The following is a 72,089-nucleotide window of genomic DNA, read 5'->3' on the forward strand; positions in this document are numbered from 1 at the left end:
GTTTTCTAAGCAGGCAAACTGAGGCAGCAGCTGTGGGTATGGAGAAAGCCTCTATGCACCCAGGTACCCAGGACTCCCTGGGCCACTGGATACCAGATCAACACGACACTGTGGTGAATCTCAGCCAAGCATGGGCACTAAGAGCTCTGGCTCTGGAGTTGAAAAGACAAGGGTTCAAGACCCGGCTTTGCCAGTCGCTCCCTACGTGTTCTTGGGTAAATGACCCCAATCCCTCTGCACCCCAGGTTTCTCCTCTGTGACACGAAGATGCTAGTTGGTAGCTGTTTCATAGGGTTATGGTAAACTATGGCACATAATTGTTGCTTAATAAATGTTCCCCAATACCTTTAATACCATCACTGATACTTTCATGGTTATCATTATATTTTCATCTTCCTTCCTACTGTTACACATCTCCCCACAGAGTCTCCTGAGGATTCCCTGAGACATCCATGCCGCCTGAGATCTGGTCTCTCACAATGGGTGTCCTGCAGAAGGCCAGGGAAGGCCAAAGCATTGGCCCCTTCCCTCTCAAGTCTTCTCTCCTCCAACACCTTTCCTCCTGTGCAAATTCTCCCCCCATCCCAGCATCTTAGCTCCACCTTTAAACTTTCAGGATCTACTTTCACCCTGTAATTGTACTAAGGAACCCACCCTAGAGGAGTGTGACTTGCCCAAGTTCACCCAGCAAGTCAACAACAGAACCATGATTCCATCTTGGTCTTCCAATGTCTTCCACCCCTCTCCAAGATTTTGTATTTGACAGGGTAACAGTGCTTCATTTCTGCCAGCCTCAGAAAAGTCCTTCACATGCTTTAACTTGACAGGAGCTGCTCTTTCCTTATAAATTCACTCGAATCCCCCAGGATATATTTATGTTCAGGAAAATCAAGTGTCTCTTGATTGGGGGCTGGTCAGAGCGAGACCCTGGGCTCAGTGCAGCAGTGGGCAGAAGGAACTGCTTATCTTAAGCAGCAGCAAGCTGAGTGGGAGTTTAATTGGCAAACAAAAGGAGAAGAAGAGGCTATTGGAGCATGACCTGAACTTGGCTAGTCCTGCTGGGGAAAGGCAGCCCCATCTGGAGGTTGGGAAAAGAAGAGACAAGGAAGAAGCATGCAGCTCCCGAGAAAGGACAGCTGGTGTGTCTGGTTCTCAGAAGAACACAGGCTCCGGCATCAAATGGAATTGGGTGTAAATTCCTCCTCTGCTGTTTATTAGCTGTGTGACCTTGAGCTGGTTACTCTCCCTCTCTGAACATGTTTTCTTATCCGTAAAATGGGCCTAATAATGTGTGCCTCTCAGGCTTGTTGATGTGCTTGAGTGAAATAATCCATGTAAAGTTGCTGGTACTAGCATTGGTCTCTCTATTCACATTCTCCAAAAGGGCTTGCATTTTTGACTAGTTCTTTAAATGCAATATGGTGGCATGTCTATTTGGTGCTACCAAAATTCCATGGTCTCCCTGTATTTCCCAGCCTTGCATGTCATTAGGTTAGAGCGATGTAGCCAATGGACTGCAAGGAAAAACAAGATGTGTCTCTTCTGCCCCATGGCCTTTAAGAACCTGTGTGGTACTTCCTCCACCCTTCTCTTCTCCTCCTGCAGCAACTTGAAGTCCATGTGTTGTATTATGTCTCAGTTAATGTCTCATCATCATCATCATCGTCCTCATCAAAGGGCAGTGAGATCCCTTGGATCTACCCTCAGTCCTTCCTAGTGGTTAAGGACTGCAAGAGCACTGAAGGACAATACCCATCAGAGCAATAAAAATAACAATAAAAGAGGGAGAGAGACATGAACATTTCAGGCAGCCTCACTCTTGTCCAGAGAGCATATCTGGCTCTGCTATGTGTATCTTCCCATTTCACCTTCACAACCTGCAAGTCAATTGTTATGTGCGCCCGCATTTTCTTGATGAAGCAGCTGAGGCTCCCCCAGATGAAGTGACCTGCCCAGGGTTGTCAGCTGTGCGTCTGATCAGGGGGCTCACCCTGGGTCCACTCCAGGTCTGGTGGCAATGAAGACGGCCAGGAAAGACCTGACCCTGAGCTGGTGGTCTCCAGAAACCCCTGTTCCGTCAGCCGGGGACAAAGAGGACACAGCAAAGGAAAGTGAGTGGATGGTGGCAGGAAAATGAATCGAGGAGTGGGGAGGAGATGCCTCCCATTAATCATCATGAAGAATAGGTCCCTGAGAGCTGCCTTGGGCTCCACGGTGATTAATGACCTTTTTAATTTTCCTGCGCATCGTCGCAATTATGCAGAAGCACTGAGGGAGGCCCCGCCTTCCCTAGGGAAGCAGGGAGATCTGTGCAATGCCCTGGATCGAGGAAGAGAGGAGAGCTCTGGGGAGACCCTGAGCTGTTTTCCAAAGACCTTGGGCCCAGGGGGCAGGGCTTGCAGAAGCTGCAGATCCAATCCCAGAGCTGGGCAGGACACGGGGCCAGGGAAAGACAGCGCCCCCCTCTGGAGAGGCTGGAGGTGGGCACAACTCTCTGTCCTCAAACTCAGCTGCAAAGAAGTAGAATCATTTTCTTACCAACTCAACTAATTTTCTCTTTTGTGTTTCCATTCTTGCCAAGTAGCAGAAGCTTAATCTTGTTCTAAGTTCTGGACGTCATGTACTCAGAGTCTGGGGCAACTGGCTTCTTGAGATTCTTCACTAGGTGGGCAAGTATCTCCTGGTTTTTCCATCATCCGGTCCTACCCTCAGTTGTTGGTCCATGGAAAACCTTGCACTCCCGTTCACACTCATGGCTCTCTCTTTGTTATTACTCTGCACCAAGGAGCAATGGGATCGTGAAAAGGCTGCCTCTGGTCCCAACTTCCAAGATGGACCCCCAGACCTTTCTGAGGTCTCTGGTTCTCCAAATGGATGCTTTATTGAGAATCAAGGCACAGGGGTTGCCTTTGAGCTATGTCATCCTCTTTCACACGGCTCCTCTCCTTATCCCAGCCCAGGGCAAGGCACAGTGCATCAACCATCCTCTCCTGCTTCTTAGATCCTGCAAATATAGCCTGTCTTCTTCTTCTTCTTTTTTTTTTTTTTTTTTTTTTTTGCGGTACACGGGCCTCTCACTGTTGTGGCCTCTCCCGTTGCAGAGCACAGGCTCCGGACGCGCAGGCTCAGCAGCCATGGCTCATGGGCCCAGCCGCTCCACGGCACGTGGGATCTTCCCGGGCGGGGGCACGAACCCATGTCCCCTGCATCGGCAGGCGGACTCTCAACCACTGCGCCACCAGGGAAGCCTAGCCTGTCTTCTAAATCCTCTCTCCCCAGAAAGTTCAGGCTTTTTGAACGCAAAAGCCAGAACCAGCAGGTTATTTCTGTTTGCCAGCCTGAGGTATTAAATGCAATACTAAGCCTCTCTTTCTCGCTCTCTTTAATTTTGAGAAGTAAGGTATAGGACAGAAGAGCAATCAGGGGAGAACCCATGGTGAATATCACATAAATATTCTTCTGCCACAGGTACAGAATGCTATGCAGAGGTTCAGAAGAAGGAATGAGCCCATCCTATAGGAAAATCAATAAAATTGTTCATGCAGAGAGCTGTGTTTCTTCATTATTAAGAGCATAGGCTTTAGCATCCGACAGATCTTGCTTCAGTCCGGGGCCCCTACTTACTACTGTGTGACCTTGAGCAAGTGGTCTAATCTCCCCCAGCCTCAGTGGCCTCATCTGTAAACTGGAGAGAAGCAAAGCTGCTGTGGGATCAGCTGAACAGTGCGTGTGGAAGGGCTTTGCCAAGTCCTCTATCCGTACTCACGAAAAGAAAGACAGAGACAATTAGCTGGAGATGGAAGCAGAGAGAGTACGTGAGCAGGTGAGAGGAGGTAAGTGCAATTTGGGGAAGAGGAACACAGAGGGGAGAGAGAGGATGGGTCTTCACCGGTGGCAGGAAAGAGCAATCACAGAGATGGAAGGAAGTAGCGAGACCTGGAATATGTAAGGGAAGACTGGCAGCTGGATTTGAATTTTTGCCCTGGGTGGGCTGAGCTGAGCCTTGACAGGAAACAGCTACAGCAGCATTTCCCAAGCTTCTAAATGCACGTGAATTACATGGGGATCCTGTCAGAATACAGCTTTGGAGTCAGCAGTCCTGGGGTGTCTGTCCAACAAGCTCCATGGGATGCTGGTGTCGCTGGTCCATGGACCATTCTCAGATAGCGAGGGACTCTGAGGCACCTGGATGGGATGGCATCACCCCAGGTCCCTATTCCTTCTGAGTCCTGGAGAATAAATTCCCATCCCTCCCCTACAGTAATCCTCACTAATCTCTTGGTAACTTGCCCCTCCACTTCTTGCCAGTATATTAATCGGGGAGATATCAAGAAATCCAGTTTGTCATTTAAGCTTTAGGAGTTGACTCAGCGGCAGCAAGCTGGCTTTCATACCTCTGGGGTCTGAGACAGCTGTCATCCCTTCATCTTCCTCTCTTCTGACGACTTTGGCAGGACAGTCAGGGAGTAGATACTGACCCCTCTCATGTATTTCCTGGTTTTCAGTCTTCCCCAGTCAACACACACACACACACACACACAAACACACACACACACACACAAACACACACACACTGCTACAGTAGAAACGAATAAATTTATTTGACTGTCTAAAATCAAACTCCTTAATAACAACCTCCAAGGCCCTGAATGATCTACAGTCTGCCCCCTTTTTTTTTTTTTTTTTTTTTGCGGTATGTGGGCCTCTCACTGCTGTGGCCTCTCCCGTTGCGGAGCACAGGCTCTGGACACACAGGCTCAGCGGCCATGGCTCATGGGTGCAGCTGCTCCGTGGCATGTGGGATCTTCCCGGACTGGGGCACGAACCTGCGTTGCCTGCATCGGCAGGCGGATTCCCAACCACTGCGCCACCAGGGAAGCCCTGCCCCCTTGTTTTACCTCTTCTTGGCTCTTTATTCCCCCCTCACTAGGTTCCAGCCATACCTGCTCCTTTCTCTTCCTCTAAGCCAGGGTTTTGCAAACCTGGCTGCACTTTAGAATCACCGGGGTGGGGGCTAGGTTCTAAAATATATAAATTCCCAGGACCAACCCCAGACCAGTGAGATCACAGTCTCTTGGAGATGGGAACCAGGCATCAGTAAATTCTAAATTCTCTCCAGAGATTCCAAAGGGCAGCCAAGGTTGAGAATTACTGTTCTGAATTTCAACAGAATCCTGCCCTCACTATCCTGCCTCCTCTCCCTCTGTCCCCAGTCCTTTGTACACTGGCTCCTTCTCATCTCTCAGTTTTCCACCCAAATGACTCCTCTTCAATGAAGCTCTCCACAGGCACCTTATCTAAAGCCATCATTTGCCTTATTTCCTTCCTAGAACTTATCGCAATTTGTAATTCTCTTACTTACTCACAAATTTGTTTATTCTTTCTTCCCGTCACCAAAACCTTAGCCCTACGATGCCAAGAACCATGACTGGTTGTACTGCCACCATGCAGTGTTTGACCCATAGCTGGGGCTGAGCACAAGGTTGATGAATGAATGAAAGGTCAAGTAAACTTTGCAGAGGCTTCATGTAAGATGCCCCACGTTGTGACTTAGTCTCACACCTGTTACCTACAGTCACACTAAGTGAGGAAGGGCTGAGCCTTCAGAAGAATGTTTCCCATATGACTGTATCCCTAACCTTACTTCCCATTATCTCTCCTTAATTCATAATGACGTCTTTCTGGGGACTCCTTTTCTAAGCCTTCCAACTCAGTGCCCCAACCCTGAGCTCTTTGGAAGCCACACTCTTCCAAAAAGGAGGACAAAGTTTCAGTGTTTCCATGTTCTTGAATCTCTCATACTTTGGAACTCAGCCATGCGTTAAGGTCAAATCAAGGCTCTCATCCGCTGAACTTGATAGCTCCAAATGAGGAGAGATAGTGCTGGATCCAACAAGAAGAGAAGGTTGTGGATGCCCCAATTCTAATTCGTTCTCCCCACTAGCATTAGATTTTTCTCCTTAGTTCCCTGGGAAGCTTGCACCCTCACCTAAACCAACATTTATTTCTCCCAGGGCAATGCAGTGACAGTTTTATAATATATGAGGAAATCATATCTTCCCTGTTAGCATAACAAGAACAAATAACAGTTGTCCTTTCCTTCACTAAGCAGTAACTCCATCATTACTATCCTAGGGACCACTCACCTGTGAGCTGGGGTTACTTTATCAGAGACACTGTCAGCTGTGCATTTCTATTTCTTACCCTTCTAGGGAAAGAGGTGTGACATCCCCAAGTCTCTCACTTGTGACTTCTACATTCATCTTATCAATCCAGTATAGCAGTCCTTCTTGAACTTGTAATGCCCTCCCTTTCCCAACATGAGAAAAATAATATGCTCTGGTGAGATTCATTCCCAGAAGAAATGACTGGCTCTTGCAAAAAGAAAATCATCTTCAGAGTATGAGCTGATAGCCATGAAGTCCCAGGTAGAGTACCTGGTCCACCATAATGCTCAGTTTTTTTTAAAGTGGTAGCTATTCTGACTACTGCTGCTGCTGCTTCTACATCTACTACCACTATCGCTTGTGTCCCTAGCACCTAGAAAAAGACTTAGCATATGTCAGTCATTTGATGAATGCTTGTTGGATAAATAAGTGAATGAAGGATAAAGCTGGAATTTCTCTTAAAATTGTGTTATAGCTCTCCCACATTTCACAGCTGATACCAGGGCATCTCCCTAAACTACTCCTGAGTTCTGAGCCCTGGCACTCGGCTGGTAATTTCCCTGCAACATGCCTGCTCAGCCTTTTGAGCTCAGGGATGCAAACATTCAGTCTTATTGCCTGGGAGGATATTTACACAAGCACACAGCCATTTAAAAAGGGCTCCGGGGGATTCCCTGGTGGCGCAGTGGTTGAAAGTCCACTTGCCGATGCAGGGGACACGGGTTCGTGCCCTGGTCCGGGAAGATCCCACATGCCGTGGAGCGGCTAGGCCCGTGAGCCATGGCCGCTGAGCCTGTGCGTCTGGAGCCTGTGCTCCGCAGCGGGAGAGGCCACACAGTGAGAGGCCCGCATACCGCAAAAAAAAAAAAAAAAAAGGGCTCCGAAATTTATTTGCAGAAATCAGATTGCTGGTATGGATAACTAAATGCTGAATCAGGACTTGATAGATCCCAAAAGGTAGATTCTCTCAAGATGGCATTTGAGAATAAAAATAAGGTACACCGACATTCAAAATTCCACGTGCACGTGTTCAGGATGGAGAGAATCATCCAGTTGTAGCCTGAGCAGAAGAGCAATGGTGTTTACAATGGAATAAGCTCACCAACAAAGGTATTCTTTTCTGATTGAACAAATAAGATAAAATACCTCTTTGGCAAATGTAGAGAGTTGGCCCAACTCACCCTTAAAACAAGAGTTTCCGTCTCCTATTTTCATTCTGACTTGAAAAGGAAAGTGATATCAAACCAACAGGGAAAATAAGTAATTGTTTTTATTAACTGAGTGGTTACCATGCAACATGTACTGTGCCAGAAACATCACATTGATTATCTCAATTGCATTAACTTCTTTTGTGTTTTCAGAGAAGTTGAACTGTGCAAAGATCCCCCAAGAGGGAACTGAAAGCTGTGTTTGAAACTCAGGTCTGCCTGACTCCAAGAAGCCGTCCCCTATCCTGCTTCGTCCTGATACTTGGAGGGGATGAGCCTCTCTTTTATAGAGAAAAAGTATTTATTCAAATCACGGACATAGGAAGTTAGTGGCCACTGAGCTCTGGTTTACTGCATCACATGGCCCATTTCATAAAATGAGTCTTATCCAGCAACAGCAGCAGGAGGAAAAAATATATATATATAACAACCTCCAGGGCTTCCCTGGTGGCGCAGTGGTTGAGAGTCCACCTGCCGATGCAGGGGACATGGGTTCGTGCCCCGGTCTGGGAAGATCCCATATGCCGCAGAGCGGCTGGGCCCGTGAGCCATGGCTGCTGAGCCTGTGCGTCCGGAGCCTGTGCTCCACAACAGGAGAGGCCACAGCACTGAAAGGCCCACGTACCGCAAAAAAAAAAAAAAAAAAAAAAAAAAACCAACCTGCAAGGCAGCCATTTTTTCCTTAAATGGCTCAAGAACTAGAAATGAGATCAAGAACCTTTTGATACCCCGCATCTTAAGTAGTCTATTGTTGAACAAACCTAGAGAAAGCTCCTGCAGAAGGAGAATAAAAATCAAGATTAAGTTAAGCAGAGATTTAAAAACAACTAAAGATCAATAAGAAAAAATACTCAGGTCTCTTCTAGGAATTTACATTTCTCATTAATTCAACAAAGATTTATTGTTTCTTATTCTGTGCCTACTCTAGATACTTGGAATTCATCTGTAAATAAAACAGATTAAAAAATTATGTCTTTAGGAAGCTTACACTCCAGCAGAGGGACATAGACAATCAAAAAATTAAAACAATTACACACTATGATAAAAGGTGATACATAATACATTAAAAATAGGAAATAAGGGGCTTCCCTGGTGGCGCAGTGGTTGAGAGTCTGCCTGCTGATGCAGGGGACGCGGGTTCGTGCCCCGGTCCGGGAAGATCTCACATGCCATGGAGGGGCTGGGCCCGTGAGCCATGGCCACTGAGCCTGCGCGTCCGGAGCCTGTGCTCCGCAACGGGAAAGGCCGCAGCAGTGAGAGGTCCGCGTACTGGAAAAAAAAAAAAAAAGGAAATAAGGAGTGCTAGCAGGGGAGGGGGAAAATATTTGAGCAAATACTCGAAGACAGTGAGGGAACAAGCCATGCAGATATCTGGGGAAAGAGTGTTCCATTTGGGAAACAGCAAGTGCAAAGACCCTGAGGCAGAAACATGGCTGGATAGAATGAAGAATAGCAAGGAGACAAGTGCAGCTGAAGTAGAAGATGACATCCAATAGCTCATGAGGACAAAATGATGCAGGGTCTTGGAAAGCTGTTATGAGCACTGCAGGTTTTACTCTGAGTGAAATGGCAAGCCCTTGGTGGGTTTTCAGTAGAGGAGTGATCATGATGTGATTTATGTCAATAACTCAGTAGGAGACCAGTTAGGAGACCATACAGATGATCAGACCATACAGGGTAGACATACTGGGGCTTGGTGCAGTGTTGTAAACAGAGGTCGTAAGAAGTGGTCAGATTCTGGATAGATGTTAAAGGTAGAACCAGCAGGATTCCCTGATGGTTTGTGAGTGAAGTGAGAGAGAGCGGAAGAGAGAGAGAGAAAGAAATGTCAATAATTTTTCCCTCACCCTCAGGACCTGTCATGTCTTGGAATATTACTTCATGATAGAATGAAGCCATCATGATCTGTGAGACATGTAAACATTAATCAGTTGAAATATGAAGATGTAACTGTAATTTTTTCAGTAAGTTTTATTCATAAGATATTTAATCCTGTTCTTTAAAACCTTGTGCAAAATTTAATGACGAGAGTTTCTGAATATAAGAGCCCAGTACCACAAGTATGAAATTCATATATATATGATATTTATGAATAATATGCTACATGTTTATTATGTATATGCATATACTACAAGTATATACTACTATATATGTGTATATACATATATATATGTATGAATTTCTCAAAATTTTGGTCTGAGATGCTGGAGAAATGGATTGCCATTAACTGAGATGAAGATGATCATGGGTCAAACCGTTTTAGGGGGAATGTCAAGACGTCTGGTTTGGACATGTTAAGCTTGAGATTCCTACTCAACATCTAGGTGGACAGGTTGGGTATGCATTTAGATGCATGAATCTGAGTTCAGCAGACAGGTTTAAACACACCAGGAATCCAGGCCTCGCCTCTCCTTTTTTCCTGTCCTGTGGCTTTAAATAACATGTATGTGCTGTTGAAGCTAAAATCTATAGCTCGAGTTCAGACTGCGTGTCTGACTCTAGATTCATATATTCAATGATGAGCTTGTCATCTCTATCTGGATAGCAGCTGACATGGTCAAGGATAACTCTTCCTTTTTTTTTAACATCTTTATTGGAGTATAATTGCTTTACAATGGTGTGTTGGTTTCTGCTTTATAGCAAAGTGAATCAGCTATACATATACATATATCCCCATATCACCTCCCTCTTGCGTGAACTCTTCATTTTTGCTTCAAATCTAATTCTTTGTTCGGCCTCCCCAGCTCCTGAAATGATACCACCATCTCTCTGCATTTTTCAAACTGAAAACTTTAGAATCCTCTTCAATCCCTCTCCTTCTCTTACTCTTCACATCCAATCCATCAACAACTTCATCTCATTCTACCTCCAAAATTGACACCAAAATTGTCCAACTTCCTCTATCTATACTGCACACTTCTAATCCAAACAACTATATCTAACCTGGAATACGTCAATGCTCTCTGTCTTCTCTAGTGTTTTTTTTTTCTCTACTGCACAACCTACAATCTATCCTTCATACAGCCACCACTGCGCTCTTCCAGAAATACAAGCAGGTACCTCACCTCATGCATAAAATCCTTCACTGGCTCCCATGGACTTAGAACACATGAAGTCTCATTAGCATGGTCTGAAAATCCCTGCATGAGCAGGTTCTGCCTATCTCTCCAACCTAAATCCAAGCCACCACCTCCCACTATGATCCAGACACACAGAAGGTCTTCTGCTCCGTGGGGTGTCTGACCTTCATCCACTCTTAAGAGTTTACGTATGCTCTTTACTCACCCAGGAATAGTCTACCCACAGATCTCTTTTTACCTTGCTTCTTCTCATTATTCAGGCCTTAGCTCAATGTCATCTCTCCAGAATGTTTTCTCTATCTGATCCAGTGCTAAGCTACCCGCTTCATAGAGATCTACCACATCTTTTCCCGGGTAGAATTTATCACTTACTCAAAATGAGCCTGTTTAATTTTTAACCAGCTTGTGTATTATCAGCCCTTCCCCATGAGTCTGAGTTCCATGCCAACTGTCTTGTTCAGCGCTGTACTCTCAGCTCCTAATCAGTGCTTGGCACGTACTAGGCACGGCAGAAATGCCTAGTCAATGGATCAACTTTTTTTTTTAACATCTTTATTGGAGTATAATTGCTTTACAATGGTGTGTTAGTTTCTGCTGTACAACAAAGTGAATCAGCTATACATATACATATATCCCCATATCTACTCCCTCTTGCATCTCCCTCCCACCCTCCCTATCCCACCCCTCTAAGTGGACACAAAACACCAAGCTGATCTCCCTGTGCTATGTGGCTGCTTCCCACTAGCTATCTATTTTACATTTGGGAGTGTATATATGTCCATGCCACTCTCTCATTTCGTCCCAGCTTCCCCTTCCCCCTCCCCATGTCCTCAAGTCCATTCTCTACATCTGCATCTTTATTCCTGTCCTGCCCTTAGGTTCTTCAGAACCCTTTTTTTTTTTTTTTTTTTTAGATTCCATATATATGTGTTAGCATACGGTGTTTGTTTTTCTCTTTCTGACTTACTTCACTCTGTATGACAGACTCTAGGTCCATCCACCTCACTACAAATAACTCAATTTCGTTTCTTCTCATGGCTGAGTAATATTCCATTGTATATATGTGCCACATCTTCTTTATCCATTCATCTGTCGATGGACACTTAGGTTGCTTCCATGTCCTGGCTATTGTAAATAGAGCTGCAATAAACATTGGGGTGCATGTGTCTTTTTGAATTATGGTTTTCTCAGGGTATACGCCCAGTAGTGGGATTGATTGCTGGGTCATATGGTAGTTCTATTTTTAGCTTTTAAGGAACCTCCATACTGTTCTCCATAGTGGCTGTATCAATTTACATTCCCACCAACAGTGCAAGAGGGTTCCCTTTTCTCCACACCCTCTCCAGCATTTATTTTTTGATGATGGCCATTCTGACTGGTGTGAGGTTATACCTCATTGTAATTTTGATTTGCATTTCTCTAATGATTAGTGATGTTGGGCATCCTTTCATGTATTTGTTGGCAATCTGTATGTCTATTTTGGAGAAATGTCTATTTAGGTCTTCTGCCCATTTTTGGATTGGGTTTTTTGTCTCTTTGATATTGAGCTGAATGAACTGCTTGTATATTTTGGAGATTAATCCTTTGTCAGTTGCTTCATTTGCAAATATTTTCTCCCATTCTGAGGGTTGTCTTTTCATCTTGTTTATGCTTTCCTTTGCTGTGCAAAAGCTTTTAAGTTTCATTAGGTCTCATTTGTTTATTTTTGTTTTTATTTCCATTTCTCTAGAAGGGGGGTTAAAAAGGATCCTGCTGTGAGTGTTCCTGCAGAGTGTTCTGCCTATGTTTTCTTCTGAATCAACTTTTTAAAAAATTTTTGTTGTACTGGGAACATATGAAAATTTTTCCAGATCATGCAGTTGTTGAAGAGGGTCTTCTGGGAAGTGAAAGTTCAAGTGATAGAATCCTCTTCTAAACTACACTCACTTCATCTCTTCAATTAGAGAAAACCTAGACAGCTACCCCATAAGAACTATGTCACTCATGGGGTGGTTGCCAATGAAATTAGGGGGCCAGTGTCAGGAAGGGTCTATCCAAAAAATTTGACCTTCAACAGCCTCTCTAAATTTGTGTTAAAAACGTAATCTTTTAAGTGATGGCAAAGACCACTAGACCAGATGGAGCTTGATCCTAACCAAAAATTTTAGTTACACTTTTAATTTTTATTTTATTTTATTTGCAGAGATGCATGCAGTTGTAAGATATACTACAGAGAGATCTTGTGTCCCTTCTACTGAGTTTCCACCACCATTACCATATTGCAAAACTATCGCACAATATCACAAGAGGGTACCAGCACTGACATAATCCAGGTTCCTGACAGATGTTGAAATACAGAAGGGTTCTTTATTCCTGCTTCCTAATTGTAATGCTCCTCTTGTAAGACCACACTCTGAGTTCACAAGTAATTGTGAGCAAAGCATTAAGGCATTAACACCTTCCAAGAATACTTGCATATTAAGAGATTGTTGAAGGCCAAAATACAATAAACTATATGAAAATGTGCACAAAGTCTTTATTACGCAGAGAAACTCATAGCAAAACCACAGTGAGATTCCACTTTTCATCAGTCAGATTAACAAAAATAAGAAAAGACTAATAATATCCAGTGCTAGCGTGTGTATGGGGAAACAAGCATTCCCAAATTCCTGCTGAAAGTCTTTTTTTTTTTTTTCTGAAGTCTTAGTAGCTCTTTGGGAATTAGTCTGGCAATAGCTGTCATAATAAAAATGCATATCCCCTTTGATGTAGCAAGCTCCATTGAGGTTACTCTATTTTACAGAAATAAAAGTAAGTACAAAAACATTAACATGTTTATTGCAGCACTGTTTAGTGTCAAGCACACACACACAAATATCCTGGACACATCCTAAATGTCAATCAGTAGAAGAATAGTTGAATTCATGATGTAAAACCAAACTGTGAAATACTATGCAGTTATTTTAAAAGATGTGTTGAGTTAATCATGCATCTGCAGGAATATCTGGTGTGATAAGTGAAAAAAAGCAAGCTGCAGGGTACTGTACATAACATGATCCAAGTTTAGCCAAAAAAATTCTACAAATGTGTACATATTTGTACATGTTTTATGAGCTTGAATCAAGCTATGGCAGGACATAAAACAGATAGCCAGTGTTGTTATCTCAGAGGTTGGAGGAAAAATTAGAAGGAGTGAGGGAAGAAATTAATTACTTCTTTTTTAAACCCCTTTGAATTGTTTGTCTAGTTACAATGGATATGCAATCTTTTTTATGATTTACAAGAAACCTAATAAGTAATAGAGAAGGAAAAGATCAAAAGACCAAAGATGGTCTTTAAGCCCAAAGGAATGAATCACGATGGTGGAATTGTAGACACTGACAAGAGTCTCTGTACCTGGGGAGTGTGGGGAAGGAGAGGAGAGACACCACCCTTTGGTCGTGGGCCTGGGAACTTGCTTTCCCCTCCCCAAATCCTGCTTTGTGAGCCAAGGGAGAGTAGCAAGACCAAAGGCATGTTGATCAGAATTGATATGAGGCAAGCAGCTCATTAAGTGAGCCCTGGTGATCGATTTCCAAGGAAACAAATGCCTTTCTTGTGCAGGCAACAGCACACGTGTTCAGGCTGCCTGGGAAACCCGGGCACTGACTTTGCAAGGAGTGCTTTGATGTGTGGCTTCCCTTTAGACCAGGACAGAGGCATCACGCATCCGGCTGGACTTCATTTCCTCTACTGACCCCCTAGAAGCCCAGTCCTGCAAACCAGCAGGGATGCACACTGCTGAGCTGTGCTACCTCTGGACCAGATTACGTTCTTGGGAATCTCAGGGTGGGATGTTTTAAAAGTCACCAGCTGTACAGGTATGAATGTACAGAATAATCAGACCTCTTCAAAAAAGCCACACCCAAGGATTTGAGAAGCTGAGAGACCAGCTGGAAATGCCTGCCTACACAGGCAATTAAACTGGATTTATTTCACACTTCAAGTTTGCCCCCAAGAACTGTGTTCCCACCCAGTTCTGCTAGACCAAAAGACATTCTCTCTGGACATAGATGTTTTCTTGCCACACATGTGGCTCTTAAGGAGAGGTCATCTGAAAAGGAGAGAGTTAATCTCCATATGCCTCAGTTTCCTCATATATATAATGGGAATAATAATAGCCTCTACTTTAAGGGACTGTTGCAAGAATAAAATGGGTTAATGGTTGGATGGCACTGAGAACTGGGTCCAGCATACGGCACTTTATAAACGCTTGTTGTTATTAATAGAAGTAGTAGTATTAAGGTGTGATTGCTAATTTCTCTTACAGAGCAGTTTGTTTAAAGTGAGACACACCAGTGGCTCCTGTGTCTGTGGCATAACGTTTGCAGGATTTAATCATCACTGGTCATGTGGGCTATGCCAGGCACTCTGCCATGCGCTGTACCTGTTTTCATCCTCACACAACCCCGTGAGGTCAAGACTGTGCTCATCTCGTTTATTCTAAGCATCAGAAAATTGAATTGAATTGGGTCTTACTACCCAAGGCTTCCCAGCCAATAAGGGGCAAAGCTGAGATTCTCACCCCGATCTGGCCAACTCCAGATACTCAGCTCTACTCACAATGCATTGCAGGTGCAGGTCAGCAGCTGCCCACATACAGAGGTTCTCACACCTGGCTTCACCAGATTTCTGCATCTTACTCAACATACATATTGAATCAGAATCTCAAGAGTGGGCCCAGAAATATGTATTTTTGACAAGTAAGTAACTCCTATGTAGTTAACCCAATGCTCAAATTTAAGAGCTATCCCCAACCCAGCAATCCCACTCCTGGGCATATATTTGGACAAAACTATAATTCAAAAAGACACATGCTGGGGCTTCCCTGGTGGTGCAGTGGTTGAGAATCTGCCTGCTAATGCAGGGGACACGGGTTCGAGCCCTGGTCTGGGAGCATCCCACATGCCGCAGAGCAACTAGGCCCGTAAGCCACAACTACTGAGCCTGAGCATCTGGAGCCTGTGCTCCGCAACAAGAGAGGCCACAATAGTGAGAGGCCCGCGCACCACGATGAAGAGTGGCCCCTGCTTGCCACAACTAGAGAAAGCCCTCGCACAGAAACGAAGACCCAACACAGCAAAAATAAATTAATTAATTAATAAACTCCTACCCCCAACATCTTTAAAAAAAAAAAGACATATGCATCCCTATGTTCATAGCAGCACTATTCATAATAGCCAAGACATGGAAACAACCTAAATATGTCCATCAACAGATGAATGGATCAAGATGTGCGATATATATAGATATATAGATAAATTGGAATACTACTCAGTTATACAAAAGAATGAAATAATGTCATTTGCAGCAACATGGATGGACCTAGAGATTTTATACTAAGTGAAGTAAGTCAGAAAGAGAAAGACAAATACCATATGATATCACTTATATGTGGAATCTAAAACATGAACCAACTGAACTTATCTACGAAACAGAAACAGACTCACAGACATAGAGAACAGACTTGCCAAGGTCGGGGGGAGGGGAGGGATGGATTGGGAGTTTGGGATTAGCAGATGCAAACTATTATATACAGAATGGATGGACAACAAGATCCTACTGTATAGCCCAGGGAACTATATTCAATACCCTATGATAAACCATAATGGAAAAGAATATGAAAAAGAATATATATACACACACATATATATATATATGTATATATAACTGAATTACTTTGAAGTACAGCAGAAACTAACACAACATTGTAAATCAACTATACTATCCCCCAAACAGGGTTGGGGTTTCTCTTTAATCCACTGGTGTTCCCTCTAAGGAAACAAATCTCCTTATACCTAGACAAGACCCTTTCATCTGACTTCAGCTCTCCTAAGCTGAGTCTAAATCTCTCTAACAAAAACTTTCTTGTCTTATTTTAATAAGACTCCTATGTCTTATTTTAATTAAACTTTTTGAATTCCAAGCTTTCCTAATGCTTAGAAAACTTTTCCTACCCTCCCACTCTTCCCACTTCAGTATTCAGTTTCCACAGAAGCCTCAGCCTGCTTGATCTATTAAATGACCTACAGTTATGAACAATGGAAATATAATGGAAAGATAAATCTGTTTCATTCAATGGAAACATTTACCCAATAAGTCAGAGACATCAAAGCCTCAGAAATTTTGACACATTCATTGATTTTGTTCACCTTTATTTGTTAATCATAAAAACCAGGGACTGCACAAGCTCTGAAAGCTCTGCCTTGCACATGAAGATGTATATGTTGGAAAGGAGTGCTGAAAAGAGCATTTCCTTCCACACAGGGATTCTTAAAGTCATTACACCAAACAAAGTAAAAGAAGAGCTTGGGTATATATTATTTTATTATAGCCATACTTATTGAGCACCTGTCATGTGAAAGGTACTCCCCAGGGTCAAGCCAGAGACAGAGACAGATGTGAGTTCTGGTGTGAAGAAGCTTTTAGCTGGGAGGGCAGATAAGCAGAATTGCTATAACACAAGGTGGGATGTGGGACATGTCATGAGACAGTAAGATGAGTACTGAGTATTTTTGCCCTTCTAGAATCTATTTCCCCTTCTTTGGGTAACAGTACCTGAGTTTTACTTTACAGAACTACCCATAACCCCCTATGACTTCATATGACATGGGAGTGATTGACCTCACTATTCAGCTTCAGGGCGGAAGCCCGTCACAGCTTTGACCAATCAGAGTATTCCCTTCCTCTGGCCACAGTGATTGGTTCAAGAATGGGCATGTGACTCAATTGGTCCAATGCAATTCAATCCCGGGATCTTGTTGGAATAACATAAAAATAGCAGCTTCCTTTACCCTGAAGTTGCTGAGCTGGGGAGATATCAACCTGAAACTGCCCTGTCTACCCATAGAAAATAGCTTCCCTGAAAGTGAAGGCAATGGAATACTAAAGACAGAGCCCAGACGGCATTATCTGAGCTCCAGGATTCAACTGTGTCTGAAGAATAACAATGCTGTATGTGAAGAATCTTGTGCTTCAGTTACTTGGAGTTCAGTTTCTGTCACGTATAGCTAAGAACCAAATACAGTGAGATATAGCTGAGGTGTAGCCAATGTTCAGAGGCTGCATCCAGGTGGGAGCAGCAGAGAAAGCACTGTCTCCTGAGGCAGTGGCTCCAGAGCAGGTGCAGGATGGGGCTGGAGTTGGGTCTGTGTGGATGAAGGGCAAGGGCATAACTGCCACTCTGTGCACCTTTCAGTGGATGTACTGCACCAGCAAGCCCCCTCTAGCAGCCACACCACAGATCATTTTAACTCAGTGATGGCGCATCTTCCAGAGAAGTTTTTGGTAGCAGGAATCGTATTTTTTCCTTTTCCTCCATTTTCACCAGGCATCTATGTACACAGTAGGTGCTTAATGAGTGCTTCCTGAGTTATGTATAATGTTCTTGAGCAACAAGCTAAACTGAATCTCAGAAGACAGGTATCCAGTGGTTATCAAACATAAATAGACATTTCTCCAAAGAGGACATACAGATGGCCAAGAGGCACATGAAAAGATGCTCAACATCTCTAATTATTAGAGAAATGCAAATCAAAACTACAATGAGATATCACCTCACACCAGCCAGAATGGCCATCATCAAAATGTCTATAAACAATAAATGCTGGAGAGGGTGTAGAGAAAAGGGAACCCTCCTGCACTGTTGGTGGGAGTATAAATTGGTACAGCCACTATGGAGAACAGTCTGGAGGTTCCTTAAGAAACTAAAAATAGAGCTACCATATGATCCAGCAATCCCACTCCTGGGCATATATCTGGATAAAAACATGGTTCAAAAGGATATATGCACCCCAATGTTCATTGCAGCACTGTTTACAATAGCCAAGACATGGAAGCAACCTAAATGTCCATCAACAGATGAATGGATAAAGAAGATGTGGTACATATATACAATGGAATATTACTCAGCCATTAAAAAGAATGAAATAATGCCATTTGCAGCAACATGGATGGACCTAGAGATTGTCATACTAAGTGGAGTGAGTCGGGGAAAGACAAATATCATACGATATCACTTACATGCAGAATTTTTTAAAATGATACAAATGAACTTATTTACAAAACAGAAACAGACTCACAGACTTAGAGAACAAACTTATGGTTACCAAGGAGGAAGGGTGGAGGGAAGGGATAGATTGGGAGTTTGGGATTGACATGTACACACTGCTATATTTAAAATAGACAACCGAGCCGGAGGAAGATGGCGGAAGAGTAAGACGCGGAGATCACCTTCCTCCCCACAGATACATCAGAAATTCATCTACACGTGGAACAACTCCAACAGAACACCTACTGAACGCTGACAGAAGACCTCAGACCCCCCAAAAGGCAAGAAACTCCCCACATACCTGGGTAGGTCAAAAGAAAAAAAGAATAAACAGAGACAATAGGATATGGACGGGACCTGCACCAGTGGGAGGGAGCCGTGAAGGAGGGAAGGTTTCTACACACTACAAGCCCCTTCGAGGGCGGAGACTGCAGGTGGCGGAGGGGGAAAGCTTCGGAGTAGCGGAGGAGAGCACAGCAACAGGGGTGTGGAGGGCAAAGCAGAGAGATTTTGGCACAGAGGATCGGTGCCCTCAGGCACACACCAGCCCGAGAGACTTGTCTGCTCGGCCGCCAGAGCGGGCGGGGCTGGGAGCTGAGGCTCGGGTATCGGCTTTCAGTCGGAGCGCAGGGAGAGGTCTGGGGCTGGCGGCAGGAAGAGACCCTGAAGGGGTTAGTGCTAGCCCGGAGGGAGTCCGGGGAAAGGGTCTGGAGCTACCGGAGAGGCAAGAGACTTTTTTCCCTTTTGTTGCCTGGTGCGCGAGGAGAGGGCATTCCCCTCCCTCCCCTCTGCCTGAGTGAGCCAGAGCCCCCGAATCAGCGGCTCCTTTAAACCCGTCCTGTCTGAGCGAAGAACGGACGCCCTCCGGCGACCTACGCACAGAGGCGGGGCCAGGTCCAAGGCTGAGACCCGGGAGCTGTGAGAGCAGAGACAGGGAAATCTCTCTGTGCAGCCTCCGAGGCAGCGGATTAAAGCTCCACGGTCCATTTGATGTGCCCTGCGTCTGTGGAGTGCATGAATGGACAGCGAATCATCCCAAATTGAGGAAGTGGACCTTGAGGACAAGATTTAAGACTTTCCCCCCCTTTTTTTCCCTCTTTTTACAACGAATTATCTCAAATTAAGGAGGTGGACTTAGCAAGATTTCAGACTTTTCGCCCTTTTCCTCTTTTTACAACGAATTATCCCAAATCGAGGAGGTGGACTTGGAGAGCAAGATTTTTGATTTTTCCCCCTGCTCTCTTTTTGTGAATGTGTATGTGTAATCTTCTGTGTAAGATTCTCTCTGTATAGCTTTGCTTCCACCATATGTCCCAGGGTTCTTTCGGTCCGTGTTTTTTTTCAATAATTACTTTTAATTTTAATAACGCTACTATATTTCATACTTTATTCTATTTTACTTTACCTGCTCTTTCTTTTTTTCCTCCCTTCCCTTCCTCCCTCCCTCCCTCCGCTCCTCCTTTCCTTCTTTCTTTTTCTTTCCTCCATCCCTCCCTCCCTCCCACCCTTCTTCTTTCCACTTTCTTTTTCTCTCCTTCCTCCCTCCCTCCCTCCTGTCTTTCTTTCTTTCTTTCCTTCCTCCCTCCCTCCCTCTCTTCTTCCATTCACTCTTCCTTTTGCTTTCATTCCTCCCTCCCTCCCTCCTTTCTTTCCTTTCTTTCCATCCTTCCTCCCTCCCTCCTTTCTTTCTTTCTTCCTTCCTTCCTTCCTTACTTCCCTTCTTCCTTTCTTTCAATCTCTCTTTCTTTCTTCTACGAATTATTTCTTTCTACTTTTTCTCACTGTTATTCTGAGCCGGGTGGATGAAAGGCTCTTGGTGCTGCAGCCAGGAGTTAGTGCTGTGCCTCTGAAGTGGGAGAGCCAACTTCAGGACACGGGTCCACAAGAGACCTCCCAGCTCCACATAATATCAAGCAGCGAAAATCTCCCAGGGATCTCCATCTCAACACCAGCACCCAGCTTCACTCAACGACCAGCAAGCTACAGTGCTGGTCACCCTATGCCAAGCAACTAGCAAGGCAGGAACACAACCCCACCCATTAGCAGAGAGGATACCTAAAAACATAATAAGGCCACAGGCACCCCAAAACACACCACCAGACGTGGACCTGTCCACCAGAAAGACAAGATCGAGCTTCAACCACCAGAACACAGGCATTAGTCCCCCCCACCAGGAAGCCTACACAACCTACTGAAACAACCTTAGCCACGGGGGACAGACACCAAAAACAACGGGAACTACGAATCTGCAGCCTGCAAAAAGGAGACCCCAAACACAGTAACACAAGCAAAATGAGAAAGCAGAAAAACACACAGCAGGTGAAGGAGCAAGATAAAAACCTACCAGACCTAACAAATGAAGAGGTAATAGGCAGTCTACCTGAAAAAGAATTCAGAATAATGATAGTAAAGCTGATCCAAGATTCTATCTCCCAGATCCAAAATCTTGGAAATAGAATAGACAATATGCAAGAAACAGTTAACAAGGACCTAGAAGAACTAAAGATGAATCAAGCATCGATTAAAAACACAATAAATGAAATGAAAAATACTCTAGATGGGATCAATAGCAGAATAACTGAGGCAGAAGAACGGATAAGTGAGGTGGAAGATAAAATAGTGGAAATAACTGATGCAGAGAAAAATAAAGAAAAAAGAATGAAAAGAACAGAGGACAGTCTCAGAGACCTCTGGGACAACATTAAACGCACCAACATTCGAATTATAGGGGTTCCAGAAGAAGAAGAGAAAAAGAAAGGGACTGAGAAAATATTTGAAGAGATTATAGTTGAAAACTTCCCTAATATGGGAAAGGAAATAGTTAATCAAGTCCAGGAGGCACAGAGAGTCCCATACAGAATAAATCCAAGAAGAAATACGCCAAGACACATATTAATCAAACTGTCAAAAATTAAACACAAAGAAATCATATTAAAAGCAGCAAGGGAAAAACAACAAATAACACACAAGGGAATCCCCATCAGGTTAACAGCTGATCTCTCAGCAGAAACTCTACAAGCCAGAAGGGAGTGGCAGGACATAATTAAAGTGATGAAGGAGAGAAACCTGCAACCAAGATTACTCTACCCAGCAAGGATCTCATTCAGATTTGATGGAGAAATTAAAACGTTTACAGACAAGCAAAAGCTGAGAGAGTTCAGCACCACCAAACCAGCTTTACAACAAATGCTAAAGGAACTTCTCTAGGCAAGAAACACAACAGAAGGACTACACCTACAATAACGAACCCAAAGCCATTAAGGAAATGGGAATAGGAACATACATATCGATAATTACCTTAAATGTAAATGGACTAAATGCTCCCACCAAAAGACACAGAGTGGCTGAATGGATACAAAAACAAGACCCATATATATGTTGTCTACAAGAGACCCACTTCAGACCTAGAGACACATACAGATTGAAAGTAAGGGGATGGAAAAAGATATTCCATGCAAATGGAAATCAAAAGAAAGCTGGAGTAGCAATTCTTATATCAGACAAAATAGACTTTAAAATAAAGACTATTAGAAGAGACAAAGAAGGACACTACATAACGATAAAGGGATCGATCCAAGAAGAAGATATAACAATTGTAAATATTTATGCACCCAACATAGGAGCACCTCAATACATAAGGCAAATACTAACAGCCATAAAAGGGGAAATCGACAGTAACACAATCATAGTAGGGGACTTTAACACCCCACTTTCACCAATGGACAGATCATCCAAAATGAAAATAAATAAGGAAACACAAGCTTTAAATGATACATTAAACAAGATGGACTTAATTGATATTTATAGGACATTCCACCCAAAAACAACAGAATACACATTTTTCTCAAGTGCTCATGGAACATTCTCCAGGATAGATCATATCTTGGGTCACAAATCAAGCCTTGGTAAATTTAAGAAAATTGAAATTGTATCAAGTATCTTTTCCGACCACAATGCTATGAGACTAGACATCAATTACAGGAAAAGATCTGTAAAAAATACAAACACATGGAGGCTAAACAATACACTACTCAATAATGAAGTGATCACTGAGGAAATCAAAGAGGAAATTAAGAAATACTTAGAAACAAATGACAATGGAGACACGACGACCCAAAACCTATGGGACGCAGCAAAAGCAGTTCTAAGGGGGAAGTTTATAGCAATACAATCCCACCTTAAGAAACAGGAAACATTTCGAGTAAACAACCTGACCCTGCACCTAAAGCAATTAGAGAAAGAAGAACAAAAAACCCCCAAAGTTAGCAGAAGGAAAGAAATCATAAAGATCAGATCAGAAATAAATGAAAAAGAAATGAAGGAAACGATAGCAAAGATCAACCAAACTAAAAGCTGGTTCTTTGAGAAGATAAACAAAATTGACAAACCATTAGCCAGACTCATCAAGAAAAGAAGGGAGAAGACTCAAATCAGTAGAATTAGAAATGAAAAAGGAGAAGTAACAACTGACACTGCAGAAATACAAAAGATCATGAGAGATTACTATAAGCAACTCTATGCCAATAAAATGGACAACCTGGAAGAAATGGACAAATTCTTAGAAATGCACAACCTACCAAGACTGACTCAGGAAGAAATAGAAAATATGAATAGACCAATCACAAGCACTGAAATTGAAACTGTGATTAAAAATCTTCCATCAAACAAAAGCCCAGGACCAGATGGCTTCACAGGCGAATTCTATCAAACATTTAGAGAAGAGCTAACACCCATCCTTCTCAAACTCTTCCAAACAATATCAGAGGAAGGAACACTCCCAAACTCATTCTACGAGGCCACCATCACCTTGATACCAAAACCAGGCAAGGATGTCACAAAGAAAGAAAACTACAGGCCAATATCACTGATGAACATAGATGCAAAAATCCTCAACAAAATACTAGCAAACAGAATCCAACAGCACATTAAAAGGATCATACACCATGATCAAGTGGGGTTTATTCCAGGAATGCAAGGATTCTTCAATATACGCAAATCAATCAATGTGATACACCATATTAACAAGTTGAAGGAGAAAAACCATATGATCATCTCAATAGATGCAGAGAAAGCTTTCGACAAAATTCAACACCCATTTATGATAAAAACCCTGCAGAAAGTAGGCATAGAGGGAACTTTCCTCAACATAATAAAGGCCATATATGACAAACCCACAGCCAACATTGTCCTCAATGGTGAAAAACTGAAACCATTTCCACTAAGATCAGGAACAAGACAAGGCTGCCCACTCTCACCACTCTTATTCAACATAGTTTTGGAAGTTTTAGCCACAGCAATCAGAGAAGAAAAGGAAATAAAAGGAATCCAAATTGGAAAAGAAGAAGTAAAGCTGTCACTGTTTGCAGATGACATGATACTATACATAGAGAATCCTAAAGATGCTACCGAAAAACTACTAGAGCTAATCAATGAATTTGGTAAAGTAGCAGGATACAAAATTAATGCACAGAAATCTCTGGCATTCCTATATACTAATGATGAAAAATCTGAAAATGAAATCAAGAAAACACTCCCATTTACCATTGCAACAAAAAGAATAAAATATCTAGGAATAAACCTACCTAAGGAGACAAAAGACCTGTATGCAGAAAATTATAAGACACTGATGAAAGAAATTAAAGATGATACAAATAGATGGAGAGATATACCATGCTCCTGGATTGGAAGAATCAATATTGTGAAAATGACTCTACTACCCAAAGCAATCTACAGATTCAATGCAATCCCTATCAAACTACCACTGGCATTTTTCACAGAAGTAGAACAAAAAATTTCAAAATTTGTTTGGAAAAACAAAAGACCCCGAATAGCCAAAGCAATCTTGAGAACGAAAAACGGAGCTGGAGGAATCAGGCTGCCTGACTTCAGACTATACTACAAAGCTACAGTAATTAAGACAGTGTGGTACTGGCATAAAAACAGAAAGATAGATCAGTGGATCAGGATAGAAAGCCCAGAGATAAACCCACGCACATATGGCCAACTTATCTTTGATAAAGGAGGCAGGAATGTACAGTGGAGAAAGGACAGCCTCTTCAATAAGTGGTGCTGGGAAAACTGGACAGGGACATGTAAAAGTATGAGATTAGATCATTCCCTAACACCATACACAAAAATAAGCTCAAAATGGATTAAAGACCTAAATGTAAGGCCAGAAACTATCAAACTCTTAGAGGAAAACATAGGCAGAACACTCTATGACATAAATCACAGCAAGATCCTTTTGGACCCACCTCCTAGAGAAATGGAAATAAAAACAAAGATTAACAAATGGGACCTAATGAAACTTCAAAGCTTTTGCACAACAAAGGAAACCATAAACAAGACCAAAAGACAACCCTCAGAATGGGAGAAAATATTTGCAAATGAAGCAACTGACAAAGGATTAATCTCCAAAATATATAAGCAGCTCATGCAGCTCAATAGCAAAAAAACAAACAACCCAATCCAAAAATGGGCAGAAGACTTAAATAGGCATTTCTCCAAAGAAGATATACAGACTGCCAACAAACACATGAAAGAATGCTCAACATCATTAATCATTAGAGAAATGCAAATCAAAGCTACAATGAGATATCATCTCACACCAGTCAGAATGGCCATCATCAAGAAATCTAGAAACAATAAATGCTGGAGAGGGTGTGGAGAAAAGGGAACACTCTTGCACTGCTGGTGGGAATGTGAATTGGTACAGCCACTATGGAGAACAGTACGGAGGTTCCTTAAAAAACTACAAATAGAACTACCATATGACCCAGCAATCCCACTACTAGGCATATACCCTGAGAAAACCATAATTCAAAAAGAGACATGTACCAAAATGTTCATTGCAGCTCTATTCACAATAGCCCGGAGCTGGAAACAACCTAAGTGTCCATCATCGGATGAATGGATAAAGAAGATGTGGCACATATATACAATGGAATATTACTCAGCCATAAAAAGAAACGAAACTGAGCTATTTGTAATGAGGTGGATAGACCTAGAGTCTGTCATACAGAGTGAAGTAAGTCAGAAAGAGAAAGACAAATACCGTATGCTAACACATATATATGGAATTAAAAAAAAAAAAATGTCATGAAGAACCTAGGGGTAAAACGGGAATAAAGACACAGACCTACTTGAGAATGGACTTGAGGATATGGGGAAGGGGAAGGGTAAGCTGTGACAAAGGGAAAGAGAGGCATGGACATATATACAGTACCAAACGTAAGGTAGATAGATAGTGGGAAGCAGCCGCATAGCACAGGGAGATCAGCTGGGTGCTTTGTGACCGCCTGGAGGGGTGGGATGGGGAGGGTGGGAGGGAGGGAGATGCATGAGGGAGGGGATGTGGGAACAGATGTATATGTATGACTGATTCACTTTGTTATAAAGCAGAAACTAATAAAAAATAAATAAATAAATAAATAAATAAAATAGACAACCAACGAAGACCTACTGTATAGCACAAGGGACTCTGCTCAATACTCTGTAATAACCTAAATGGGAAAAGAATTTGAAAAAGAATAAATACCTGTATATGTATAAGTGAATCACTTTTCTTTACACCTGTAACTAATACAACATTGTTAATCAACTATACTCCAATATAAAATTAAGTTTTAAAATAAATTAATTTTTTAAAATTAAAAATTTTTAATGAAAAAAAATTCAGGCATCTCCAATAGGATCTGGGAAGGCACAGAATCAGGTATGTTTCTAATGTCTCTAAAAAGACTTGCTTCAAAGTCCCCCAAATGGTAGTGTCAGCAGCTCTCCAAGACTACATTTCCAGTGAGCAGTCTTTTATCCCATAATCTCTCTTACACATTTATTACTATCATTCCTACCAATGGAAGACATGCTCAAATGCTCCCCAGTTCTATCTGCACCATGGACTCATTCTGAATAGTGAACTGTGTGTGTGTGTGTGTGTGTGTGTCTACATGTATGTGTGTTTTCTAGTTTAATTTACTGTTTTTCATCCAAGCATCAACTCATGTGAAAAGAGTCTAGCAGAAGTTGGAAATTAGGTAGTGAGGCTGACAAAAATCCAGTCCTGGGATTACTGAGCAATAAAACATACATGTCAGTGGGGTACATCAAAATCAGATCCTGGGCTTACCAAGCAGTAAAATGCATGTGCTACATTGATCAACATGGGCTCCTGAGAGCTAGTTTGCTGGTAAGGCTTTGCAGACCTAGATGGGGAGAGTAAATGGGATGAGTAGGAGTTTGGGGCCTTATTCAAACTGTTTTTATCCTGGGAGAAGTAAATCTTTTTTCACTGAGAAAGGTCAGCTGAGTTATGTCCATTTGGAGCAGATATCTTCAGAATGGGTTCCTGGAACTCCTACCACTGTCACCATCACCACCCTTCCACATAACTTGCTCTGATTTTCTTTGGTTTAATATTCAAAACTATCTGGTTTAACTATTTATTTGTTGGCTGTTCTAAGAGTGCAGGACACTTCCCTGTCTGGTGCATCTTTATATCCCCAGCACCTAGACTGAGATGTGAGAATTGGCTACATGATAGAGTTAGTGCCCAGTAAATGTGTATCAGGTGATTGAATAATGAATGAGTGACTTATACCATGGAAAGACAATTGGGCTTGGAGTTACAGTTAATCCAAGTCTTGATTATGACATTAATCCTCATGAGACTTTGGGAGAAGTAAATTCAGATATCTGGGACAATTTCATTACCCATAAAATGAAAGAGTTAGATAGTATTTGGATATCAGGGTGTGTTTCATTTTATAGCAGTCTACCTCTCTTAATCAACTAAAATATCATGGAAAATTTGCATGTTTATGACAGATAAAAAGGGGCTGCTCTATTTGAAGCCTGGGGCGAGATGTTGGCTCTTAGCCACCTCTGTAAAGCTACAGGGTTTTCCAGAACAAAGTTTTCAAATCACTGGACAAGATGTGATTCATGAAATAATGAGGCATTCTACTTGCTTAATGATTTGACAACATTCAAAGTGATGCCAATGAAAGGCATAGAAATGGGATGCATGGAGTAGGAGAAAGCGAGAGACATAACCAGGGTTTGGTCCAGGGCTCATCTGACTCAAAATTCCATGTGCTTTTCATCCATCAATCCACCCACTCTCCTGTCCACCCATCTATCCATCTATCCATTCATTTACCCACTCATCTCATCCAGTCATCTATCTATTCTCCCATCTGTCCATCCATCTATCCATTTATCCATCCATGTATCAATTAATTTACTGAGCAGCTATATATTGAGACAAAAGCACTGAGACTATAGTGCTGGATAAGCATGGCAAAGTTCCTGCCTTCACCAAGCTGCAGCTCTATTGGTGAAGTCAAATAAGAAATGATAGTGAGATAGATAGATAGATAGATAGATAGATAGATAGATAGATAGATAAATGATAGATAGATGATAGATAAGATAGATTGATGATAGATACAGAGAGATAGATAACATTGATCAATAGACAGATAAAATATCAGCTATGATGAAGTGCTATGAACAAAAATAAAACAGGGTGAGGGGACTAAGGGGTAACACAGGTGCTATATTACAATGAGGTGAAGGATGGCTTCTTGAAGGAGGTGACTTTTGAGCAGAAATCTGAAGGAATCAAGAGAATATCCTGTGACTATCTGCAGTGAAAGCATTCCAGGAAGAAGGCCATGAGGCAGGATTGAGGGTGGGGTGGCATTCCGTGACACCCACCTGCTCCTTCAAAGAACAGAGCTTGATAACTTCAATGATGTTGAGAGCTCATCTGTGAAAACAGTTTCTTATCTTGCAAGATTATAGCGAGGATTAAATGAGATAATCACTGCTTATGTGTGTGTAACATATAAGAAGGGCTCAAAGGACATTGCTGAATGAGAGGAGATGGGTGTGATCTGGGGTTTTCCAGATTCCTTAATCAGCAAATATCTGCTGGGTATCCATTAGGTGGAGGCTCCCTGCTCAGCATTCCATGTCATTATCTCATGCAGCCATCCCAACTACTCTAAGGGATAAGCCCTACTATTGTGAAGTCCATTTGGCAGATGGGGAAACCAAGGCAGGAAAAAGTCAAGTCCTCATCAGACTTCAACAGTCAATGCCAGAGCCCCTAGGTTTAACCACTAGACAATCCTGCCCCCTTTCCCCCATCACTAGGCCCAGAGCTTTTGGCATGGAACCATTGGTCCCAAAGAATAAATTCTTCAAGAGGCACAAGCAGGGTGATGGAAGATCATGGGTCACTTCCTTTTACGGAAGGGTACCTCTCTTCTAATGCCACAGTAAGGGATTGCCCTTTCTCTCTGCTGCCTCCAGATGATCTCTTCTCAATAGATTATTTACAATTTTCAAGTATTGAGACTCTTCACATGAGAGATGCAAAATGGAGAAGCCCAGAAAGATGTTTCTGCATCTGGCAGAGATTTTGCCACCTCAGTCATCCCTGGAGGTGCCCACACAACTCCCTGTCATCAGAGGCCCCAGAGCCTTCAGGCCTCAGCTTACAAGCTGTTTCTGCTTCAGGTCAGGCAGAACTAGGTTCCAGACCCAGCTCTACCATTATTAGCTGTGTAACCTGGAGCAAGTAATTTCTCTCTCTTCTGGTCTCATGTTTTTCTAATCTGCGAAGTAGGAATGAAAGTAGATACCTTATTGGGTGATTACAAGTATTAAAGGGTTAATGCTTATAAAGTCCTAAGCATAGTGTTTGGTACATAATTAGCATTAAATAACAACTATTTGCATTATGATTAATATTTTCAAGAGTTCAGAGAGTCTGTCTAGCTAGTCCACTACTATATTCCCAGTACCTGGCACCGTGCTTTGTCCTACAATACGTGCCTAATTATTATTTATGGAGTGACTAAATGAGTGAATGAAATTCAAAAAAAGGAAGGGCTGAAGAAGACGAGGAGAGGTAACTCATGGTTATACTCTGAGCAGGACAATTTAGAGACATCACTTCCTATCAATCTCACAGCAGCCCCACGAGATAGATCTCATTGTTTTCCATTGTATGAAAGAAAGAAGTGACTTGCTCAAATCACTCAGCTAAATAACAGAGCTTATTTTTTAAATAACGACAGAAAGGTGACCAAATCTCTTGGTGGGAAGTCCATCCCTGGCAAAGTTCTATCATTGGGCCACAGAACAATAGACTTAGAAGTCAGGCTAGCCAGTCTAGAGGATGGAAACTGGGGGCCCCTGGGTTGAAATCTGGTCAATGGATAAGACTACTTAGTTTTCTCAGTGTTTCAAACAATCTTATGATGACACCTAAAAATGTAAAGGTTTCTTGTAAAATCTAGATTACTGGACTCTCTTGAAAAACCAGAAGCTGTCTGAATTCTGGGCCTGCATTCCTGCATGGAGACAATGAGCTGGAGCTGAGACAGGGCTGTTCACATTCTCCTGTGTGCTGTAGTCACCCCTCCTCTGGCCAACTCACACAGCACACAGCCTGTGCAACCAGCCTGCTTCATTGCTCTGTGTTATCCCTTTGTCCCTGTTGACACCTAAGTTGACCACCATGATTCAATCCAACACTTTCAATCTACAGATGGTACATTGAAGCCCAGAGAGGAGAAGTGGCTTGCCTCAGGCCACACCCTTAGCAGTAGACTTTGAAATTCTAATTCTCCTTCTCCAATGTCCTTTCCATGACTGCATCATAAACTTATGCAGGAAGAGCTCCTGGTTCAATTCTATACCTGCAAGAGCCCACAAATTATAATGATTGCTACAGGATCTATTTCCAAGAGGACTAGTTGGTATCTCCTCTTAAGGGCACAGGGTAAAAAGGAACAAGAATCATGGCAACCACAGGAGGTAGTAGCTGAGAAATAAGACCTACAAAATCAGTATATGCTCACCACCACCCCCAACTGGCTCCCAATCATTCTGACTGCCAGTAGGATGCCTGGCTTGGTGTTGGAGCATCAGTGACCTTCCTGCTGGTATAGAATAAGGCGTTGTTAGCCAACAGTACTTTAATTCCTCTCTAAAAGCCTCCAAGTACAACTGCTTCTGGGAGATGCCCAACCATTGGCTCTGCCTCTGTGATGACAGTGAATCAAGAGGCCAGAGACTTTGCCTTCAGGGGCTCCATCCCATTGCTGACATGTTGTGCTTGTAGAGGCTTCAAAGTCCAGCTTCCTGGAGTTTAGTGGCACTAATTCTAAAATCATGACTTTGGAAACTCAGAATCGTAGCCACCTGGAACTACAAATCACTTTAGAGCCCTTCTGGTCTATTCCCCCAACCACTGCAGACATCCTGAGCCAGCAAATCCCAAATTATGATTGAACTTCAAGGACAAGGTTAGCCAACCTCCTAAAGTAAGGGAGGGAGGGGTAGCAAAAGACAAGGAAGCCCTTTGAGCTGCATGAAAAGCTCTGGTTTCTCGTGGGGTCTTGGATGTTGCCCTACTCAACATGCTCTCTACTAGTGTTGCCCCAGAGGTATCAGCTGGCCGGAAGTTTCATGCACTGGCAACCCCTGTAGTGTGTGTGTGTGTGTGTGTGTGTGTGTGAGTTCCAAAGCACAGTGGATTTCTCAGGCACAATCAATCTTTATACTGCTACCTAAACACCCTCATATCCAATAACGCTCCCATCTGTGAAAGGGAAATATGAGGGAAAGTGATTTGCTTATGCTACCAAGAGTAAGCAGAATACATGATATATTGTTGTCTTAGAGAAAGGGGGACAACAAATAGGATTTGTGAATTGAAAGTCGGTGATTACATTGGTGATGCCCATAGTACAATAAGTACAAACTCAATTACTTCCAGAGACTCATTTTCCTGGTGTTGTGTTTATACTTAAACTGATATTGTGAGTGGAGACAGGGAGACTTTCCTCCATGTTATTTATGCTTCCAGGCCTATTTGCTCAGGATGCATCTGGGTCTGTGGGTGAGGTCCAAGCTCTCCAGCCTGGCCCAGCCCCTGCTTTCTCCTCTAGCCTCATCCAAAGTCAGTGGTCCTTCCAGAACCTCCCAGTAACACATACTATGTTCATACCAGCCTCCTCACACGTCCCCGGATACTCCTTTCTCACTCACATCTCTGGACATCAGCACATGCTGTTTCCTCTGCCTGGAATGACCCTACTTAAACCGTCCATGTTTAAAGTGGATTTAAACTTCAGTCCAGTTCAAATTGACCCATAACTCTCTCCCCAATCCACCAGGCAGAGTTAACTACTCTTCCTCTTTCTTCCTGCATTCTTCTGGGTATCTCCTTCATAGCACTTACCCCGTCCTATTGGAAGAATCTCTTTATGTGTCTGTCATCTACTCTCAGCTGTAAGCATCTCTAGGCTAGGAATAGCTTTTGCATTTTTATATCCCCAACATCAAGTATGAAGTACAGGCACACACATAAGTGTCCAATAAATATCTGTTGAATTCATAAATTAATAAATGACAACGAAATCTCAGACCTCCTATTAGCTTGCTATTCTATTGAGGAAAGGTTCTAATAAAGATGTCAAAGTGGCCCATTTTTAAGTGCCTTTTCTAAGAATCACATGCCCCTCTTTCTTTTATAAAGCAGGCTTGGACCTAGCCAAAGAAGCATATTTGCAGCCTCCAGGCAGGGGTGGAGTCCTAAAGGGCTGAAATTTTAGGAGGTGGTTGCAAAGGATGCCATCTGAATCAGCCCAGAGTCAGAAGAACCGGAGCTTAAGCTCTCATACGCTGTGCAAAAGCAGGGCAGGATGGAGGTAGGCGACGCTGTCCATGTTACCAAATCTACATGGTGCCCTTAACAGGGTTATGTTTCCTAAGACTGAGCAGTTTTGCAGTTACTTCTCCCCAGATTCTTCTGGGAACTTGAACAGGTGATGAACAAGAAAGGAATAGTCAGAAAAAGGAAAGAGGTGATTAGAGAAACAATGCTTTTGCAAGGGAGGAAAAAGGTGGGGGAATGGGACTACTGGCATGAAAACAGTTATCAAGCATATCAGTTAGGAATATATTCAGCTCCAAGCAAAAGAAAACCTAACTCCTAGTGACTTAAACAAGTAAGGGCTTGAGTTGCCTCAATAAACAAGAAACCCAGTGAGAATTCGAGGGCTGGTGCAGCCCCTCAATGACATTGAGGACCCAGTCCTCTATCTCCTGTCACCTTTGGTACTGGGTTCTTATGCCCACAAGCTGGCTGCCCTACCTCCTGGCATCACATCTGCATCACAGTCAGAAAGAAGGACAAAAAGAAGTCTGTTTCTTTTCTTCAAGAAAGCAAATGCTTTTTCAGAAGCCCAGCTCACTAGACTTCTGCTTAAGTACCATTGACCAGCGCTATTCACATGACCACGCATAAGTGAAGAGCGACTAGAAAGATGAAGAAGTGTGCTCACCAGTATCTTTGGCTCAGAAACGCATGTGAGAAGGGGTTTGGAATGGGAATAGGAATAAACCCACCTACAGTGTGTGCTACTCCAAATATCTCTAAGTTTGGGGGACATGAGTCCTTCCATATTTGTTATTTTCCCCTTAATATTGGACTTACAGCCAAGTCAAACCCTTGGACATGGGGTTGTGTAATTTCCTACTATTTGCCAATCTCCATGCTAAGCACTGAGGATGCAGCCATGAGTAAACCAGAGAAGGTCCCTGTCCTCATGGACCTTATGTTTCCAATGCAAGGATCAGCAGACTAGAGCCCGTGCCATTATCTGTTTTTGTAAATAAAGTTTTATTGGGAAACAGCTAAGCACATTCATTTACATATCGTCTATGGCTGCTTTTCCACTACAACAGCAGAGGTGAGTAACTGTGATGATACTGTGTGGTCCACAAAGTCAAATACACTTATCTGGCCCTTTATAGAAAATGTCCTTGCTCCCAGTCTAGTGGAGGATATGGACAATAAGTAACCAAACACATGAATGATCCAAATCATTCCTGAGTGTGATAATTCTATAAAGGAGATAAAAAGTGATGTCATGGGGAGTAATGAATGGAGGAGCTGGCCATCTTAGGATGTTCAGGAGAGTGTCTCTTAGGGAGTGATATTTTGTCTACAACAGATAATATAAAAACATGGACCCTAGGAGAAGGGTGTTCTGTGCAAAAAGAACAGCAAAAAAATAAAAAATAAAAGAACAAAGATAACAAGTGTTGGTGAGGACATAGAGAAAAAAAGAATCCTTGCACACTGTTGATGGGAATGTAAATGGGTTGCAGACACTATGGAAAACAGTATGGAGGTCCTCAAAAAATTAAAAATAAAACTACTGCAGGATTCCGCAACCCCACTTCTCGGTATATATCCAAAGTAAGTAAAGTCAGTATTTCAAAGAGATAGCATTATTTACAATAGCTAAGATATGGAAATGACCTAAGTGTCCATCAAAGGATGAATGGATAAATAACAATTATATATGTGTATTAAATTTAGTCATAAAAAATGAGGAAAACCTACATTTTCAACAACATGGCTAAACCTGGAGGACATTATGCTAAGTGAAATAAGCCAGAGACAGAAAGCCAATACTGCATGATCTCACTTATATGTGGAATCTAAAAAAGTTGATCTCACAGAAGGGAAGATCACCAGGGACTAGGGTGGTGGGTGAAATAAGAAGATGTTGACCAAAGAGTAAAAACTTTGCATTATAAGATGCATAAGTTCTGGGGATCTAATGTACAACATGGTGATTATCATTGATAATAATGTACTGTATACTTGAAATTCGCTGAAGAGGAAGATCTTAAGTGTTCTCCCCACACACACAAATGGCAACTATGTGAGGTGGTGGGTATGTTAATTAGCTTGATTGTGGTAATCATTTCAAGATGTACATGGGTATCAAATCATCACATTATACACCTTAAATATATACAGTGGTTACTCGTGAATTATATGCCCTGAAGCTGGAAAAAATAAAGAAAATATATTAACTTTTTAAAAATTTATCCAGACAGGAAAGATCTCCATGTGTTATTTCAGAATATGTATGAAGTTAGAGTGGCCAGCTGGATCGAGGGTGAGAGGGCATGATATGGGGTCTGAGAGGTAGGCAGGTTCTTAACTTTGCAGAGCTTTGAGAGCACAGGAAGGGGTTGGGTTTTATCCTTATTGCAAGGAGAAATCCTTGAAGTTGAGAACTGAACTGACTGCTCTAGCTTCTGTGCACAGAATGGATTGTCCCAGGCAGAAGTAAACACAATGCAATCAAGAAATGGTAGAGATTGGCTATGCACCTGCCAAAACTATTACCTCTTTGGCGGGGGTGTGTGTACAGTTCAGAAAATACAGTAGGACAATATTTCCAGACTAACAGTTAGGTGTGGCCAGGTGGTTGAATTTTAACCAATGAAATGTGAGCATAAATAGTGTAGCCGCAGCCAGACTCATAAAACCCTCCCATGCATTATCCTCCAGGCAGATGTGAACCTTGGAAGCCACATTCCAAACAGGGTGAAGCCGCAACTCATAAAAGACGAGAACGCTGAATAGCCACTTGGAAGACAGCTGCCCAACATCAGGAACACCCATTTTTGGACTTTCCATGAGGGAGAAATAAATGTGGATGATACCTGAGTCATTCTACATGTTTGGGTTTGCTTTTTAGAAAGTGACCTTGGCTGTAGTAACTGACGACTTAGACTAGGGCGATGGTTGCAGGAACTTGATTGCCTAAATCAGCTATGGGTATGGCAGGCTGATTTAGAGTCCTGGGTGAAGGTGAACGTTTCTCTTATTCTTCACGTCCTTACTCAGGAGCTAACCACTGTTCAGCACTTCATGGGCTCTTCCTGGGCTCAGCTAATCCTCCTGGACACCCACTCATCCCCAGGGCTTCTGACTTGGTGCTCCCCCAAATTGCCCTGTTCCCCAGGGACTGGCTACTTACATAATGATGTTCTGCATGCACCCCATGTTTTATTTCTTGGGTTTTCAATCTTCTCATAAAAAATGCATGCTAGATGAAAGGTTTTTACATACCAAACAGGCCAGAGATTTAGGGCGGCCAGCTTAGTGGTTCAAGAATGTTCTTTTCCTATTTTTTTATTTTTATTACAATTGCTCTGAAAGAAATCCCTAGCGCTTGATATTAACAAATGTAGCCACCGAAGCAGATGCACATACAGAAAAACACCAGGAGAATTAATTACCTACAGTTAGATCTGTTTCATCCTTTTTTTTTTTCCCAAGGCAATGCTGCAAAGGTGAGAGACGTTATGCAGTCAGTTGCTGAGCCCCTAACCTTGTATTTTTGCACCGGAGCCCACCGGGCAATGGAGATGACAAGAAAGCTTCACGGGGGAGACCCCTGGGCATACCCTTCTGGCCAGATATGTCCTGGAGTGACAGTCATCTTCTAATTTAACTAGAATCTAAGTCTGAAGGAAATCCCAGAGGCATGGGCTCTAATAGTAAAAATAACAGCACCTCACATGTGGGTAAATATCTTCACTTACAAAAGGACTCACATATCTGTTTGTGCCAATGGCTTCTACAAGTAAGTAAAGCAGGCAGCATCTAAAATTGCTTTCAGCTGTTAGTAACCACACACCCCCATATTTCATGGTAGGACAGATCTGGGCTGGGGACAGCAGGACATGGGACTGGTACCTTTGTCGCAATAATATTAGCTATTATTATGCACATCTATTTATGTGCCAAGCACTATTTTTAGCACCATACATACATGAACTCATTTAATGCCCATAACACCCCAACGGTCTCCTTATTTTTATGTCACAGAGGAGGAAATTGATGAATGGAGAGGCAAAGTGAAACTTACCCAAGGAAACCAACCTAGTAAGTGATGGAACTGAGATGTGTACTCAAGAAGTCTAGGCTCAGAGCCCACGGTCTTAAGCATTATGCTATTTTAGAAAAAAACACTGGAATTGGAGTTAGCCCCAATTCTGCCATGAGTAAGTTGTTTTAACCTGGGAACGGTTCTGCCTCTCATAAAAATAGCATCCTGCTTTTACCTGTGTGGTAGATAGTTAAAGTAATCTCTAATCTGCTCATGCCTCCTTGTATTCAGAGCCTTGGGTTGCTCCCTCAAACACTGACTCTGAACTTTGTCCCGTGACTTGCTGTGGCCAATACAACCATAGCACAAATGATGCAGTCGTGAGCTTCCCTGGTGGCGCAGTGGTTGAGAATCTGCCTGCTAATGCAGAGGACAAGGGTTCGAGCCCTGGTCTGGGAAGATCCCACATGCTGCGGAGTAACTAGGCCTGTGAGCCACAACTACTGAGCCTGCGCGTCTGGAGCCTGTGCTCCGCAACAAGAGAGGCCGCGACAGTGAGAGGCCCGCGCACCGCGATGAAGAGTGGCCCCTGCTTGCCGCAACTAGAGAAAGCTCTTGCACAGAAACGAAGACCCAACACAGCCAAAAATTAATTAATTAATTAATTAAAAAAAAAAAAGGAATGAGGGGTAGAACCTTTAAAAAAAAAAAAAGTGATGCAGTCATAAACTTGAAAAGTGCTTGTGCAGTGGGAATTGTCCTCTCTCGCTGCTCTTGGGGACCCTGCAACCATTATATGTATGAGTCTGGACTAGCCTTCTAGATGATGAGACACACATATACCACCCCAGCTCACATGGAGACCAACCCATAGACATGTGAATAATACAGTGCTAGTTCATCCAGTCCCAGGTGAGCCACCAGCAGACCCAGAGATCAGTCACGCCAATCCAGACCAGAAGAACCACCAAGACAATCTGTAAAATTGTAAGGAAAAGAATAAATGTTTGTCATTAAAGCCACTACGTTTTTGGGTTAGTTTGTTATGCAGCAAAAACTGAAGGATACAATCAGTTAGGATTAGTTTCTGCTGTGATTGACAAATAATCCCAAATAGCAGTGATTTTTTTTAAAAAAATAGAAGTGTTGCTCTAGTAAAGTCAAGGTCAGGTAAGAAGGTATCAAGACCATCAGTGACCCAGGCCCTTTTGCTCTTTTTTTTTTTTTTTTTTTTTGATATGGACCATTTTTTTAAAGTCTTTATTGAATTTGTTACAATATTGCTTCTGTTTTATGTCTTGGTTTTTTGACCAAGAGGCATGTGGGAGCTTATTTCTCCACCCAGGGATCAAACCTACTCCCCCTGCATTGGAAGGCAAAGTCTTAACCACTGGACCACCAGGGAAGTCCCTCTTTGCTCTTTGGCTTGATCATTCCCAGCACACAGCATCCATGTCTTGATCCAGTTTGACTGCTTCCACTCCAGCTGTCACTTCTGCATTCCAATGATCAGGGAGAAGGCAAATAAGAGCACACCTCCTCTTCTTAAAGATGCTTCTAAGAGGGCTTCCCTGGTGGCGCAGTGTTTGAGAGTCCACCTGCCGATGCAGGGGACACGGGTTTGTGCCCCGGTCTGGGAAGATCCCACATGCCACGGAGCAGCCGGGCCCGTGAGCCATGGCCGCTGAGCCTGCGCGTTCGGAGCCTGTGCTCCGCAACGGGAGAGGCCACAACAGTGAGAGGCCCACGTACCGCAAAAAAAAAAAGAGAGAGAGACATGTACCACCACGTTCATTGCAGCACTATTTGCAATGGCCAGGACACGGAAGCAACCTAAGTGTCCATCAACAGATGAATGGATAAAGAAGATGTGGCACATATATACAATGGAATATTACTCAGCCATAAAAAGAAACGAAATTGCGTTATTTGTAGTGAGGTGGATGGACCTAGAGTCTGTCATACAGAGTGAAGTAAGTCAGAAAGAGAAAAACAAATACCGTATGGTAACGCACATATATGGAATCTAAAAAACAAACAAACAAACAAAAAAACCGTACTGATGAACCTAGTGGCAGGGCAGGAATAAAGATGCAGACGTAGAGAATGGACTTGAGGACACAAGGGGTAAGGGGAAGCTGGACGAAGTGAGAGAGCAGCATTGACATATATACACTACCAAACGTAAAATAGATAGCTAGTGGGAAGCAGCCACCTAGCACAGGGAGATCAGCTTGATGCTTTGTGACAACCTAGAGGGGTGGGATAGGCGGGTGGGAGGGAGGCTCTAGAGGGAGGGGATATAGGGATATATGCATACATATAGCTGGCTCACTTTGTTGTACAGCAGAAACTAACACAACATTGTAAAGTAATTATACTCCAATAATGATATAAAAAAATACAGATTCTAACTCAGTAGTTCTAAACTATCTCTCTGACATTTGTATTTTTAACATTCTCCCAAGGCAATTCTCATGCACACCAAAGTGTGAAAACCAGTGATGTCTATACAGACATCTGTCTTCTCTCTTGCTTCATGCTTCCATGCTATGAGCTCATTCTCTCTCTCTCTTCACCTTCGCCCATGTACATGATATAGTGCACTCGTTTCAAGGTTGGGGGCCAGCCAGTGATAACACTGGGATTTCTGTATAGAAGGCAGTATAAACCTTCATAGTTCTTTAGAATGTGCTACATTCACTATTATTCCAACTCTTCCTAAGATCCTCCCACTGGATATTGCCCACTGGGGGCCACTGGGTCCCCTAAGAGCAAAGCAATGTTTTGTGTGTTGTTGATATTGTTTTTTGTGTAATGACCTCTCAAGAATCCTGTGAAGAGCCAACAGAATTGTAAGAGCAAGAGCCAGACACCCCGCACCCCAGCTGCACTCTATTAGAACCCCTATTGTTTCTATCAGTACTGTCTAGCCTGGTTTGTCAGGTGGTGGCCAGAACTTGGACTCTGTGAAATATAGATCATGCACCTCATGGAATTAGGAAGGCTGTCATCACCCATGGGAGGCAGCAGACTAAAATTGGCAATTCTGGATCTCTGCCAGATCCCTATCATGCTAACATCTGGTGTAGTTCAGCAGAAGGAAGTGTTGTATTTGGTCTCGTGTCTGTGTCCTAGGAAAAGTTCCTTGAAGAGAGAGCCTAGATCCCAATTGGGAGATCTTGTTCACTGCTTATAGTGTGATCAACCATATTCCTGTCTAACCTACCCAGGCTAGGTTCACCTTAACCCAGCCAGGACTAAGAATAGGAGCTAAGGATTTGGGGTGTACCACACGGAAATACCTACCTCGTGTTCTTCTCCTTCTTCTCTCTCTCTTTTTTTTTTTTTTTATTCACATCTGAGGAGCTAACACACTACTAACCCTTATTCAGGATGGTGGGGTTGGGTGATCCACAGGGTAGGTTCAAGCACACAGGGTGGAAGATTTTATAAAAAAAAAATGGATACATCGGAATGGGGATATTATTGTAGGCAGAATATCTTTTTCTATTAGACTGACCCCCAGGGTCCGCATTTGTAAAGCAGGGGCAAAACTGCCGACCACAAAGTGCTTAACTCAGTACTTGGCTTATGACTAGCAACAGATGGCACCCTGATATTGTGGTTGTGATTGCTTTAAATTTTCAACAGAGTTATCTCAAACCCAAGGGATGAAACAGAAATAAAACGGTAAGTTCTTGTACCACTTTGGCTCCAGAAGGCAGGTTTGCCCAGGAACCTGGAAAAGAAATGTAGTTAGCAGAGGAGAAATCTTCAGTGCTAGCAGGCAAACAGAAAACTATGGCTTGGACTTTGAAAGGAGCACTCTAATGAATGAAGTTGATAAAAAAAAATGTTTTATCTTGTAGTTAGAAAAGAAACAGTAGGAAAGAGAAATGAAAGGGAAAGCAGATGTGGCAGATCCTAATAAGCTCCAGCAAACAGTCTTAGCCCTGCATGTGGGATAGGAAGGACGGGGCCAATTTGAGAGGCAGCTTTTAGTTTTGAAATCCTAGCAGGATTCACATGAAAGAAGTAGGAGAATGCCAGAGGGATATTGAACTGGAACGTCAGAGGGTGTAGAGAAGGACCACTCTGCCCAGGAAAAGAGCTGGCCACAAGCAGTGTACACGCTCACATCTAAGTAAGGAAGGTTTCCCGAGGCCTGAGAAATTTAGAAGTTAAGAGAGACAGAGTTGTAAAGTAAAGGAAGTCATAGAGAAAATTGACCCTCGGGAAATCCAAGGAAGTACCTACTGGGAAAGCGTCACCCAATGATAGCCCTGAAATCGGAGGACCTGGGGGCCAGGACCTTGGACAGAGCTCATATACACAGCTTGGCATTGGGATGCCATGAGTTCAGGGAACAGAGGAAAAGATCATTTTAAATATAAAACATATGCAATATGAGAAACAAGGGTCACAAGGAAGATGGGAAATCGGAGGCATCCCCGTTGCACATTTCCAAACGTGGCTAGACTCATAACCAAGAACAGCTAACATTTACTGAGTGAGCATTACTAGGTATCTGACACTCTTCTAAGCCCTTACATGGATTATCCAATTTCATCTTTAGGAGTATGAAATTTACACATTTCAGTAGAAAAAGCAAACAGGTGGTAATATTTTTCTCTGGAATGAGAAGTGTGATGTCACAATCAATCTTTTGATTAGAGATGTTTACTTGGGTTTTAAGTTCACAAGACTCCTGTCAGCTCTGGACAATTGACCCAAATGTACTGAAACCAAAATATTATTCTCTTTTCACATACTCTGTTTTTCCCATCTGGTTGCTGCCCTCAAATAAAAATGAGATTTAAAAAAAAAACTTATGGCTGGTAACAGCAATCAGAGGGAAATTGTTAGCAGCACTTAGAGTCTGTCTGGAAATAGCTTCTTTTCCCCTTTCTGAGAACGATTCTATTGTACAAGGAAATTTGTACTCACCTTATGGTCCTAATCGTTCCAAAACTTTGGAAAGTTGGAGTATATAAGAGACATGGATTTTGGAGTATCTAACTTTAAGGGGCTAAAGGGATAATATCAGTTCAAAGGGGAAAATAGTAAGATTCCAGCTGCCTAATAAGGCAATCAGAATCTTACCAAATATCAGGGTGAGGCAACTTTGGGTGTGACAAAGCAAAATAAGAAGGTTATGCGGTAGGAGAAATGACTTTGTATATTAGTTGCATCTTTGATGCTTCTCTGGAAAAAGAGGACTATTTTGAAAATGTATAGTGTTAGCTTTATTACTTGTTTTAGGTGCTTGGGATACATTGATGAATGAAGCAAACCCAAATCTCTATTCTCTTGGAAATTATATGCTTGTATGGGGAGAGAGATAATGAGTAACAAATTTTGCTTCATTCAGCAATGTATCCCAAGCACCTAAAACAAGTAATAAGTAAAGAAATATAGTATGCATTTTATATTGTTAATATCCTATTATAATTCGGCCATTCTGTTATATCAAGAACATTGTATAACTCTCTCTGGAGAACTTACACAGCTATATAGCTGAGCATAATTTGTACAAACATCCTGGATCATTAATATTACCTTGAAATGCAGAGTAGAATCACCTGGAAAACTTTTCTCAAGTTAGAAAGGAGTTAAAACCCAAATAAATTCTAGGGCTCCATGTGCTCAGTCTTGACATGAGGTCACTTTTAGATAATAGTAGTTGCCATTTGTTACATGCTTACGTTACACAAAGCATCATTCTAAGACCATTCACACATTATCTCATTTAATCCATACAACAACCCTATGAAATAGGCACCATTATTAGCTCTGGTCCAAGTCACCTGTCATCTCTTGCCCAAATTACTGTAACAGCCTGGTTTCCCTGATTTCACTCACTCCCTCCTAAAGCTTTTTGACAATGCATTTCTCAGAAGGATCCATTTAAAACACAAGTCATAGCATATCCACCCCACCCCCAATCAATAAAACCCTCCAATGATACCTGACTGCACTCAGCATAAAAGCCAAATTCCTTATTTTGGCCTACAAATCCCTGTATGATTAAATTCCCCATGACCTGTCCAACCTCACCTCTGAATGCCCTCCTTGCTCGCCCCACTTCAGCTGCACTGGCTTCCTCACTGTTTCTTCAATATGCTCCGATGTTAGGGCTTTCTGGCTTCCTGGATGGCACCCCCAACCGATAGCCACATGGCCAACTCACTCCTCTCTTTCAATTCATTGGCTCAAATGTCACCCTCAGAATAAGGCTTCTTCAAATAACTCTACTTTTAATATCTAATTAAATATTCTAATATTTAAAATTACATCCCACCCACTAGGCCTTCTCATTTCCCTTACCCTGCTCTATTTTAGCATAGCACTTAATTTACTAATTTATTATATTTGTTACTCATTATCTCTCTCCCCATACAAGCATATAATTTCCAAGAGAATAGAGATTTGTGTTTGCTTCATTCAGCAATGTATCCCAAGCACCTAAAACAATGCCTGGCACATAAAGATATTCAATAATCATTTGTAGAAAGAATGAACTAATTCCAGTTTTTAAATGAGGACAAACTGTGGGACTACAGCATGGAATGATTTAAGAACGGGCCCAAGATCAAAACACAGGCTGACCCCTAGAAACTGCACATTTATCCCCTCAAAGAACGACAATTCATTAACCAAAATGTGAGTTAAAGGTGATTCCTACTAAAAATCCCCTTCACTCCATAATCTATCTCCATAGACTCCTATCTTTTCTCCCTCTTGCACAGGTAAGGACCTATGTCTTGTATAGAGATAGGAAAACAGATAGATAGATAGATAGATAGATAGATAGATAGATAGATAGATAGATGATAGATAGATAGAGTGGCTCGATAGATAGATAGATAGATAGATAGGCTTGCTAGATAGATAGATAGGCTTGCTAGATAGACAGATAGAGTGGCTAGATAGATAGATAGATAATGGATATAGACATTGATAGAGAAATTCTTGGTTCTTTCATAATTACCCTGATTTATACAAAAAGACCCAGACCCACCTAGTGAGAGAGCTGGAGGCTGAAAATGAATGAGGAGTAATTAAGGTCAGATACTTAGTGGGACAGGAAGGAGACTATGAACACCAATAAATTTTAAGACTTTGTTCCTTTTAAACTTAAAAATTTTAAGTTTTGTTCATGTATACTCATATGCTGATTCAGTAGGTCTAGAATGAGGTACAGGCATTATTTTCTTTTAGAAAATTCACGGGTGGATCTTGAGTGTACCTCTGGTTGAAAAGCCCTAGAGAGAGAGTGGCCTCCTTATTCTACTCTATAGTACCTGTGGAGTGGCCTTAACTGAACTAACCAACTGGTGACTTTTAGAGACTTCTTGAGACAGAGTCACCAAAGTACATGAACACTCAACTCATTGACATGCATATAAAGTTTGTTGTAAAGATTGGAGAAGAATCCCACAAAAGAGCAGGTAAGACTATTCTAGGGTTCCATGAGTCTCCCTCCCTGAAAGGGCAGCAACACACCCGGCTGGTCAATGCTCCGGTTGATAAGACCACATTGATCACAGGAGAGAATAAAATATGGGTAGAAATTTCAGTCCTCCTTTCAACCCGATTCCAAAAACAAGGGAGGGCTGCTGTGTGGATTTAAGACCTAACTAGATCATGGTCCAAGAATGTGGAATGTTTGATTAAACATCCTTTCTGCCACGGAGAATGCTCCCTTGAATGCAGCTTTCCCCTTTGGTTTGCTTCTCTGTCTTATCAACATGTCCATCTGTAGCTGATTCTAAGAGAGAAAAGCTCATCTTCCTCCTTAGCTTTAGAAAGCCAGGCAGGAAGCAAATAGGACTTAAGAGCAAAGGAAATCTGGGACCAGCCACCTAGGAATTTCATGACATTTTCCTGGTCTCCCAAATTGAGGAGAAGGTTTACCCTTAAGCTGGGCTTTCTCAGTTCTACACAGACTAGAATAATTAGGTGTTAAACCATGTGCAGTCCAGCACATCCAAATGACCTGGGGGCTCCTCAGCACAGCTCAGCAGGACGGCTGGTGATCGACCCATCTAGGAGCTGTCCTCCCTCATTCCTGAGCAAATTCTGACCAGGGGAGGGGACATGGAAGCAGCTTTGCCAGGGAGGTAGGGACCTGAATTAGTTTTGTGGTCATAGGTCTGATATCTTTGTGCCTAGAGTGGGTCCTGAGCACTAAGAACTTAGCAAGCTATAGTCTTTGCCACCAACACAGACATACAAACCTGGGAATCCTGAACCCATACCGACAATCTAAAGCCACCCCCCATAACATAACACACATACAGCCTTCGCTGGCCATCTCCTTCCTACAAGGGATAGCTTTCCAATGCAACTAGCCACCAATGGATGCCTAATCCAAATTGGACTCCTAATCCAAATTGGACTGTAACTCCAGGATGCTTTCAGCCAGCCTGACATTGAAAATCTCATGCTGTGGCCCTCACACCCTGGACCCAACACTCTGAGTACTGATGCCTGCACGGTCAAACCCAGAATCAGATTCCTTCCCACTTATTCGTACACAGCTCCTGATGCTGGCTTCTTCCACCTCTCCCATATCCCAGCAGTTAAAGCTGTGACCACTCCAATAAAGATACTCAGTTCACCCAGATAGAATAATTTCCCTCCAGAAAGCTGCAAATCATTCATTTCTGACCCCTCCAGCCCCCGGCCCTTCCTTCTCTTCGTCCCAGGAGCTTGGAACCATCAAGCCGCCCAGATGGAAGGTTTCTCCTAGAAGCGTCCTACAGAGTGCAGCCTCATACGGGGAAGCTGACACAATGTCTTCAAACATTTTTAATTGCCCTGTCAAACTGACAATTATCGAACTAATTATTGAGGAGACAATACCGGATACACTGACTGAATCAAGCATCAACTGGGTTTTTATGTAATTATGCAATTTAATGAATTGAAGGCTGCAGTAATGGACGATTACTAGTTAATTAGGAACTCCCTTTATGCTAATAATGCCATTTATTTTCGACTCACGGTATTTATTTTCAGCGTCTAAAGCATGGGACACATCTTCCTCTGACACGGGCATGATGAGTGTTTTTCGGGGGGGTCTGGCTGCCAATTGTGCTATTTATAAGCAGCAGGCTTCTTCCATTCACTGACTGGAGAGCTCCAACTGGTTCCTATTATATTACAAGCATCTCATTTAGACCTAGATTTTAATTATTCTGCTTCTGGATGAGGTTCCTGTGTCTTCCTTCTCCTGAAATCTGAGAGAGAGAAAAGTAAGGGACTGTGGCAGATGGTCCTCAAGGTGCACACCCCATCAAGGTCACCTTGTGAAAGGTACAGAGGTATCCCTCTCTCGTGATTTATTTTTATCCCTAAGCCCTTCCTCGTGTCTAAGTATTGCTTTCCTAGCACAACACATGGCTAGAAACCAAAGTGCATAGCAGTGGTTCTCAATCAGGACAAATATCCCCCCTCAACAGACACTTGGTGATGTCTGGAGACACATTTGTTTGTCACAGCTGGGAGTTCACGACCGGCATCTAGTGGGTAGAGGCCAGGGTTGCTGCTCAGCATCCTCCCAGGCACAGGACGGCTCCTCACAACACAGAATTCTCTTGCCCAAAATGTCAACAGGGCTGAGGTTGAGAAACCCTAGCACAGAGCATCAGTAATCAAGAAGCAAGTGGATTTTCACTACCCCAGCTTCACAGAGGAAAACAAATATTTCGCAGCATCTAAAACATGATAGAACTGTCAAAAGCATGTGAAGCGGCTACATAAATTGTGAAACATGAGTCACAGTTATGTTTGTTCTGCAACAGTGTAAAGACTTGGAGGGTTTTTTTTTTTTTCTCTTTATGAAAATAGAAAAGTGACAAGCACTCTGTCCTGGAAGAAGCTAAGGTCCTTGCCTTGTCCTTGGGTCTGCAAACACCCATCAATCCAGACCCGTCCGTGAACAAGTTGTTCATAGTCTGAAGCAAAATGAGGAAATAAAGGAGAATGTGGTCAGATCCTCATAATGCAAAATTCAGCCAATTTTTCACTTTAAGATGATGTCTTTTTTACTTTTCAGGAAGACATCTTGTGTTTTTGTCTGGCCAGCATCCTTTTTTACTCATTTGCTTTTTTTAGAATTATCCCTCACTCGTTTTCAGTCTGTTGGTCTGGATGGTGCTGCGCTCACTCCTAGGATCCATGGTGGGTATAAGATCCAGGGTGACCTGATTAGTCAGGCAAGCACGAGAGACCCAAGAGTCAACCTGGGACTTGTGATGGGGTAAATGAATCCCACTCTTGTCTGTTGGGATGAAACGTGGGATGATGAAAACCTGAGGCCACCTTTGCCACCTCAAGAATGAAATGTACGCAAGGTACGTAGTCAGCACAAGGATGGTAAAGAAGAAAGGTGAGGAGGAGAAGGAAGGGGAAGAGGAGGAAGAAAAAAAAGAAAACTTTATTTTACCTTTATTGTATTGTATTGTATTGTATTGTACTGTATTGTATTGTATTGTATTGTATTGTATTGTATTGTATTGTACTGTATTTTAGGTCCTGGTTCCAGTGACGCCTACAGCCTGATAATTGCCCGACTTTTCAGTATCATGGATGAATACATTATCTTCTGGTTTGAGCATCACCTCATTCTCCTCCTTTGGCTTCTCCTCCTCTGCCAAGCCCCTAAACATCTGGCTCCTCAGGGTTCTATCAAGGGTCCTTTTCCCTCTTCACCCTGCCCCTTCCTCAGTGAGGTCCTGTCCTCACCTCTTTCCTCAGCCACTAACCATGTGTTGAGGACTCTCAAGTTCATAACCCAAGGCTTCATCTCTGTCTGGATATCACCACTGCCTACTGGGCATCTCCAGCTGGAAGTCCCACCAACACCACAGAGCCCACCTGACAGCTGCAATCCTCACCTTTCTTCCACCCTGTCTTGCCCTGAAATTCTTTTCTCATGGGTAGAACTGTCATCCACCAGGGACCCAGATCAGGAAACGGGTGTCCTCCTCCCTCAAATCTTTCTTTTGTTCCATCAGTGATGTCTTGTTCTGTCACCACTTCACCCTTAATTCCCTCACCTCTACGCCCCTTCCTTACTCCTCCACGTAATATAACCTTCATTCACATAAAAGGGAATTCACCATTCCCTTCCTCCCTCGCAATGCTCACAGCTCTGCTTGGAGTGCCTTCTTTCTTATCCCCTTCTCCCTGAAACCTTCCTAGACTCTCCAAAATGGATTAGGTGCCCCTCCATTACACTCCTAATACATACCACTTTTCATGGAAATTACTTTGAAAACTAGTTACTGAACTTGCTATATATTGAGCATTTTACCCAAATTATCCTTAAAGCTCATGACATATCCTCAAAGGAAGACATTACTATGTCCATTCTACAGATGAGGGAAATCAGATTAGAGAGCTTGAATCCATTTCTCAAAGTTGGGAGCCAGGAGACAAGCAGGCCTGGGATATGATCCAGGCAGGTCTGGCCACAAATCCTGGGTAGTGACCACACCACCTCGTTGCTGTTCAGCCCCGCAGGTTAAAAAATCAGGTCTTTGGGGATGAAGTCTATAACTTTCATCTCAGGTCCCCACCAGCCAGGGCTGCCATACATTGGTTGTCAAAAAAGGCTGACCTGCTTAACTAAGAATGAATGAATGAGATTCTATTCCTCTCACTAGGTTTTCTTGTTTGCTTGTTTTGTTTTGTTCTGCAAAAGCAGGGCTGGGTCGCAGTCAACTTTCAGATTCTATGACACTGTAGTTCTAACAAACTCTATCCAGCTAATAACTAGCAAAAATAAGTGATTCATCTGTTTCTGTCCTTGTATCAGTCATTTTCTATCAAAAAAGAACTTGACGATGTGTAGTTGGCGTTGTCCAAGGAGACACGCCAAGTGAATCAGCTTTAAGAAATCACTTTCTCTGCCTTCATTCCTTTCTACCTCAAAAGTGGCAATCAATGAAACAAATGGTACTCAAAGTCCCAAATCACCTGGCCTTCCTCCTCCCAATACCTACCCTTGCTTTTACCAAAAAAAAAAAAAAAAAAAAGGCACAGAGAAGAAAAAACCAATATTTGTAATAAAAGGTGGAGAAAAGTGATACTTGCTTGCTAGATTGGCAATGTCTTTTCTAACACTGGATTCAGAACAGATCTAATTAGCTGGGCTCAGACCAGGAAAGAGAATTCTTGCATGGTTTGCACCTTCACAGGATTCCATGGCAACAAAACCATCTGGTATGAGGGCTACAATTATAATATATTTAATGTTAGCAACCTTACTGGATCCAGGTGCAAAGCATGCTGGGATTTCAGCAGCATGAGTTGATGGGAAGTCAAGAAGCCTGAGGTAGAAGGAATGGAGAATTCTAGACATAGGTACAAGCCTAGTGCATCTCCCAAGGACATAGACCCATAGTCTAATATACATAATCCCAAGTGCCCTGCTGTCTTGGGCTCTAGTCTGGCTGGCATCAGAATCCAAACATGCCCACAGTAATTAGTGGGTAAAGGCAGCAGGACCCCAGGTGGCAGGTGGCACTTAAAAGTCTGGTTTGTGGGAAGATCATAATTTCTGTTCATTTATAACACAAGTTCAGTAAATAGTTAAGAAAACAAGAAGCAGAGTCCTACACCCCAGGTAGAAGAGGCCAGCAAAATCCAGAGAGAAGATTAGAAAGAAAACAAAGGGATGGAAAGACAAGACAGCCATCCAGTTCCAGTAGACAAGTGAGCACACAGGCAGGGGAAATGAGGCAGAGGCAACACAGCAGGGGCCAAGGAAGGCAGGGTAGGGGTAGCAAGCCCAAGTGCCCGTGGAGACTAGGGAAACAATCTAAGTGGGTCTGGTCATCCAGTGGAAACTGGTCACCTAGAAAACACGTGTCCCAACAAGGGGGGCTGGGTAGCTGCTACTAGCTCCAGCCCACGGATACCAGGTGGAAATATGATTCCCACATTTCTAGGTCTTGCGATTTTTCAAGAGAAGCCAGAATTCCAGAGTTTGTATGAGCATCCCACACATTGGAAATGCTGGCAACTGGTTTCAAGTATTTTAAGACATTTGCAGACCAAACAAAACTGTCTGCAGGCTAAATATGAACCCATAGGTTCATAGACTTCTGCAACAAGCGCTTATGAGAGCTCAGTGCTCCCTGTGGCACAAGGGTTATCAGCGCTATAGTGACAGCACTAATATCAGAGGTTACAGCTGCTGGTGACTAAGGATTCGATGTCTAGAGTATCCTTGGGGAATTGAGGGGAGAGGGCATCCTCAGATGAAAACCTCAGCGACTTCAGAAATGTAAGACAAGAGGGCAAGGCTCCCACTGAGCCCGAACACACAATTGGTTTAAGGAAAGTGATACTGGGGGAAACTGGTACAGTGTGTGCAAAATCACAGCAAGAGAACTTGCTCGTAATTGACAGTCAAAAGAAAAATAGCTGTAGCAGGTTCTGAAGGACTCTGCCCAGATCCACTCACCACTCACACCTTTTGCCACTTCCGTGCGTGCACATAGAACATTAATCCTCCAAAGGAGCAGCCCTTCACTGATGACCAATGGGACCTGATGGACAGCTGCTCCAGATCCCTTCCGTCTGCTGAGATGAGGGCAGGGCAGTCCACACTGCCTCCCAGAGTTCTCTGCTGGGACTCAGCCTCAGTTGCTCACAGAAGTAACCTTCCTGATGACACACTTTTACTGACTTTCTTCTCTTCCCCATTTCCCTGTCACTGCTTCCTAGAATCATCTCCCCAATAAACTACATGCACCCACATCCTTGTCTCAGGGGCTGTTCTGGCGGGGGGGAACCAACCTCAGCAGTAGCTTTTCATGTGTGAGGACCCTACCTTAGAGGCAGTGGATTGACTGGATGACTGGTGTCCACGATTCTATGGATTGCAGATGATGTTCTGGAAACAAGGGACTGGGTATAAAGCATTTTCCTGGGGATCCTAAGAGTAAACCCTAGGTTTTAATGTTTATCCTACCAGCCCTGAGGAACCTTCTTGGTCTGGTCTGGATTGTTTCTCTCCTTCTCTGAAGAATATCTGAGCCAGTGGCATCTAATACACTGTCTTTAGGTATTTTTGCCTCTGGTTTCTGTGTAAATGAGTCCTTACATACATCAAGGAAGATCTTGCTCAAAAGAACCCAAAGATGATCCCTTCTGCAAAGGGTCAGAGACAATGGTTGAGCAAACACCTTCTCTTCAATGTATTGAACTTTACATAATCTGTTCTAGGACAAGGGTCATCTTTTATGAGCTGGTCACTGTCACCCATCACTTATCTGAACTCGTGACTCAGAGACTCCAGGAAAGTTCTCCAGGAAGCCAAAATTCATGCCACAAGTCCCTCCTCTCCCTCAAAGACTTTGCTCAGGTGTTACACAGAATTCTAACAACTTGGTTTTCTGATTTCCTTCAGGGCTAATGTAAGTGAATTTGGCAGTGGGTATCCTAGAAGCAGGCATGGTGGCAGTAGGCAAAAGTCGGAGTTGGGTAGTCAACAGCAGAGAAGAAAAGCGGACAAACCATGTAGAACAGAAAGAAGACTTCAAAAATCATAACATTTCTGAGCTATTTGTGTAGATGCAAACATCCCTGTGCACTTTCCCAGCACAAGTGTAGCAAACTATATAGAGAGTCTGTGAGGTTGCTGTACACACATGCACACACACACACACCACTCACAATCACACACATCACAGACACACATCTCACACACATGTACCCCAGTCACCCACGCAGCCTCACTTGTTTCTTTCCACAGACTGAGAGGAAGATAGAGGCAGGGAAGTATCCTGACAGCTCAGACACAGCTGTGGCAGGAGCAACAAGGCTCTAGTGAGCAGTTTACAGGGAAGTGGGTGGGAAACCAAGGGCATAGTTCTAGCACTTTCTTGCTGGGTGGGAGGGGGATGGGGACTGCAATCAGAGTCCAAATCCTGAAATGTCTGTCAGATCCTGTCAGGCCCAGGACATGCCAAGCAGCCATGGTAGGAGTGTCCTGCCTCTGCTTCCACCACACTTGTCCCAGCCCTGTCCATGGATGGGACTGGAAGTGGCACAGTCCACTGGTCCTTATTCACCACATGCCTGGAATCTTGCTCACGCCAGGCATGCAGTCCTGCTATGCGCCCAATGCTCAGCGGCGAGGGGGCCACATCTCCATGTTCCCCCATCACCACCAAATAGATGCAAATCTCTGGAATAAAATCCTTTGCAAGGGTTGAAAAGAGGTGGTACGGAGAGCTCCTGCTGGAAGGCATTCTTGAGGCAGAGCCCAGGAAATGTAGCGATGATAACCTTCCTAGGAGCAGAATCAGGAGGAGACCTTTCTGTTTCTAATTATACCAGGTAACAGGAGCAAAATACCAGAGAACCTTCTGCATCTGCTTCTCTGCTCAGCCCCCCACCTCTGAGGACACACCAACCCTTCCAAGAATACACCACATGTTCTCATCTGTCTGATCACCTGCTGCCTGAGCAAGAAAGTTAATTTCCAACAGTGGGATCTAGGCCATGGATAAGTTCCTCTTCTTCCCTCTGTTCCCCTTTTTCCAGAACATGTGTCCCTCCCTGACGGGGGATAAGGCTGAATGCGTCTCACCTTGCTAATGCCTCATTCATCTCCTCCCTCTCTCTTCCCTCTGCCCACCATGGTGCAAAGTCAGTGACAGGGCCAATGTCAGTGCAGGAAGGAGGCACGGGACTCCGTGACATCTGCCTGGCCCAGAAGCTGCAGAAGCGGACCTAATTCTTATGGGGCTGCAGGAATGATGAAGGAAGATGGGGGAGAAATAGGGGAAATACAGCAGCAGTCATCAAGAGTGGACAGTCCAGGGCTTCCCTGGTGGCACAGTGGTTGGGAGTCCGCCTGCCAATGCAGGGGACACGGGTTCGTGCCCCGGTCTGGGAAGATCCCACATGCCGCGGAGCGGCTGGGCCCGTGAGCCGTGGCCACTGAGCCTGCGCGTCCGGAGCCTGTGCTCCGCAGCGGGAGTGGCCACAGCAGTGAGAGGCCCGCGTACCCCCCACAAAAAAAAAAAAAAAAGAGTGGACAGTCCAGTGCAACCCAAGAAGGAAACTTGAGGCAGGCAGATGGGAGACGGATGACTAGAGGCAGTGAGTTCCTTGACACTGGAATTGTGTGAGCAGAGTCAGGACAACTCCCTGTCAAAGCTGTAGTGAGTATATCTGCTTTGGCTCTTCCTTGACTCCAGATTTTTCTGGGCTCCGATAACAGCATTTCCTCCATCTGTGACTCCAACACTAAGCACTGGCTTTTCAGTGTAGGAAGACCCTGGTTGCCTCACCATTACTTCCTGCTCCAACCCTGCCTGGCCCTGTTTCAAAGTCCCCATGTTTACTTCTCTGCATTTCCCTGGAAATGAACTATGTTTCCCACTCACCCTTGACTGATCTGACCCTGTACAATGAGGTTACATCAGTCTCCTTCCGAGAAAATAAATATGATTATTTCGTTTACTGTTAGGAGGAGTAAATTGACTCAGATTATTCCACATGCCTGGTAAAGTCACTTAATCTCACTGAGTTTTTGCATCTGCAAAATGGCCATAAATACCTCATCTCTTTTGCTCACAGAGGAAAAAAAATGGAGGATTTGAATATCGCTGGGGAGGGGATGGATGGAGAAAAGCAATTAAAAGAAAATGTTTCTTACTGAAAAGGAATTTCAGCAGCTAAAACATGACCAGCAGCCCAACCCCAAGCCCAAGTGCCAAGTCTGAGGCCAGAGAAAGGAGAGAAAGAATTTGTAGCTTTTTAAAAGACACTATTTGAGAGACTGAAGGTTCTTAATTCTTCATTGTGGAAGGAAAATTGACCCCTAAATTATTTATTGTATTTTAAATTTACTGATGGAAGCAGTTTTTAAAACTTCACTGTTCTTTTTGAAAAGAATTAACCTACTTAAATGTTTTAAATCTTTTAAAGTATTTCCTGTTAATGGTAAAATTAGATGGAAATTCTATTCATTGGAATAGACTGTTAAGAACTGAGAAGGGAGGAGTCCATGCCCCCATTTCCTCCAGGATCCTTGAGTAGGGGGATGGAGGGGTAAAGGTTATTCCCGGCCTTGATCTCTTTGCTGGGTCAATCTTCTTTTTTTTTTTTTTTTTTTTTTTTTTGCGGAATGCGGGCCTCTCACTGTTGTGGCCTCTCCCGTTGCGGAGCACAGGCTCCGGACGCACAGGCCCAATGGCCATGGCTCACGGGCCCAGCCGCTCCGCAGCATGTGGGATCTTCCCGGACCGGGGCACGAACCCGCGTCCCCTGCATCGGCAGGCAGACTCTCAACCACTGCGCCACCAGGGAAGCCCTGCTGGGTCAATCTTAATCAGAACCAGTGAATAGAGGGGAGGAGATTGCTATTTTTATGGAATTCAGTGGAAAGAACTGGGACTTCTGGGACCTGTATTCCAGGTGAAGCAACCTTTTTGGTTGCAAATAGAAAACCCAACACAAACCAGAGTAAGCAAAAAGATGATTGGTTGGTTTCTATACCCAGAATGTCTATGGGTACGGCTGGCTTTATCTTATTTCCCTGGCCACCATGATTGGTTCAGAGATACACGCGTGACCCACTCAGAGGGAAGAAGCTCTGAAGTGCCTTGCCTTCAGAATCTGGCCAAAGACTTGCTCTCTCCTCCTGAGCTTCCTGTAGGGAAAAGTGGTGCAAATTTTGTCCCCAGGACATACTTCCCCTCCTTTCATCTTTCAGCCCTTCCTCCTCTGGGAGAACCAAACTCTCATACAAAGTTTCCTCTCCCTGTTACAAGATGTCAACTTTGTATAACTTTGTTTTAGTCTTGACTTTCTATAGACTGCTCTGCCATAGACTCTTGGGAAGTGGAGTGTGTCCTGAGCAAAATGAGGAACCTCTGAAGGTGTAATAGGTGTGAATTTCACGTCACCATCATACTCAGGCACAAGAAATATCATCTTATTTCCCTTTTGTCTCAATAATCAAATTAAATCTGACTCTGACCCCTCACCTGGAAGGAAATTCAGTCTTAGTTATCATTGGGGCTTCTACTCCAACTCCTCAAAAAATTGTACAGGGCTTCCCTGGTGGCACAGTGGTTGAGACTCTCAACCACTATGCCACCAGGGAAGCCCTGTTGCTTGCTCTTTGTTTGGTAAGTGTGATTGAGTTTTCTGTTACATGCTTTAAAATGCAACCCCTAAGTAATCCAGATATAGACCTAACAAGATTTAGGGTAAATTGTGGAAAGGGAATTCAGAAGTGGGCAGTATCACCTTTGGAGGACCCCAGCCAAACTCACTGCAGAAACCCCAAACCAACCATAAAGCAGTGTTAAGCCAAATGCAAAGCTCAAAGAAGCTGTAACATTTAACAGGTAGAAATATATTTAGGTCATAAACCTATTTCCTCCAAAATATTAAATGAACAGCAGGAGGACCTCCAACTCTCTGGACCAATGTGTTTATGAGCAGAGAAGAGATTATGATCCAAAGCTCTGGCAAAGAAAGTGGATTTACTAGAAAGCCCCAAGGCTGCATTTTACTGGCTTGGAACACAGGGCTTGGAGTCATAAATAGCTGGATTCGAATCCCAGCTCCATCATACCCTAGTTGTGTGACCCTGGAAGTCAAGTGACCCTGTCCCTTTAGCACTCTAGATCCAGTTTCCTCACCTATAAAATGGATCTTGCAATAGTGACATTTCATAGCATTGTCTTGAGAATTAAAAAAACTAATGCATATGAAGTAAATAACTGAATCTCTGGCATATGTAAGTTCTCAAAAAATATGATTTCTTCCTCCATTCCTTCTCTCCATTAGCTTCTTCCTCCCTTCCTAGATTTCTCCCCCTCCTCACCTATCACTAAAGACTGAACTATTAATAATAAGGTAGAGCTCAAACGCTTCTAGGAATAAAAATGTCATCGTTCCATATTACAAAGAAACAAGACTCAGATAATTACAATGGGGACTAGAACTCAGACCTCCTGCCTTTCAGCCTCATGTTATTTCTGCCTTCAGATACTGCTTCCATTACAATTCCCCTACTGAGAAGTCAGAAAGCTGGGTACAGAGAGCAGATGCTGGGAAAGGACATGAGGAATGCTGAGAGGACCTCAAACTATTCATTGAGCTTCATTCCTGCAGGATGCTTTAAAAACCTTGATTCAGTGAATATTTCTGAGTGCTGATTGTGCACTAAAACTGTTAGAGACTATTGACTATACATGGAACACATTCTTCTTTCCACCTACGCATCAGATGTACTACAATTCCCAGACTCCCTTTCAGTGTGTAGCCATGCCATGAGTTGAAGCCAATAGAATGAGAGAAGTAAAGTGAGCCACTTCCAGGTCTAGTGCATAAAGCCTCCCATGCTTGCTTCTCCATCTTTTTTCCTCCCTTCTGCTGAATGCTTAGACTAGTTCTAAGATCTTAAGGGAAGGGAGAGCCACAAGATGGAAACAGTCTGAGTCTCTGATTGATTATGTACAGAGAAGCCACCCTGCTGATTTGAATGCTCAACCAAGACTGCTACATAAATGAAAAATGCACATCTAATGCATTGATCCATTACATATTTTGGTCTGTTACTACAATACAGCCTAGTTTAAATAACACATATGCCAAAGCCTGCACCAAAATAAGCTGAAAACATGAACATGCCCAGGCAAATTCTAATTTGGAGTCTTTTTTTTTAACTTTTATGGTTTTGATTTTTTTTGGGGGGGGGATATTTTTAAAAATCGGTTATATTTGTGTAAAGTAAAAGCATCAGGGGACTTCCCTTGTGGCACAGTGATTAAGAATATGCCTGCCAATGCAGGGGACATGGGTTTGGGCCCCAGTCCAGGAAGATCCCACATGTCGCAGAACAACTAAGCTGGTGCACCACAACTACTGAGCCTGCGCTCTAGAGCCCACGAGCCACAACTACTGAGCCCGCATGCCACAACTACTGAAGCCCACATGCCTAGAGCCTGTGCTCCGCAGCAAGAGAAGCCACTGCAATGAGAAGTCTGCGCATCGCAATGAAGAGTAACCTCTGCTTGCCGCATCTAGAGAAAGCCCGCGCACAGCAACAAAGACCCAACGCAGCCGAAAATTAATTAATTAATTAATTAATTTTTTAAAAAGATCAGAATTACAAGTCCATATGCAGTAAACCTGAGCTTCCTGTCTATCCCTAACCCCAGTCTCCCAGTTTCCTGTCCCAGAAAAAGACCACAATAAATAAGTTATTGTATATTCTTTTTAAATTTAATAATTTTTTAAACTAAAGTATAATTGACCTACAAACACTATGTTAGTTCAAGGTGCACAACATAGTGATAATAATACTTCTACACATTGCAAAATGATCAGAACAGTAAGTCTGGTTACCATACAAAGATATTACAATAATATTGACTATATTCCCCATGCTGTACATTATATCCTAATGACTCATTTATTTTGTAACTGGAAGTTGTACCTCTTAATCGTCCTCACCTATTTCACTCATCCCTCAACCCTTCCCCTGTGGTAACCACTTGTTTGTGTCTATGAGTCTGTTTCTGTTTTGTTATGTCTATTCATTTATTTTGCTTTTTAAATTTTACATATAAGTGAAATCATATGGTATTTGTCTATCTCTGTGTGACTTATTTCATTTAGCATAATACCCTCCAGGTCCATCCATGTTGTCACAATGGCAAGATTTCAATCTTTTTTTATGACTGAGTAGTATTCCATTGTGTGTGTGTGTGTGTGCACATGTGTGTGTGTGTATCACTTCTTCTTTATGCATTCATCTATTGATGGACAATTAGGTTGCTTCCACATATTGGCTATTATAAATAATGCTGAAATGAATCTAAGGTGCATACAACTTTTTGAATTAGTGTTTTTGTTTTCTTCAGAAAAATGTCCAGAAGTGGAAATGCTTGATCATATGGTAGTACTATTTTCAATTTTTTGAGTAACTTCCACACTGTTTTCCATTGTGACTGAACAAATTTACATTCCCACCTACAGTAAGCAAGGGTTCCCTTTCCTTCACATCCTCACCAACACTTGTTATTTGTTGTCTTTTTGGTAACAGTCATTCTAACAAGTGTGAGGTGATATCTCATTATGATTTTGATTTGCATTTCCCTGAGGAGCATCTTTTCATATGTCTTCTGACCCTCTGACGTTCTTTGGAAAAATGTCTGTTCAGGTCCTCTGCCCATTTTTTAAATTGGGTTGTTTGTTTATTTGATATTGAGTTGTACGAGTTCTTAGTATATTTTGGATATTAACCTCCTATCAGCTATAATATTTGCAAATATCTTCTCCCATTCAGTAGGCGGAGTTTTCCTTCTTTCTGTTGACAGTTTCTTTCACTGTGCAGAAGCTTTTCAGTTTGATGTAGTCCCATCTGTTTATTTTTGCATTTTTCCCTTACCTGAGGAGACAGATATATATATATATATATAGTGCTAAGACTGATGTCAGAGGGAGTATTGCCTATGTTTCTTCTAGGAGTTGTATGGTTTCAGGTCTTACATTTAAGTCTTTATTCCATTTTGAGTTTATTTGTGTTTAGTGGTGGTGAACTCCTTTAGCTTTTGCTTACCTGTAAAACTCTATCTCTCCTTCAAATCTAAATGATATCCTTGCTGGGTAAAGTATTCTTGGTTGTAGGTTTTTTTCCTTTCATCACTTTAAATACATCACTCAACACAATTATTTTTATTTTTAACTGCATTGTTGTATGTATCAATAGCTTGTTCATTTTTATTGCTGAATAGTAGTATATGAATATACCGTTATATGGTTATACCATAATCTGTTTATCCATTCACCAGTTGATGGTGATAACAAATAAAAATGCTGTGAATGCACGTGTGAAAGCCTTTGTATGAGCAAATGCTTGTTAGGAGACACATAGGAATATAAAGTCCAACCACTTAACATTGCCGTCAACAGTGTATGAGCATCCAAATTGCTCTGTGTCTTTACTGATATTTAACATAAGTCTTTTTAAATGTAGGCATTTGATTATCCCCCAATGACAAATGATGTGCATCTTTTCATGTGTTTATTTACCGTCTGTCTTTGTTAAAGTGTGTGCTCATTATTATCAGATTGTTTATTTTCTTATTTTTGAATTTTGATAGTTCCATGCTTATTCTAGATCATGTCCCTTTCAGATGTGTGATTTGTAAATAGTTCCTCCTCATATGTAGCTTGTCTTCTCATTCCCTTAACAATGTCTTTCAAAGAGCAGACTTCAAATTTTTATGAAGTCCTATTATTGATTATTTTCTTTTATGGATAGTGCTTTTAGTGTCATGTCTCCCCCTCTTCCTCCCCCCTTCCTCCCCCTCTTCCTCCCCCCTTCCTCCCCCCTTCCTCCCCCTCTTCCTCCCCCTCTTCCTCCCCTCTTCCTCTCCCTCTTCCTCCCCCTCTTCCTCCCCCCTTCCTCCCCCCTTCCTCCCCCTTCCTCCCCTCTTCGTCTCCCTCTTCCTCCCCCTCTTCCTCCCCCCTTCCTCCCCTCTTCCTCTCCCTCTTCCTCCCCCTCTTCCTCCCCCTCTTCCTCCCCCTTCCTCCCCCCTTCCTCTCCCCCTCTTCCTCCCCTCTTCCTCCCCCTCTTCCTCCCCCTCTTCCTCCCCCGTTCCTCCCCCCTTCCTCCCCCTCTTCCTCTCCCTCTTCCTCCCCCTTTTCCTCCCCCTCTTCCTCCCCCTCTTCCTCTCCCTCTTCCTCCCCCTTTTCCTCTCCCTCTTCCTCCCCCTCTTCCTCCCCCTCTTCCTCCCCGTCTTCCTCCCCCCTTCCTCCCCCTTCCTCCCCCTCTTCCTCCCCCTTCCTCCCCCCTTCCTCCCCCTTTTCCTCTCCCTCTTCCTCCCCCTCTTCCTCCCCCTCTTCCTCCCCCCTTCCTCCCCCTTCCTCCCCCCTTCCTCCCCCCTTCCTCCCCCTCTTCCTCCCCCTCTTCCTCCCCCCTTCCTCCCCCCTTCCTCCCCCTCTTCCTCCCCCTCTTCCTCCCCCTCTTCCTCCCCCCTTCCTCCCCCTCTTCCTCCCCCTCTTCCTCCCCCTCTTCCTCCCCTCTTCCTCCCCTCTTCCTCTCCCTCTTCCTCCCCCTCTTCCTCCCCCTCTTCCTCCCCCCTTCCTCCCCCCTTCCTCTCCCCCTCTTCCTCCCCTCTTCCTCCCCCTCTTCCTCCCCCTCTTCCTCCCCCTCTTCCTCCCCCCTTCCTCCCCCCTTCCTCCCCCTCTTCCTCTCCCTCTTCCTCCCCCCTTCCTCCCCCTCTTCCTCCCCCTCTTCCTCCTCCTCCTCCTCTTGCTCCTTCCACAGTCAGGGCAGGGGAGGAAGGATGATATTGATATTCCCTAAAAATATATATGCTTCAGACCCTCTAGGTACATTATCCATCTCATTCTCTTCCAGGTAGGAGCCTTTATCCACCCATTTTACAGATTTAAGAAACTGAGGTTCAGATATCTTGACTTGCTCAGAGGTGCCCAGCTCAGGAATGGGAGGCCAACAGGCTTGGACCACACTGACTCAGAATTATGTGAGACATCCATGAGTCCACACAGCCTCCAGAAACCAGCATGACGCAGCCTCTGTCCTCTCCCACCAGGTCTGCACCTTGGCCCAGAGGGGCTCTGACAGAGCTGGCCTCAGTGTCAAACAGAGCTGGGTTCAAACTCCAACTCTGCCACTTGTGAACAGGCTGAGCCTGGGCAAGTACCCTCACATTTCTGACAATCCTGAGCAAGATTTTCTGAGAGAAAACAAAAGAGCTTTTTATAAACTGCAAAAAAAAAAAAAAACACAGGAAGGGTGTCATAATAAAAATACCAATCTCATTACTATGTCATGGAAGGTAAAGTGAATTTTTAAAAGTAAATTAGGTCAGTATTCCCAGGCTTGCCATTATACTTAAAATAAAGTTCAAATTCAGCAGCATGGCAGCATAACTCCATATGTCCCTGCACCAGGGGTCCCTCCCCACTCCCCTGACTTCAATCCTTCTCTTTTCCATTCCCACCAGGCCTTTGCACCAGCTGATTCCCCACCCCCGCCTGGGCTGCTCTCCCTGCAGATCTTTCTCTGTCTGGCTCCTACTCATCATTCACATCTCAGTACAAATGTCACCTCCTCAGGGAAGCCCTCCCTGACCACCTCTCAACACTGTCATACATACACACCACCGTGCTTTCTCATACTGGTTTATATTCTCCAGGATCTACGTTGTTATCCGAAACTCTCTTGCTTATATATTTATTTGGATACTTGGTTATTGTTCGTCTTTCTCTTGTGGCAGATAAAGCCAGGGCCTCCACTGTCTTGTTCAGCATCTCATCCTCAGCACCTAGAACTATGTCTGACTCAAAGTAGGTGGTCAATAAGTATGTGTTGAAAGAATGCTTGAGATGAAATGAAGTATATTGAATGCTTGACATAAAGCAAGCGCTCAGCTTAAGACAAGCCTGGGTTGGCCAGAGGATTCTCTGGACCTTCCTTACTGCCCTGCCACAGGGTCTGGGATTCTTCTTTTCTGTCACAAATACAGCCATAGACAATACATAAATGGATGGGTGAGGCTATATTCCAGTAAAGCTTTATTTTAAGAAATGGGCTGTGGGCTGATTTGGCTAGCAGGTCCTAGTCTGTTGATTCCTGGTTTAGGGGAGTCCCCCTCTGGGATACCTCTTGAACAAGATGCAGGTTACAATCCAGGAACCAGCATTTACAAAGTGGTTGCATCTTAATCCAGGCACCTGAAGCAGCCTGCGTCAGCAGGACCCTGGGCCCGAATTTCAGCAGAGGTACAGGCCATAAACTTCATTGTTCAGCAGGACGTTGCCCGCCCCAACCTAGCTTTCTGCTGATTTTCCAAAGAGCAATGGAGGTGGGCCCAGCACTGTGATCACTGATGCGTCAGGGAAAGGGAGCCTGCACATTTAATTAAATGTTATTCAAGAAATAAAATTCAGGCCCTCAGCTGACAACGCAGAATATTAAAGCATCAATTTCCTGAAGGAAATCTGCCTTAATGAGATCCTCCAAATAAATGGAAAGGGAAAAAAATGTATTAATCCAGCTGCTAATGTCAGCCCCATCAACCCAGAGCAATGTCTTGATCAACAAAAGCTGATGATATTGGTTTATCGGGAAAAAGAAAGCATGGAGGGCTCTGTCAGGTCCACTAGATTCCAGAGGCAGCCAGACCCCTGGAAAGAAGACCCTTTCTTCTCATGAGCCCCTGGAATGAGAAGCCATACAAGTCACACCCTCTTGGCCAAAGGTGCTAATAATTGAGTCGAGTGGAACTGGGAGGTCTGTAGTGGAGGGTCACAGTGCTCTGTCCTTGGTCCTGTCCCAGGCAACCTTTCCATTAGCAACTTGGAAATGTACAGGGGGAGATATTGACCTCATCTGTTGAATAAGCTAAAGTTGGAGTTCAATTAATTTATGTAAGATACCTGGAATCCTTAGAACAAAATAGATTCCTTTTCTTGTCTAACCCTTCAGTCACCTCTTTGCTAGAGAAACCAACGTGAATAAGATCTATTTACTCAACTGACTGCAGTTTTCATGGTTTTTACCATTCTTTTACTCCCTGTTCTATTATGAACAATACGTTATCTCTAATTTGACTCATTCATTATCTCAAATAAATATATTTTTAAAGGACACTTGAGATCACTACTGTAAATGAAAAACTGGTATAACTTTCCACTAGCCAAAAGCAGCCGTAAATACGATGAAAACTAGCATTATTATTGTGGCTCAATATCATTGCCAGAAAAAGCCTGGGATTCACTCTCCTTGTTAATTAGAGAGATGAGGAAAAGTTAGAGAAGGGTTAACCACATACAAGAACCAACTGAGATTTCCATATTATACGCTCAGCTATTCATTGACATTTAATGTCATGTCTCTGTACCATGATCTATGCCTTAAGGCAGCTTGAATCTGCTTCTGTTGCTCACACTCAAAAGTCCCCTATCTGACACACAGTCTCCTGATGACCAGCTCTTCCCATATCCCTAGTCCTACGATGCTTGCTTGCAAATGCTGTAGAGAAGCTTCATTCTGGGACATGAAATAAAACAAGGTTCAGTTTTGAGCATAGCCAGTTAACAGTAAGAAGCTACTAAGGTCTTTCTTGCTCCAAGCCAGATTGGCCGGGGAGCCAGGGCAGGGCTGAGCCCTTTCTGAATCGTTCAGTACTCTCTCCCTCTATGCAGTGGCTGCCACCGTGAGCATCAAATCTGCGGGTGTTGGATGATGATTGACTAAACACAACAATGCACTCCTCTACTGCAGAGCCAAAGATGACTGCTGGTGTTTGGGAGGAAAGTCTCTGTGTATGTATTTTCCCATCTAGTTTTGTACGTAGAGACTGGAAACATTTCCCAGAATGACTGGAGAAAATGTCAGTCTTTATTATGGGCGAGATGAATCTGCTTTGGGGACGTTTTATTGAATGTCCAATAGTCACGATTAGTCTTCACTGAATACTAAATATAAATATGAAGAATCAGAAAAGACAACCAGATTGTGAAAAATCTCATAAATTTATTTTTGCAGTGCTGTTAAATCCACTTCTGATTAAAATAATTCATCACTTATCTATAGCAAGCAGTACTGGATGGTTATCCATATGTGAATTTGTCTTAGAAATATGTACCAACTTAAAGTGATTTTTAATAAAAATACATTATTTTTAGCCAGCAATTTGGTTTCAAGGGCTGGTTGTTGACAGAGGGAAGGGAACTATTCTATGAGTCAGTGAATGTTTTCCAGAAAATAAATTAAGGAGAAAACAAGAGAGGCAGCTAGCTCCCGGTGTGATACAAATTTATTGTGCTTACCTTTGCCTTGAGTTTCATTTTTCTTAATTTTTTTTGGGGGTGGGGTGGGAGTGGATTGTGGCTGTGGTTTTGTTTTTAATCAAGTCAATCGGACAGCTCCTGATAACTCTGGCTGGGTTTGTAGTTTCCTTGAAAGTGTCATGACTTGGAGAAAAATCTGAGAAATGGCCTAGAATATGCCCACACTCGAAAGGTCTTTAGGATGACATTCAAGGCCCCTCACAACCAAATCTCCACCCACTATTCCCTGCTTCCCAGGTCCCCCAAAGCTATGCTTCAGCTGCGTTAAATTCTCATCTTTCTCCAGAGTAGTAGGCATGTTCTCTGTGAAATAAAAGGGGGAGATAAGAAAACTTATTTATATTTGCTTGCATTTGCATAAAGCTACTCTGGAAGGATGCTTAGGAGACAAAAGAAAGTGGTGGTATGCAGGGGGGTGGGATGGGGCAGGGAGTAGAGTGGGAAATGAATGGGTGCAGGTAGGGATGGAGAGGGAGGAAGATACTCACTATACACATTTTTTTGCCTTTAAACTTTTGAACTATGTGAAAGTATCACCCATTCAGAAATAAAAGGGAAGGAAGGAAAGAAAAAAGGAGGGAAGGAAGGAAGGATGAAGAACAAGAGAGAAGCAGGGAGGGAGGAATTCTCATTATTCTAGGAACACATTTCCAGGCCTTTGCCCTTGCTATTTCCACTTCCTGGATGACTTCTTCAACCTCACACCCACACACATCCTTCCATATTTTTGCCAGGAAAACTCCTGTGGATGCTTCAGAACCCAAGTCACATGCCACCTTCTTTGTGAATATGTCACCCAAGAAGAGTTCCTCTGTGCTCCAAAGCACCCTGGTCGGAATGTATAGTCCCCATAGGCACAGAACAGGAGATGCCTTGTTCTCGGTTGTAGTATCTGCCTTTATTATGGCCCCCAACACATAGTAGGAGCTTTATAAACATCTATCGAACGAATTAGGAGACATAAGGAGGCTGCATAACATAGTGGCTAAGAGCACAAACATTGGTGTCGGGCAGACCTGACTGATAAGGGCTGTGTGACCTTGGAAGTGTGAACTAGCCTCTCTGAGATTCAACTCCTCCTCCCAAGGGGTGTAGCAAAGACTCAATAAGGTAACTTACATGCAATGAACATGCAGTGTTAGCTATATTATAGTGGCTGTACTTGTCGTGTCAGTTGTCCCACTGTATGACAGTCCCCTGCCACATTTCTGCCTCCACCTCCAGGCTAGAGGTTCTTGAGGGTAGGGACTCTGTTTGCTCCATCTCTGTTGCATTTCTGCAGCACCTAGGCTAGAAGCCCTAGGCTAGAAGCCAACCAGAAAGCAGTTCTCAGAAGGGTTTGTCGACTGACTTAAAAAGGGAGCAAATGAATGAGGAGCCTTCTACCAGAGGGGAAGGAGAAGTGAAACAGATGAACAGGTAGGACTCACTCTTGCTGATAACTGGGACCCCAGAGGCACAAAGCACCCAGAGCTGGAAGAGAACAGAAGCCAGACGTCGGCCCTGAAGCCATCCCCTTAATGGGGATTCAAGATGAGTTGAGAGCTGGAGCCTGAGCTTGGCCTCGCTTCAGTAGGAGCCCTGCTCAGCCAGCCCTCACCCACTCGCTTCCTCCTGCAGGGCGGTGCCTGGTGCCTCAGCCCTCTGTTCACTGGCCTCCTTGCCCTGGCACCCCTCTCCTGCTGTGGCTTTTCCCCAGGTGCCACCTGCCCCAAACCCAGCATGTGCAGCCTTACTTACCCCACTTCCCCATCCACCGGGCACCGGGCACTGCACTGGCCTTTGATCTTTTACAAATAGCATGGGTAGCTCCTGTTTGTCAAGCCCGTACACCATACTTTGCAGGTGTTATCATGTAAGTGTCATTTCCCCTGTTTTACAAAGGGGAAAACTAAGGATCAAAGAAGTTCAATGGGGGCTTCCCTGGTGGCGCAGTGGTTGAGAGTCCGCCTGCCGATGCAGGGGACATGGGTTCGTGCCCCGGTCTGGGAAGATCCCACATGCCGCGGGACGGCTGGGCCCGTGAGCCATGGCTGCTGAGCCTGCGCGTCCGGAGCCTGTGCTCCACAACGGGAGAGGCCATAGCAGTGGTAGGCCCGCGTACCGGAAAAAAAAAAAAAAAAAAGAAGTTCAATGACTTCCTCACTATTGCGCAGCTATTAAGAGGTCAAAGCCAACATTTAATCACACAAGTCTGTTTGATTCTGAGACAAGGGCTCCTAACTACACCCCAAGTCCCCTTCCCTATGAGACCCACGGCAGAAGCTTGCTGAGTTTCACACTTAGTCCATCCCAATAGCTCTTTCAGATTGCCTATTCCAACTGGGAATGCAGCATCTCGGGCAAGGCCTCTTCTACAATCTTCTTGAATACCTTCCTAGATGGGGAGCTGACTCCCTCACTGCCTCTTCCCCTCTAGTTTCCTTCCACTGCACTGGTAGGCAAGCTGACGCTCCTTGGAGTTTCCTAGACCAGCTGGGGGGTCTCTGCTGCCCTCGCTCTGTCTCCTGTCTCCCAGAGTTCAGCCTGCCACTCAGCTTCAGAGGGAAGCCTCAATCCCTCGTGCCCTGGGCACAGTGCTACACATATAATAGATGCTTGAGATGCTGTCTCTGAGTTTTTGCTTGGGCAACCAGACCTCCAAAAGAGGGACCCTCCCCTGCCCAGGCTGTATCTGATGTGCCCAACTAATCCTTCAAATGACTGTGTTGATACATCACAATGTACCTTGGGTAGCTGGGATGGCAGGCAGCTCTCTGGATGAAGCAGTATTAATTGTTCTGGGAGTGTGAATCCAGCTCTTATTTACTCCATTCACTGTCTTTCATTAAATAGTTACTGTGAATATACTGTGCTGGGCACCGAAGACCCAGACATAAATCAGACAGTCTCTGACCTCAGAGAGATTCCCATGGAGTCAGAGTCCTAGAATTGGAAACAGAGACACAAATGCAACATGGAAAGAAATGATGACAATGTAATTAACAACACTTTGCATCATTCTTAACGCTGCCGCCTTGCCCTGCAGACTGTGCCCTGGGGCAGACCACGTCCGCCTTGTTGATCACCGTTTTTTCTTGCACAGATCCGTGCTCAATGGGAACTCAATGCTGATCTGGTGAATGAATGAATGAACAAACAAACGAATGAATGAATAAATGCCCTAGAAGTTTACACAATGTGTTGCTGGAACACGGGGGCAGACACCAACGCCTTGGAAAAAGAGTGCTGAGCAATGAGTTTAACTTCATGGCTCATGTGCCAGTGGGGGTGGGAACTGCGGGCTCAGGAAACTGCAACGAGCAGGAGGAACTGCCCAGACGAAGGCAAAGAAATTCAGCAAAGGCTGAAGTGTTTGGGGAGCTACAAGTGTCTTCGTGGGACTGCGAAAGCAATTCGGTGCTGTGCCAACGCACTTAATTATCTGAATTTTGAGCACAGCACTGAGTCTGAAATAGAAGCCACTGTGGTTTACACATAGGAAAGGGGAGGGGCTGTGTCCACACCCGTCAGGAGGAAACTCCCTTCCTATTCCCTCTCCTTTTGCCCAGCCTGGGTCCCTGGACCTGCAGACATGACCTTGAGCATCTGCCTCCCATGGGACGGAGACTGCCAGTGCCTCTCAAGCAAACAGGCATGTGCTTAAATTCACGGCACACTCTCCAGTGACTGGGCAAGTGACGCGCCCTTTCCTGGGGCTGACAGATCCCTGGGCTGCTCATCGACCAGTGTACCTACCCCCAAGCACTGTGATTAGCCAGGGTGTGGTGACAGCTGGCTGACATTAATTATCTGTGAGTTAGAGGCATCTGAAAGCACAAGCAGAGGGCTGTCAACAGAGCAAGGCAACATGATGATTGCTCCTGGGCTTTGCAGCTGGGACCATGAGCAGGGACAGGGGCTTTCAGGTTCAAGGAGGGGTGGGCAAGGCCAGCAGCCCTTCCCATCAGTCTCCAGGGCTGTCCACCAACAATCTTTGGGTTAATTCACAAGAAGGTCAGGCATGCGGTGGCGATCAATGCATTACCCATCACCCTGCCCCCACGCCCCGTCCATCACCACATCCTGGCAGTTTGGCCTCCTAGATAGTTTTCACATCTGTCCACTTCTCTGCATCCCAGTGATGCCAGCCCGGTCTCCTAGCATTGCAATTGCCTCCTCTCTTGTCCTTTCCTCTACTCAGGCCCCCCTCTACACACAGCAGCCAGAGCAGACCTTCAAAGTCCAAGTCAGACCCTGCCACTGCTCTGCTCAGAACCCACCCTCCCTGCAAACCCAGCCTGTGGCCCTGCTGGACCCTCCAGCTTCATCTCCACCCCAGGCCTCTGCTCTCCCATCACAGTCACTTTCAATCGTTTTCCCAACTGTGCCTCTTGCCATGTGGCTTTTGCCCATGCTGTTCCCTCTGAGTGAAATGCTCTTCCCTCTCTCCCCTATGCTCTAGGGTTCCTTAAATCTCATATCCTGTGTCTCTTCCTCCACAGAGCATCCCTCAACCCCAAACCAGGACAAGTTCCTTTGTCTCACAAGGAGGCAGTGCAAGGTAGTGGCCAAAGGCAGGGAAGCTGGTGTCAAACAGCCTAGATTCAAGTCCCAGTCCATCCCTGACTGTGTGACACTAGACAAGGTACTTAACCTCTCTGAACCTGTTTCCTCCTCTATATAATTGGAGATGACAATAATACCAATCCCACAGGGTTGTTTAAGGACTAAATGAGTTAGTAGAGGTAAAAGGCACTTGGAGGGCTTCCTTGGTGGCGCAGTGGTTGAGAGTCCGCCTGCCGATGCAGGGGACACGGGTTCGTGCCCCGGTCCAGGAAGATCCCACATGCCGCAGAGTGGCTGGGCCTGTGAGCCATGGCTGCTGAGCCTGCGCGTCTGGAGCCTGTGCTCCGCAACGGGAGAGGCCACAACAGTGAGAGGCCCGCGTACCACAGGAAAAAAAAAAAAAAAGGCACTTGGAGTCAAGCCTGGCAGTGTGTGCTATAAAAGCAATGGCTGTTGATGTTTATACATTTCTTGTTTCTCTGTTTGTAACCATACCCTCCTGAATGGAATAATTTGATTAATTCTGTCTTCTTCAATATGCTCTAGGCGAGGGCATCTCAATAATCAGCACTATTGACATTTGGAGATGGATAACTCTTTGTTGTGGGGCTGTCCTGTGTATTGTAGGATGTTTAGCAGCTTATGTGGCATCCACACAGGAGTTGACAGTAGCATCCTTCTCATTGTGACAACCGAAAATGTCTCCAGACTCTGTGCAGTGTTGCCTGGGGAAAATCAACCTGGGCAAGACCCCTGCTCCGGTCTCTCTGAGAGCAGGGAGTGTAGGTGGTCTCCTTCACAATTTCCTCACAGCACCTCACGTTTAGCCCGCAGTAGGTGCACACTCAGTAGATATTAAATGAATCAGTGAATGAGGGAATGAATGAACACATCCCCAGAGACATCTGTAATATAAGGGTCTCGGGGGATATGAAATCAGAAGGTCTGGGGCCAAGTCCTGCCTCCACTAGTCCAAGACGGGGGGCACCTAGGGCAAAGCATTTCAGTCCTCTGAGCCTCAGTGTTCTCTATGAAATGGGGGTGTTGATAATGATGCTGATCTCTCTCCCATCACATGGGGTGGTCGTTGGCCCGTTTGAAACTGATAGAATGACTTTGCTCCTATCACCACAGCCCACCTTGCCTGGCATCATCTGGGCTGTGATGGGCATGGGCGTGTAATATATGTTGTACATAAGGAACGTAATATACCCTTCCTCTCCCTTTTAATATTGCTGTAAAGATGTCTTATGGGGGAGATAATCGAGATACAGCGTGAGTAATGGTGATGATGGAGTCAGACAGATAGAATCTCTCACCTGTCAGGAGGGCAGTTCCCCTGTCGTTGCTCCATTATGGTGTCTTGGGTAGATTGTTGTGTAGTGTATTTTGAATTATGCCAAGCCCCGAGCACTTAATGACATTGTGTTTCTAATAAGGAGAAGAGCCGCGTGGTAGCAGAGCACTGTGCTCCAGAGTTTTGCCCACCCAGGTGGAAATCCTGGCTGTGATGCTCCCCACTGTGTGAGCTCAGGCACATCACCCACCTTCTCTGGACCCCAGTTACTTTATCTATTAAATGGGGGCAGAGATGAGTGTCACAGCACAATAAGGTATTTGAAAAGGACATGGGTTTAGAGGACGGGCAAGGCTGGGTGGGAAAACGGGACGACTCCAGTAAATTCCAAGGATCTGTCAAATGTGCTAACAGGGTTTATTTGCAGGAAATGATCCCATCCAGGGGACCTAGAAGATCAGTGATTTGACTTCTAAGATGAACTGATTCTTCAGCTTTCCACTAGCTCTTCAGGGGTCCCATGGCACAGTTTCTAACGTCCCTAGAAATTGGGAATTTGGCTTAGTCACCCTGGTCTCTGTTTTCATGTTCCCAAAATGTGAACTGGAAGTGATAAGGACTTCTGTGTCCGGTGGTCTTAGTCCAATGGCGTGGAAGGTACTCCAGTCAGTGGAAGATTGGATGCCCCACATGTGAAATCTCTTCCATCCCATAACAAAACTTACCTTTCCTGTCTTCGTTGCAAGCCCTTAGCCCCTTCCCAACAGAGCAAAATACAGAGCTGACATACACACCTAAAATTAGATTTGAGGGGCTCTCGTAAAGGCTCAAGCTACCCAAGATCTGCCTGTCCGTGTCCAGAAGTAAGTGTCTCAATAATTCAATTCTAGTACCTGGTTGCAGCCCAGAATTAATTCAAGACACTCTAAGTGGAGACCCCAGGGCACAGAGCTGCTTGCTGGGCTTCCTGGGCCAGAGTCATCTCACTAAAAACCAGGTTCACTGCTCCCTGGGCTCCCCGACTGGGCTGAAGCCACTCCTCTGAGCTTCAGGCCACTTAACCAGCCCAATGCCCCAGTGTTCCACCCAAAGGAGGGGACACAGCCCACAGTTTGCTAAATGTTACCATTGGGGTAAAACTGGGAAAAGTATACAAAAGATTTCTCTGCATTATTCCTTACAACTATGTGAATTTAGAATTATCTTAAAACAAAAACTGATCGCTGGGCCCCACTACCAGAGTCTGATTCAGTAAGTCTAATGTGAAACTTGCAAGTTTCATCACATTTCTCTTTTCCCCAGCTTTACTGAGATTTAATTCACATATAACATCGTGTAAGTTTAAGGTGTACAACATGATGATTTTTTTCACATTTTTAATTTTTTTTAGATTGTAGTTGATTTCCAAAGTTGCATTCGTTTCTGGTGTATAGCAAAGTGATTCAGATATAGATACAGATATAGACATAGATACACTTTTTCAGATTCTTTTCCATTATAGTTTATTACAAGATATATTCCACATATAAGTGATATCATATGATATTTGTCTTTCTCTGTCTGACTTACTTCACTTAGTATGATACTCCTGAAGTCCAGCCATGTTGCTGCAAATGTCACTATTTCATTTTTTTTATGGCTGAGTAGTATTCCATTGTGCATATATATACCACTTTGGAGACCAATCTGGAGTCCAGGTTGTCACCTGGGCTTCTGACTTACCACTGTGACTGACTATACATCCAGAGGTTCCAACAGCCCCCTCCTTGGGTTTGATCAATTTGCCAGAGTGGCTCACAGAACTCAGAGAAACAATTTACTTATTAGATCACCAGTGAGTTATAGAAGCATTTAACTCAGGAACAGCCAGGGGGAAGAGAGGCACAGGACAGGGTATGTGAGAAGGGGTGCAGACCTTCCATTCCTCTCCAAGAGCTCCACTCTCCCTGAATCTCCATGTGTTCACCGACCCAGAAAGTCTCCAAACCCAGTCCTTTTGGGTTTTACGATGACTTCATTACATAGGCATGATTGATTCAATCACTGGCCATTGGTGGTTGAACTCAATCTCCAGCCCCTCCCCTCCCTTCCCTGGAGTCTGAGGATGGGCCTGAAAGTTCAAAGCCTCTACTGGCAAGGCTGGCTCAACTAGTAATCAACCCCCAAAAGTCACCTCGTTAACATAACTAAAGACACCTTTCTTGCCCTCATAGCTTAGGAAATTCCAAGAGTTTTAGGAGCTCTTTGGCCAGAAACAGGGACAGTAACCAAATATATATATATATCTTATTATAAATCTCCATATCACAATGATGGTGATGATAAAGAAGAAGATAACAGGGGCTTCCCTGGTGGCGCAGTGGTTGAGGGTCCGCCTGCCGATGCGGGGGACGCGGGTTCGTGCCCTGGTCCAGGAAGATCCCACATGCCGCGGAGTGGCTGGGCCCATGGGCCATGGTCACTGAGCCTGCGCGTCCAGAGCCTGTGCTCCACGGTGGGAGAGGCCACAGCGGTGGGAGGCCCGCGTACTGCAAAAAAAAGAAGATAACAATGACAATGACATCAACCGTTATAGCATTTATTGGTTACATACTGTGCACCAGGCTCTTTACATTGTGAGTACACCGTGCTATACATACTGTCCTTATAAATGGAGACTCGGAAGTTAAAATACTTGCCAAGATCATGCAGCTGGTAGGTGATGGTGCCTGGACATTGATTCAAAGCATTCACTCTTCACCAACATGTCAGGGATTGAAAACCAGTGTCCACCGCTAAACTCCAGCCTGCAGATGTACGTTGTTTGACCAGCAAAGTGATTTAAATTTTTGGGATTTGTTTTCAATATTTAAATATAAGATTTGGGTGTTTTTAAAAATTTTTCATATTACTCGAAGTCCTTGTTTCTGGCTTTTGGAAAATTCAGAACATCGGCCACAGCAAGCCAGGATTCCCACGTGATAACTATTGGCCAGGGCTGCCCACTTTAGACCCAGCTTGGGTTCACCATTTTGCCAAAGTCCATACACGGGCTATTTCTCTCCTTAGGTCGTAGGCTGGCTCCAAAAGCATTTGCATTTTCAAACTTACCCTTTCCACAACATTACCATGACCACAG

Source organism: Hyperoodon ampullatus (genome assembly GCF_949752795.1).
Source record: "Hyperoodon ampullatus genome assembly, chromosome: 14".
In the NCBI taxonomy this organism is placed as follows: Eukaryota; Metazoa; Chordata; class Mammalia; order Artiodactyla; family Ziphiidae; genus Hyperoodon; species Hyperoodon ampullatus.